General features: G+C 42.6%; 5 protein-coding genes across 9 annotated transcripts; 3 read left to right on the forward strand and 2 right to left on the reverse strand.

Annotated features, from left to right (window-relative positions):
* Window positions 1-7,673: 7,673 nt before the first annotated feature.
* On the reverse strand, window positions 7,674-42,891 carry LOC131684563 (DNA-dependent protein kinase catalytic subunit-like). 2 transcript variants are annotated; one of them, XM_058967559.1, is made up of 8 exons: window positions 42,565-42,891; window positions 41,763-42,407; window positions 40,470-41,698; window positions 39,598-40,409; window positions 18,420-25,405; window positions 18,182-18,366; window positions 8,550-9,833; window positions 7,674-8,482 (listed from the first exon to the last, which is right to left on the reverse strand). In XM_058967559.1, the coding sequence occupies exons 1-8, from the start codon at window positions 42,701-42,703 to the stop codon at window positions 7,721-7,723; spliced, it is 12,042 nt and encodes a 4,013-aa protein (XP_058823542.1). In that variant the 5' UTR covers window positions 42,704-42,891; the 3' UTR covers window positions 7,674-7,720. The 2 variants fall into 2 exon arrangements, with proteins under 2 accessions (XP_058823542.1, XP_058823541.1); XM_058967558.1 differs by having other exon boundaries at window positions 39,598-40,415.
* A 4,415-nt stretch (window positions 42,892-47,306) lies between these two features.
* On the forward strand, window positions 47,307-47,923 carry LOC131684567 (transmembrane protein 141). 2 transcript variants are annotated; one of them, XM_058967564.1, is made up of 3 exons: window positions 47,307-47,434; window positions 47,494-47,660; window positions 47,715-47,923. In XM_058967564.1, the coding sequence occupies exons 2-3, from the start codon at window positions 47,546-47,548 to the stop codon at window positions 47,921-47,923; spliced, it is 324 nt and encodes a 107-aa protein (XP_058823547.1). In that variant the 5' UTR covers window positions 47,307-47,434; window positions 47,494-47,545. The 2 variants fall into 2 exon arrangements, with proteins under 2 accessions (XP_058823547.1, XP_058823549.1); XM_058967566.1 differs by lacking the exon at window positions 47,307-47,434 and having other exon boundaries at window positions 47,441-47,600.
* Window positions 47,924-47,930: 7 nt separating this feature from the next.
* Window positions 47,931-49,544, forward strand: LOC131684564 (putative GTP-binding protein 6). Its single transcript, XM_058967560.1, has one exon. It carries the CDS (start codon window positions 47,931-47,933, stop codon window positions 49,506-49,508), a length of 1,578 nt encoding a protein of 525 aa, XP_058823543.1. The 3' UTR covers window positions 49,509-49,544.
* A 76-nt stretch (window positions 49,545-49,620) lies between these two features.
* LOC131684566 (UMP-CMP kinase) lies at window positions 49,621-51,521 on the reverse strand. Of its 3 annotated transcripts, none has more exons than XM_058967563.1 (3): window positions 51,391-51,521; window positions 50,855-51,319; window positions 49,621-50,492 (listed from the first exon to the last, which is right to left on the reverse strand). In XM_058967563.1, the coding sequence occupies exons 2-3, from the start codon at window positions 51,110-51,112 to the stop codon at window positions 50,148-50,150; spliced, it is 603 nt and encodes a 200-aa protein (XP_058823546.1). In that variant the 5' UTR covers window positions 51,113-51,319; window positions 51,391-51,521; the 3' UTR covers window positions 49,621-50,147. The 3 variants fall into 3 exon arrangements, with proteins under 3 accessions (XP_058823546.1, XP_058823545.1, XP_058823544.1); XM_058967562.1 differs by having other exon boundaries at window positions 50,855-51,243; window positions 51,304-51,506; XM_058967561.1 differs by having other exon boundaries at window positions 50,855-51,507.
* A 16,042-nt stretch (window positions 51,522-67,563) lies between these two features.
* On the forward strand, window positions 67,564-70,804 carry LOC131684568 (conserved oligomeric Golgi complex subunit 3). Its single transcript, XM_058967567.1, has 7 exons — window positions 67,564-67,857; window positions 67,914-68,723; window positions 68,783-68,946; window positions 69,002-69,141; window positions 69,198-69,892; window positions 69,953-70,297; window positions 70,360-70,804. Exons 1-7 carry the CDS (start codon window positions 67,693-67,695, stop codon window positions 70,717-70,719), a joined length of 2,679 nt encoding a protein of 892 aa, XP_058823550.1. The 5' UTR covers window positions 67,564-67,692; the 3' UTR covers window positions 70,720-70,804.
* Window positions 70,805-71,466: the final 662 nt, after the last annotated feature.

The raw sequence follows: 71,466 nt of genomic DNA on the forward strand, positions 1-71,466 counted from the left end.
TTAAAATATCGGTCTATTCAGCTAGGTGTATTTATGCAGGCACTTCAAAGCTAGTACACTATTGAGGTAACTACTCGTTAAGCAACCACTCAACCCAAAACCCACGATTTTGTTTGGGCAACCTCACACGTTGTTGTTTCTTGCGTATATTTTGATATAGTTTTGATCTAGGAATAATACAAATTGACAGTTCTAAAGATGTTTGACCAAAATTCCTCTCGACGGAAGATTTTGACTGTGAAATCATCTGAGACACCACTAGTTAGCAGACATGCATGGACCATTAAATGCATGAACCATAAGAGTTAAAAAATGGTCAAAGTTAAGCAATAAAACCACCATTGTAACAACAAAACACCCGATTTTTATTAATAGGTGGATTAATTTTTTTTATTTGTTGATTTCGGTGGTTAAAGCAGTAGTGTAGTTAAACTTCTACAACAAAGTGTTGACTCGAGTTAATCAGTGGCTCTTGCAATCATTTACACTGATTTCAAAATCTTTAAACACCCGTTAAAGTTAATGTCTTGACCCTACGCAACTCCGTGCAAACCGGTTCTACTATACTTATCTTCGAAAATATTCGGAGTTAAGCTTTGATACTTTGCGATAATACTCTCAGGTGATATGGCTATTAATTACATAAGAAAAATATATATTTTTTTGGGAAGATTTAAATATTTGTTCACGAAAAGTGAAGTTTGTGAGCATGGTTGGTGTATTATTTTAGTCTAGATAATAGTACACATCGACAGTATTATTTTGTAATTGTTTCCTTTAATTTAACAATTTTGAATGCACCAGTTAGGCTCAAAAAGTGTTTAGCAATTCTGTATTGTTGCTGTAGGTTACACTTCGGCCAAAACTTGAACTAGTTATAGCAATAAATCTTTTTACATATACTTGAGTGACTAACCTTGAAAAGAAGTATTCCGCTACACAAACGTTGACAAGCACCTTGATTTGTTATTAATTGATTTGATCAGTCATAGACAAAAAACCAATGGGAAAAACCTTTCTTTAATATTTAAAAAGTTTGAAATAAATCGAAACGCTAATTTTTAATTGAACATTATAATGTGCTTCTTGCTAATTCTACATTTCCCGCGAATAAAAAAATAAAAGTCTACGTAGACTTTTGGCGTGGGGGGGGGGGGTTGGTAAAAGTCTACTAAGGTCTACTAGGGGGGAGGGGGGGTTAAAAATTCTCAAATTTCGGTCTACGTGGTTTATGAACGGTCCCGTAGGCGAGAGAGAGCTTTTTGCTCGATCCTGCCAACCAGGTCATTCTACTTTACTAGGTCCCCCTTAACCTTTTGTATGAAGCCTCGAGAGCCTCTCCAACGAGCAACAAAGTAGTCGGTGACTTTACTCCTGAATACCTGGCAAATATCTGGCGACGGGACTTCTCGGGTCAATAGGGTACGGGAGTGTCGAGTATACCGAACGAAACTAGTCGGTCAGCGTCTTCGCTTCCTCTAATCCCAATGTTCTGAGACCCAGCATATAGTGGTAAGGAGGTCGCATTACTCCTTGATTTACTGGACGAAGTGGTGCACAGTGTTCTCGAGCTCCAGGGCGGTGAATCTAAAAATATCACGGTTAAGATATTCCAAATTCATTTACCAGCGGTGATAAGCGCCGGAACAGAATCTGGGATTGCACTTTCTAAGCGACATTTGTCACTGTGATCGCTCTGAAGTTTTCACAGTCCAATTTGTCCCCTTTCTTATATATAGAGGTGATGACCCCTTCCTTCCACTACTCCGGCAGCTGTTCTCTGTCCTAGATTCTTTTGATTATTCGGTGCATGCTTTCCGTCAGTTTCTCCGGACCCACCTTGAAGAGTTCCGCTTCTAGACCATCCTTACCAGCTGCCTTGTTGTTCTTGAGCTGTTGAATAGCCTCGTTAACCTCATTCATAGTTGGCGCCGGTACATCCCCGTCGGCTGCGACACTGACATAATCGTCCTCCTTGAACGCCCGATTGTCTGCCTGCGCACCATTCAGATGTTCATTGTAGTACTACCTCTACCTTTCGACCACCTCACGTTCGTCCATCAAGATGCCACCTTTCTTGTCTCTACACATTTCGGCCCGCGGCACAAAACCATTGCGAGAGTCATTCAGCTTCTTGAAGAACGTTTTCTTGAGAGCAATACAGCAGCTCCATCTCCCTTCTCTCAGACTCTTCCAGGCGGCGCTTTTTGTCCTGAAAAAGACGAGTCTGCTGTTTTCGCTTCCGTCGATATGACTCCACGTTCTGACGAAAGGCTTGAAGCAACATCGCTGCGCGTGCTGCATTCTTCTCATCCAATATCTCTTGGCACTCCAATCGTTCCGTCCACTCCTCTGTACGTATCCCAGGACGCTGTCCGCAATGCTGGAAGAGGATCTCCTTCCTAGATTCTGTTGAAACTATCCAAAAAGGCTCTCTTCCCCACTAGCGGAAGCTATCGGAGCATAGGGTAGCCTACGTCGTCATGACCGACCGACTTTCCTAGTGCGACGGCGACTTCGGTGGCGGAAAATGGGTAGTTATATGATTGACTGGAGTCCGGTATAAACTTTGTAGGCGATCCACGAACGATCCTCTTCTCGATTGATTTCTCTGCCTACAGTAATCGGCCGATCGCTGCTCCCACAGAGTTATTCTCTTGGGTGATCGAAGGGCCGTCCGGCGTGCCCTGATAATCGATGCCACTTCTGGGTTTCTCCAATGTATTCCACGACGCGGAGGAGTCCCGTGAGATAGGTTGCTATCAAATCGGCTCGGTCAAAAATCCAACATCTTCGTCGGGATGTAGAAGGTGAGTGCGTTAGTGGAAAATTGTGAAGGGAACGTGGTTGCAGTTTCCCTTGTCGGATGAGACAGACCTTCCACAACATCCTGCAATAGAGTAGGAACTAATTGTTAAATCCAAAGCTGATGCCGATCGACCGCGGAGAAATGTGGTGTTGCCGTCGTTGAGGATGACAGCATTACTGTTCTCGACTACTTCAAATATTGCATTACCGCGATGACCGCTTCTCCTATAGTCCCAGGCAGTATGGTATGTGTTGAAGTTTTTCATCATTATAAAGGGGGTTGGGAGCTACTCAATGAGGTTGCTAAGCTTATTTAGTACCCACTTCCTGGGGTCCAAGGATATAACTGATCTGGCGTGCTATGGCGATTAGATCAGTGTTGAGCTACACCGGTTCTGTTATCAGGTCCGATCTGGTTCCGAGTCCCAACTGTCTGATATATGTTGGCACCCCACCGCACCTAGTTGTAGCGATAGCTGAACCACGGGGAAGGATTTCGGCCCTTCTTGATGTGTCTCGTGAATGGCGGGGAAAAGGTGCGTAGCGGGCGATAGTTCGTTACAGGTCTCCGAGATTTACTTGCTGTCCGTTGTTTGGTCCGTACGGTTAGCATGTTCTTTCACCCACAAATGTGTGAAGTAGGGGTACTGGGATTAGCACGACTACATCGGGTAGTGCTCCTGCAACTTAGCGGACTGGAGCTACCGGACAACCCTCCCAAAGCTTTGCTGCTGGCGGTTGCGTTAGATTTTCCGGTCATGTGCAGCGATGATACAGAGGCTCCCCAAGCACCCACCAGTGTTTCCCGGAAGTCTTCTAGTGCTTCCAGGGACATCCCAACAAACAACGTACGCAGAACAAACAACATACGCGCCTTTGATACAACAGAATAAGCAGAACAATGACTAATTAAGCGATTATCCAGCAAAATTGCTCGTCGGAATAGGGGATACGGAGGTTGTTTAAGGAGATCAAGATAGCAGATCTGCAATTCGGAGTACGACACACGTATTCAGCGTAGAATTCAACAGCAAAAGTTGAAAGATAGGGCGATGGCACGAAGAAAAGCTAATAAAAAGCAGTTGCATCGGGTAATAAATGATCGTACGTAGCCGTAATACTAATGAGACAAATAAACATCAGATCCAGAAGCAGTTATTATAACTATAACCTCAATGACAACAACAATAGCAACGACAATAGCAACAATAATCGTAACAACAATCGCAACAACAATAGCAGCAATAATCGAAACAACAACAACAATACGCAAGGCGGTCGTCCAACAGCTGGCAACTCTCTTCCCCGGGATAAGGATCTACTTGCGGCGGCAAGGGTGCAATTCTCTAGGCCTCCGTTTGAAAATCAGCGTGGTATCAGGTTTCAACGTGGTGAAACACTGAATCCATACCCGGTTGTACATCAATTTAACTCAACTTCCGCACCAGATAGATTTGTAACCCCCGTCCTGACGAATTCCTTTTCTCAGCGCTGTTCAGCTTGTTCCTGTGAGCATTCGTGTTTTCGTCCAACCTAACGCACTCTTCAGAGGCAGACCATGAAGAACCGGTTACGGATGAAAACGGATCAATAGTTTTGCATGATATTTCTAAGTATGACAAATTGCCATTAACTTTATCAGAAACGCTTTCAGAAATTTTGATATATTGTCAAAATTTTAATCGTATGCAGAGCGCATCTAAAATGAGCAAAATCTATAGTAATGTATTGAGCTCCTCTTATTCTGTTATTTTAGGCACTGAAACAAGTCGGAACGACAGCATAAAAAGTGAGGAAATTTTTGGTAGTGGCTTTAACGTATTCAGAGACGACCGAAATCTTTTAGAATCTCAAAAGAAGTCTGATGGAGGAGTTCTTATAGGCGTTTCGGCTCAATTTAATTCTGAAATTCTTCCCACAGTGAAGTTTAAAGAATTTGAACATGTGTGGGTTAAAGCGAACATTTCAGGTGAAATACATGTTTTGCCTCTGTATATTTCCCACCAGAGCATGCTAATATATCATCGTATGAAGCCTTTTTCAAAATTGCTGAACAAATTTTATTTGAACTTCCGGTCGAGGTCAAAGTTCACATTTAGGGAGACTTTAACCAGCGCAATGCCGATTTTATTCCGGATTCTGAAAATGAAAATATTCTAATACCAGTCGTAGGAGAAAACGAAACAATGAATTTCATTTTTGACAAAACTGCTAGCATAGGATTTAATCAAATAAATCATGTAAAAAATCAACAGAATTGCTATCTTGACCTTTTATTTACAAACACTCAGGAAGATTTCTGTGTATCTGAATCTTTGGCTCCTTTGTGGAAAAATGAAGCTTTTCATACTGCTATTGAATTTTCTTTGTTCATCCATAAAAATCAAGAACCCAACGTCTATGACTTTGAGGAAGTCTTTGAATACCATAAAGCTAATTATGACAATATCAGACGGAAGGTAGGTAATGTCGACTGGCAAAATACTCTTAGGAATGAAGCGAATATTGAAACCGCCCTGGACGTATTTTACAAAATAATTTTTGAAATTATTCATGAAGAGGTGCCCATTAAGAAGAAAAGACGGCACGGTAGCTCGAAGCATCCTATTTGGTACAACAGGCAAATTATAAATCTGAAAAATAGGAAACAAAAAGCCCACAAACTATACAAGAAAAATCAAAATAACGAGCACTTGGAACAATATCTCGACATTTGCGATAAACATTTGCATTTGCGGATTCATCAAAAGGTGCTGGCCCTGATGGAATTCCATCATTATTTATGAAAACCTAGCAACCGAGCTTACAACTCCATTATTCTGGCTCTTTAATATGTCTTTACAATCTGGAGAGTTCCCCAAAACATGGAAGAGTTCTTTCTTAGTACCTATATATAAATATGGGAAAAAATCTGACGTTCGCAATTATCGTGGAATAGCCATAATCTCCAGCATTCCGAAACTTTTTGAATCAATCATTAACGAAAAAATATTTCTTCAAATAAAAAACAGAATTACTAACCTCCAACATGGCTTCTTCAAAGGTCGTTCGACCTCAACAAATTTACTAGAATTTATTAACTATTCACTGATTGCAATGGACAATGGAAACTACGTGGAAGCACTTTACACAGACTTTAGTAAAGCATTTGATCGAATCGACATCCCAGTGTTACTTTATAAATTAAAAAAGATGGGAATTGAGCCTGAGCTGCGTACGTGGTTAGAATCATATCTATCCAACCGCCAGCAAATAATCAAATTCAAAGGAAAGCAATCTAATCCAATTGAAGTCACTTCAGGAGTTCCACAAGGCTCTCATTTAGGACCTCTATTGTTTATTTTATATGTGAACGATATTTCCTTCCTTTTCAAAAAACTGAAAGTACTAATCTATGCCGATGACATGAAGCTTTACTTGGAGATAAGAAATGCCGAGGATATCGATACATTCCAAAACGAAATTCTAGTTTTCCACACGTGGTGTCAAAAAAGCCTCCTACTTGAGCTTGAGCTTGTGCGACCACCCCTGGTTGCTACTCCGTTACCGATCTGGACTAGCTGAAGTTGCACAGGGAATCAGTAGATAATTATGCTTGGGAGTAGCGAAACATCTTTCAATGCGTAACGCCTGGTAATCCTAAAGTGTTTATTGATCAATACCGGCGCCGTCCAGGCACGAACGTAGATCACGGAAGGAAAGGGAAGGAATGTTAGCCGTATATAACGTATACACTACTGCGCATTCCACAAGTATCACGGGAGGAGGATATTTGTTAGAAAGTATAGAAGTTGGATTCTACTTCTTCTTTTGCCGACACCAGAGAGGTGACTCAACTATCTGGACTAGATACCGATCCATCAACTCATGCACCGGGGACCAACGGCTTTACTTCCCTTTCGAAGGAAGACGTGACCACAGATTTTTCACATCCGAAAAATGTCAACGACCTCGGTTGTCACTAGTCGAGGGCGGTGCATATGTATGGTTAACTGTAGGTTTGATGCTGAAGTGCGTATTGTTTGCGAGGTTTTCTCTGTTGGTGTCGGTGTGTCCATGAGGGTTCCAAGTGGGGGGTTTTGATCGGTTTTTATTATGCTAGTCATAAGGGTCCTCCGGTTTTGATTCTGCCAGCCGTAATCGGGTCCGACGAACGACGGCCGTCTTCACCGATTCGTGGATTATGAACGGGGTTGGTAGGTGACGATGTTCGGCTCCACCATTTGAGTTGACCGCTATCATTAGCAGAGTCTGCTAGTCAATTACATCTCCGGAATTCAGGTACAGTGTAAGGGTGCGGCTCTTGGATGGAGCGCCGAGCCCATCCGGGTGGCGCTGTTCACGTCCCATGACCCCGTATGGATGAACTGAATTTTCACAAACCCTTGAACCACCTGCCCTCGCTGGCTGTGTGCATACGAGGAAGTGCACGGCGGGCATTCAAGAATACTAAAGAATGGCGACCGTCGATCGAGGAGCCTGGATATCTAAAACACAATCATTATTCGGAGCACCCGAACTGTTCAGTCCCAATAATGATGATCGGTGGATAGTTTCTTGTTCGGATTAATTTATAGCCTTGATTTGCTTACCTGTCAGGATTGTTGACTAGAAGTCCTGATCGACTTGTCAAACCACTGTCTTTGAAGGTCCTCTATAACTTCGACAATTTGTGCACGGAATACACGAAAGGTCTAAGGTAACAGAAGCGTAGATGGTAAATCGATTACCTTGAACGCAACTCACCTGTGTTCGATTTCCAACTCAGCACGTAGTGTTAGAGAATGCACTTTACATTTTCAATAATGAAAAAATCATGATGTTGATTAAATGGATTAAATTATGCCAATGTATACATATAACACAACAGTAAACATTTATTCGTATAACAATATTTAGTTTGACAACCCGCCTAGAACCACGGAAACCATCCAGCGAATGCAATACCTAAAATAGACCCGCTAGTTGCTGCATGTAGCAAACATTGAACTTGCTGCTCCACGGTCAAATTTCCTTCCGGTAGTGCAGGTGTGTCTACCTGCAATAGCTTCAGGTAGCCCTCGAGAAACTCTTGCGTGTGATTAACCTGCCCGAGTCGCATTTCTTCCGCTACCAGCACCTTCGGGTTGGCTCCGTTCAACTTCCTAATCGCAATATTAATGCGGGTTTGGGGATCCCACGTCAGAATGCTTTTAGTGTCTTCCTGATTAAATCGACGTCGTGACGCTTCCAGCCAATCAAGCGTCGGTTCCCGTACAAAGACTTCCAGGCATGATTTTAACAGCTTCTTGGAATTTCTCAAACAAGCCAGGGTGTAAACCAAACATTTGTGCATCAAACCGGATGTGCGCATCGGTTCCATAACGCTAACGAACTGCGGTGTCAAACGGAAGGGGACCATTTCCGGAATTCCCTGGTCACGCGTCCCTGCACCGAATGCAATCCCAAAATCTACACCGGCCAACCTGCCGCTACTGCGATCAATTAAAAGGTTCGAAGTATGACGATCACCAATGCCCAAAATCCAGCAGGAAATGTTCATCGCCATCAGGCTTTTGGCAAAGTTGCCACGAAGGTTGTAAAACGATTCTGGCGAAGCGGTCATTTCAAAAAGGGCCCGTTTAAGAGCATCCTCTTTGATTTTGTAACGCAGTTCGTTGAACTTCAACATGATCTAAAACGGAAAAAAAACAAAAATACATACTAGTGACCCTTATCAATTTAAATTCTTCATTTCTTACCTTCTCAGGTGTGCTAACAGCTGCAACTTTTCCGTAAACTTTCGATAACATCGGCCTACGATCCGAGGACAGTCCTGCGGTTTGCGTCAAAAACTGATCATATTCACGATTGATTACATTCGTTACGTCCCCATTCGGGTTAAAGCGTACCATCGATCGAACCGCTACACTTTTGATTGAGGATGTGTTCGGCATCCATCCGATAAGACCGAAGTCGTTCTTTATCGGTATGACTTCGTATGTTCTCACCGACAGCTGGTGATCTTTACAGTGCTTATCGAGCGATAGCTGAGTGGATATGGTTCCAAGCAATTGCTGAATGCGTTGATCTTGACGCAGATCCTCTCCGAATTTAACCAAGAAATCATATGTCCTTCCATCGCTTCCCATGATCTGTAGTCGAAGCGGCTTCCGTAGAGTGGTATACATCTCTAGCGTGTTGCAGACTTTGACTATTTTCACGTGATTCAATACATTTGGCCGATAGTCCACGTTGTACTGACCAGGCAACTCCAACATATCTTCTCGATCGCTGAAGTGATACGCGGCCAACCACGGTGAATACCTACATAAGTCGAGTGTGTTGTGCCTCGGATCCAACTTATCTGCCTCCTTTCTTACGTGATCCAAACGTTTCCAAATATCATTTATTTGGCTCTCAAAATCGTACTCTAATAGTTTAAGCCATTCTTCCTTCAGTGGTATAATTTTTCGATGCTCGTGCCCTAGATCCGATGTAGCGTCAGGAAAAACGCCTACCATAGAATCGGTTACCTGCTGCCGAAACTGAGCGTTGTTTGTTATCTCTGATGATTGCAAGAGTTTCATCGACATATCGGAAACCATCTTCTTCACCTTCATGGAAGGGATAAGCACGTGGCAAAGTTCTCTAGTGAAACGATCCAACTTAGGTAACTCTAGAGTTTTTAGTATTTTAGATGCAAAAGTTCCCGTCGATTGACTACCACCATTCTTCAGGAAATTTTCATAGGTAAGCTTAGTCGAATAGTACAGCGCCATTGGGTAGCTGCGGGCAATCCGTAACAGCAGATCCGCCAAAAATGATTCGTTTGCGAAATCAACGTAGGAAAGGATCTGCGGAATCCAACGTAGGAACATCCACTCTGGGACCGGACTGCTAGCTTCGGTGAAAACTCGATGCAATGATCCGTCCTGTAGATGCGGAAGTTGTAATAGGCATGGAAACAACTGCCTTGCAGGTTTGGATCCGTACTGCATCGATGCTAGAAGCGATGTGATCAGTTGTTCTTCGAGATTTATTGTCTGTTAAGAAGAAATATTATGAATTAGTTTTTGGTGGGCTGATAGAACAGCCGCCTATTGCTATCAATCTTTACCGCGAGACAAAGTTTAAAACAGAAATTTATCATCCGTGTTCTAGTCAATATTGGTAGTTGTTATGATGGGGATTAGGAAAATATGCTAGAGTAGTGACGGTGCTTTCTAAGGTCTCCGTTGATATTAGATGGACGTTCGAGAACCTGAACCGAATTCCCATTTGAACTTGTTTCGTATTCGACTCGAACAAGCCTTGCTTATCTGAGGAAATGACTTGACATTTCCAAAAACCAAAGTCATAGGTTGAGCAAAATAATCAATTACATCGATCAGTACACTCAAGTTTTTTTTACGCGGTTTTTTTTGTGCGGTATTTTTTTACGCGGATTTTGAAATTTACGCGGTTTTCATTTACGCGGATTTTGAAATATACGCGGTTTTCATTTACGCAGCAAGTATCCCCCGCGTAAAAAAAAACTGAGTGTACTCTCTTTTGCGCCAATTATGTTTCCATTTTCTGAACCAGCCATTACATCCAAGATCAAAAGAGTCTACCGTTAGCAATTCACTTGTAAATAGGAAAACAAATCCCCCTGCAAGTCATAAAGACATTCGAACCAATGAGAATGGATCATGCCAGTCGAAGGCCACGGGAGATCCCCGGATGCCCTATGACACAGAGCCGTACCAACCTGGGAATCCAAAGAATAATCAAATAAAAAGCAATAAAGCGATCTCTTTGTATAGTTTAAACTGTGTTAATTATCATCGGCCCAAAATTTCACCGCCGCAAATTGTCACAACACAACGCGGTATGAAGTATGTATGTATTGGCGGTTTAATACCACGTATACGGCTAGTGGGCGATATCTTTCAATTCTTCCACCGTGAGTATCTACAAGAATGTATTTCAGTGAAAGGGCAACGTCGAGCCTTGTCATAGGCTAGTATATCCGGGCTGTTGTGGTGTAGGAATTGGTCCGATAGAACAGTGCGATCCCAGTACAGCTTGGAACGGGCGCTTTCCAGAATAGGCACAGACAGATAACGGTAGTTCTGCCCAATCTCTTCCAAAAGACCATGTTGCAGCGCCAATTACTGGTGCTAAATCTTGGCAAAGCTGTTGCGATGGTCGATGAAGGCTGCGTTGGGTAGTATGCAGCAGCCTGCCATAATGTGGTCATTGGTTTCATGCGGCGAAAGAGCATCCGGCATATATCCTCGACGTCTTGATGGCAAACATACCTCCTGTAATTCCTCGTCGGCATTATTCTGTCCTCCATGACAATCCTGTCGGACTCGATCACTCGTTGTTTTGATTGAACCGGAATCAGTTTTGTTTTGATCGCTCCGACTATTTCTTAATTTTCGACGCGTTTTATGTGTGTTTTAATTGTTGTGTTGTCACTAAGCGTTTCGCAAACTTTGTGTTGTCGATCGGGAAGTGACGAAGTAACTTTTTAAACTGTGTATTCGCTGTTTTGTGTTGAGGAAAATACCCGCTACCGAGTTTGTTTTGCATTCTCCATCGGTACCAGCACTGCTATTTTTTCGTGCTGTACAGTGCAAGCGTAGGTAGCAGTGATGGAGAAGCAGCAGTGCGGAGCTTGTACTTTGCCGATTAACTAGCTGTTGTGGCTTTCGCGGTACATATTTTCACATCGGCCAGCAGTGCTTGGGTTTTAACCATCGCGCTAATAAGGAATTGCTGTCGCAGGGAAAGATTGTCTTTTTCTGCTCACCGTGTCGCGAAGAGCTCAATGGAAGGAGTGTGCGCTCTTATATTGCGGCTAAAGTCGAACCTGGAATTGCCACACCGAATGTTGAAAATCTATTATCTCAAATTCAACAACTTTCTTCATTTGTTGAATCGTTGAGCCAAAAAGTCGACCGTTTGACTGTGTGCCAGAACCATGCCGATCGAACGAATGATGAACCAATTCGCTCTAGTGGTCAATCTGATACGCCAGTTTGGCCTAGACTGGGAGTGAAACGTCGCCGTGGAAATCAAGTCCAGCCTGTACATGCTACGGTTAATCATGGAACAAATGTGGTTGACCTCAGTGACCTGTCCATTACGTCTATTACTCCTGAAGTACCACCGCCAAAGTTCTGGTTATACCTGTCTGGTTTTCACCCTATGATCACCGACAGGGACGTCCAGAAAATCCTTCTCCGTTGTTTGAATGTTAAAGGTACCCCTGATATCGTGCGTTTAGTGCCAAAGAGTAAAGACACGACAAATTTGTCCTTCGTGTCGTTTAAGATTGGCCTTGATCCAGTACTGAAACAGATAGCACTTACTCCGTCTACTTGGTCCGAGGGCCTGCTGTTTCGAGAATTCATCGACATGTCAATAAAATCCAATCGTGGACCCGGTCTAAACCGACTCCAAACTCCAAGTGGATGTAATCATACTGAGAATTTGGAAAGCCCAATGGTGACTAAGTAGCTGATGGGAAATAGTACATGTTACATCCCCGGACTCCGAATTCCTTTCTAGCACAACTTGCCACCGTTACGAAGAAGCATTGTTCCGCCGTCATCGCCGAGACTGCACAAACGAAATTCACGCTGCGCTGCCATCACCGGGACGCCTGTTATGCCGCATTACGGAAGCTCCTGAGCGCTTCGAAACAGTCGTGCTACCAGCCAGCGACCAGCTTAGTCGTCCCGGCCCTGCGTTCGGAGGTCGTGAGGGGGTCTTACCAACTCCCTTCTCAGGCGAGTATTTTGCTTCAAATGACGATCCGCTTCCTGAAAACCTTCTGATTTCTAGCATGCCCTCTGGTACAACTCGTTCGAACAATCTGCCGTTGTTTGAACGAAGCATTATTTCGCCGCCATCGCCAAGACTGCACAAACGAATTCACGCTGCGCTGCCATCACCGGGACGCCTGTTATACCGCATTACGGAAGCTCCCGAGCGCTTCGAAACAGTCGTGCTACCAGCCAGCGACCAGCTTAGTCGTCCCGGCTCTGCGTTCGGAGGTCGTGAGGGGGTCTTACCAACTCCCTTCTCAGGCGAGTATTTTGCTTTAAATGACGATCCGCTTCCTGAAAACCTTCTGGTTTCCAGCTTGCCATCGGGTACATCACGTCCTTGCAATTTGTCGGGACGCTTGGCACGTGGTGTCGATGGTTTGCGATTGTATTACCAAAACGTCAGAAGGCTAAGGACGAAAATCGAGGACTCCCTGCGACCTCCCAGGAAGCCTCCCTGGTCGAACGCAATGCTTCGGAATCTGAAACGCATCCGTGCCAAAGCTCTACGTGCGTACACAAATCGACGATGCCCGATTCTCAAGCGTTTTTTCGCAATATCCAGTAATGAGTACCGCTGTTATAATAAATTTCTGTACAAAGGATATGTGAACCGCATTCAACAAAACTTACGACGAAATCCGAAGGGCTTCTGGACTTTTGTTAATACAAACAGGAAGCAAACGGGCCTTCCGTCTAGTATGGTCTACAATGGCGAAGTAGCGACTACGACGGCGACAAAGTGCTCCCTATTTGCCAGTTACTTCTCGAGTATCTTCACGACTGATGCGCCAACTGCCATCGAGCTCGACAACGCGTCCCGTGATGTTCCCGTTGGTGCGGTGGATATAGATGTATTCACCATTTCAGAACAATCAGTTCACTCTGCAATACAAAAAACGAAATCGTCGTATGCTTCAGGACTAAGTGCCTTCAGCTGTTCTGAAAAAATGTTCGGATATTTTAGCGATTCCACTGACGCACCTTTTCAATGTGTCACTTCAGCAGCAAAATTTTTCCGATGATTGGAAGTGTTCAGTCATGTTTCCGGTACACAAGAAAGGTGACAAAAGCAACATCGAGAACTACCGGGGAATCACATCGCTGAGAGTCCAGTCAAAAATTTCCGAATCCTTATCAACGAGGTGCTGTTCTCTGCTAGTAAACATTACATAAGCACTTGTCAGCACGGATTCTTTCCCGGTCGATCGGTGGAAACGAACCTGGTCTCCTTCACATAATTTTGTACGTCACAAATGCCCAAACAACTGCAGGTGGACACGATCTACACAGATCTTAAGGCTGCTCTCGATACTATTAACCATGAGATACTGCTAACGAAGCTTGATAAACTTGGATGCACTTCCCGATTCTGCCGTTGGCTTCGATCATACCTTGTTCGCCGTAAAGTCGTTGTTCAAATTGGTGACAATGATTCCTTTTCCAACCATTCTGGAGTTCCTCAAGGTAGTACGCTTGGTCCGCTACAGTTTTCACTGTTCGTGAATGATGTTGTTTTCATCTTAATGCGTGGAGGGAAACTGTTCTTCGCCGACGACTTGAAAATATTTCTAATTATAAGGAAAGAAGCCGATTGCCGTGAGCTACAGTATCTCGTTGATACCTTTTATAGTTTGTGTAAAAGAAACATGATGGTTCTTAGTGTTGCTAAATGCTTTGTTATCAGCTTTCATCGAACGAAGAACATGTTTACTTTCAACTACAACATCGCTGGAACTCAGCTGCAACGCGTTGATCATGTAAAAGATTTGGGCGTCATCCTTGATGAAAGGCTAACGTACACCCATCACTTCTCAACGATCATTGACAAAGCTAACCGTCTACTAGATTTTATGTTCATAATATCCAACTAATTCCGGGACCCTTTGTGCTTCAAAGCGTTGTATTGTTCACTGGTGCGCTCACAGTTGGAATTCGCAAACGTCGTCTGGTGCCCCTACCATGCAATTTGGAGCCAAAGAATTGAAGCCGTCCAGCGCAGATTCACAAGATATGCGTTACGTCAATTGCCTTGGAATGATCCGCTGAACTTGCCACCATACGAAGACCGTTGTCGATTACTAGGACTGCACACTTTAGAAGATCGTAGACACGCGTCGCAAGCTACCTTCGTATCTAAGCTTCTTCTCGCCGAATATGATGTTCCCGATATCCTATCAGAAATTAACCTCTACGCACCAACCCGTGTCCTTCGTCCTCGAACACTGCTGCAGACTGAAATGCGTAACACTAACTACGCTGCCAACAGCCCGATACTAGCAATGGTCCGTCGCTTCAACGATTTTACCGTCATCTTCAACTTCGTCATTAGTTCTGCACAGTTTAGAAATCGTTTGTTATCACTTTAGGTTAATTAAATAATAATTCATCAAAAGGGCGGAAGTGTTGTTTGTAAACAAACTTATTTCGCTCATTAGTCTGCTACAGAGTGGAATTTCATGAAAAATAAGCGTTAATGTAACTTTTTACCCTTGGTAGAAGTAATTTCAATTGTTTTCTGCTTCGTAATTATAGTAAATTAAGAGAAAACGTCGACGTCCGGCTGTTCCAACTGATGGGGGTGGGCACCGAGCACAGCTTTGTTTCCACTCTGCTATCTCCTCCTCCGCAGCCTGCAAATTGCAGTTAAGGTTGTAGTTCGCTTGCTCTATGTGAAGTATGCTATAGTTGCGGTCCGCAGCACAAACTGTTTGATACTCTTCATGTCCGCAAAATATTCTCGCAGTCGTAGCACCTGCGCTACGCATAGTGCATGGATGTCTACTATCCTTTGTCCCGTGGTAATGTGAATCTCTCCAGCGCCAATTGAGGATGGCGCATTCCCGCGTGTCCAAACGCCTTCCTCGATTTTCTCTCTAGATCTTCCAGGTCAGTCCGGCTCCATTTGATGACGCCAAAACTGTAGTTCAACACGGGACACCAAACGTGATGATTGCTCTGTCCCTATTCCCCGCATGCAGGAAAGACTTCAAGACACAGTTAACTCGACTCGAGAACTTATTTCGGAGCCTAAGCTTCGGTGTGGCGGATCCCAGGGAGCTGCCGGAATCCGAAATACTTCGCCACGAACCATGTCCATCTGAATCATCTCGCTTTTGTTGATCTCGCAGCCTCCAATGTCGACCTATCACCCGGATAGTAGCTGAACAGATCGATATTTCTCATGGCCAAACGCCGTGCCGATGTCGCCACTAATCCTTTAAACTAGTTTGATAACTACACCCAGTGATTCCGTCGAGTCAACATCGATCTTGTGATCGTCCATGTAGAAAGTATGAGTCACCTCTTCCGATGAGCTTTCTCCATACCTTATCTGATAGCCATGCCCGTTTGGATTGAGTTTCCTACTGAACGGGTTAAAGGAATCGCCTTGGAATGTCCCTTTCAAGATGTGGAGCGTTCTACAACGCAACACGTATTTCCCACTTCTGAGCTGCATCGGAACCTTGCGACGACAGGATCAACTTTATACATCTCCAATACCTTGATAAGGAACGAGTGCGGTATGGAATCGTATGCCTTGCTGTAATCGGTATAGACCATACCAAGGTTCCGTTGGTTACACTCTACTTGTCCAACAATGACTGCACCGATTATGGCTTAATATTTTCCGTCATGTGTATTTTTCTTGCATCCCTTCTGCTCCTCTGTCAGGATGCTACCAAATACATATTTGTATTTGATGCTACTCTGCTCACAATGGGCCCATACGTATGTGGTGATGAAGGTGCTCATGATGCCATGCAGACTTGCTAGACATGTTATTGGTCTGTGTTTATATGGGTTGGACGTGTTGCTGTTTTTGGGGAGAATTGTGGTACCACGGGTGATAAAATCCGGAAATAATGGTAGTTCGTGTAACGCGCTGTAGAAACATACAGCCATCGTGGGATGTACAACGGTCAGTATTTTGTACCGAAAGTTTTGGACACCACCTGGTCAAGGTGCCGCCCAATTCCTAAGGTACCGCGTAGCCTCACGTACAGTATATGATGCTCTCGGAAAAGCTGGTTCAACTCGTGGTGACTCCCTTCAAGTTGATTGCATTATCAGTATACAACCGCTGCACCAATCCTCTACGGTTGAGGAAGCGTCTTAATCTAGGAACGCATCGGTCATCTGATCAGCTTCGAGGTGTACTGCCTTGGTGGTCATGCAGACATACACTGCTACATTCGCATTGACGAGCTGTAGGCGGTTGGTTTCTTCCTTGTTTTACCAACAATGGAACCAACGTAGTCCACACCAATCATTGCTAATGAAATCACGATTCGTGATTACGGAAAATTCTCACAAGAACACGCTTTGAGCGGCCAATGCCGCTGTCGAATTACATTGATGAGCGCTGATTGGTCAGGATAAAGCAGTTCGATATGCATATTTCTGATTAGCATCGTTGAGGTGGAATCATTTTCGGGCAATATGAGGAAGGCTTTGAGGCAACTTGGTGTTGGAGAATCCGCCTTCGACTTGGAGCAAGCCATCGCCGCTGAATGGACGAAGATTTCTGATTCCTGATTCCATTCCGTCTGCTAATGCGCGTGCTGGGAAATCTTGATGGGCACCACCGTCGATTGCTGCAATTCTCGGATCGTCAATTTGGACGTGTGAGTTCGATCGAACAATGTTTCTGCTGGTGTTGACGAACCTCAAAGCATATGCGATGATGCGTTGTACCTTGCGAAAGTTGCTGAGTCTGGCCACGTACAGAAATGTTCGACTTCCACACCCGGCATAGCGATGACAAAAATTCAGCTCTGGGTCATGAACTTCTTCTGGATCTTCTATTTCATAGTAGATTGATCGAAGGCGTTCTACTAAAGAACGTTTTCGGATAATTGTTCCGGTAGCTAACCTCACGATACCACGTCAGCTGAATTACTTCTCTTGTTTCCAGTGATTCTCTGGGTCTCTGCTGCACGATTTCGCATATAAACTAACCGACGATCATTTAAACTTTGCAATCTCGGAGTAGAGTTTTCAGATGACAATTGATGATGATGCTGAGCTATGAGAAGCTGATCGTTAATTAAACCCCACAGTAAGCCAAGCACTTTTATTTGCGAGCTGCTTGTTACGCTCTACGACTGGAATACACTGCTCATTTGAGTTTGAGCACCATCAGTGCATCAATCTCCGACCTGTGTATATTACTGATATTCCACGATTTTTTGTACTAATGCAAGTTCGCCAATATTGATAAAAGTATAACCGAGACTCCGACTTGGTTGAATTCTAATCGTGTTATTTATCCAGAACAACAACCGAGTCAATGAAGTTGTGTAGGATGACTTTCGTGGAAGTTGCGCTTAATCGAGGTGAAACGTGTTATCGCGACTTCTTATAATTGCACTTGGCCACTCTCGCATCGGTAAGATCGTCTCAATAGTGAAACTGTTCGCTCATGAACGTTGAGACCCGGCGCAACTTATAATAATTCTGCAAATTACAAACGTGCACGATGATCAGGTAATGCTTATAAGCTTAACGCTCACAAAACGCAATGCAATTCTCTGTTCTGATTTAAGCTAGAAATCATTCGTACTCACCTCTCCAATCGCCTCTCGTTCAAGCCCCTCATAGCAGAATTGCGCCAGTTTTAAGTGACAGTCAGCTAAACGAATTGTATCTTTAGCCTGCACCGTGCTGCTTTCCAATATACAATTATTTGCTATTTCGATGGATTTCTGCAAGCACTCCCGCGAATACCGGTTGAATTGGATTTCCAGCGATTCTGTAAATAAAATCCTGTAATAAGACGCTCTTTGCCGCATATATCTATCTTACCTTCCCCAGCGAATGGTAGGAACCGTCTCAGTGCTTCTACATCTGCCTCTGGATTATTCCGGACGATTTCCCGTAAAGTTTGCGACATACAATAAAGCTCTTGCAGTCCCTCTACCTTCACGTTCGGATGCCGACCCAACTCATCATTTTCGACGACTACTCTCAATCGTTCAAAATTTTTACCTATTCGTTGCAAAGTAATTGCCGGACCGCCTCCGCTTTCCATCTCAAAGAATCTTCTCATTTTCAGCTGTGCGATTCTATAACAATACCCGCTTTCATTTTGCTCGTCCGCTAACGCTGCCAATCGATTGATGATTTTACGGGCAAATCGCAAGTTGTTTTGTCCGAATGCAGCATCCAGCAGATGTAGTTCCGCGTCAAATATCGCACCTTTCAGCAGACCAACAAAATCAGTCTGTAGCAACCGGTCATCTGCCGCATCTTCCAGTCTAGTTTCTAACAGGCTCTGCACAAATTTACGGTACGTCAGCAGTGCATCCCAAACGAGCAACGAGTCAGATACGCTCGGGGATGAATTTTGCCAATTGGCGACCAGCTTATGCAGTTGTTTCGGTTCCAAAGGATTGCCAAGCAGATCGCTGAACGCGTGGATCTCGGAAACTTTTCGAATGTCAAGTAACTTCCGTACTCTTAATTTGGCAGACATTATATCCAGATAGCTCCATTCTTGCAGGAAGTGACGCAACACCTGATCGGAGTACATTTTAGCACGAGAGTACTCACCACTGGCTAGCTGCAGCATCGTAATTTCTTCCCCAAAGTTTGCCTTGATGTAATCCATCCGGTCCGGGATAAGCATCCATCGGTCAAGCAGGACTATGAAAGCACGGCCGCGTTCATCTCCGGCTAGATTCAACCTAGTGTTGCAGTGGAAGTAGTTGGGCAGAATGTTTTCCATATTCCACTCATCCGTCCAAAAATCTTCTGCGTCATTTCCATCGGTTTGTTTCTCTAATATAATCTCCAAATCTTCCCACATGCCCATCTGTGCATAGCAGTTGAAGTAAGATTGGTAACAAAAATTTTGCTCTGCCAGGCGACCTTGATTTTCGCGGATCATTATGTGATAGAGTTCTCTAGCTCGGTAGAAGTTTCCGCTACTCTCCAGTTCGATTGCTTTTTTAAGTCTTGTATCGCTGTCCATTTTATCCGAGAATATATCCCCCAGGACATCATACTCGTTCAACATATGATACAGCTCGGCTAGCTTAATCCAGTGTATCGCTTCCAGCGTGACCGAGGAGGAGTGCGAAACGATGGACCCGTCGGGGAAATCGTATTCGTGCAACTTATGTTCCAGATAAAGTACTCCCATGCTCATCATGTTGGCTCCGCAGGCAACGGCAGCAACGCTGTCAGCCGCGAGATCAAACACTCTTGGTCTTTTCATTGCCAGTTCTACAAGAGCACCGAACAGATTCGGATCGCAGCTCTTAGTTTCAGTCAAGATCTTCTGGATGGATTGGCTGATAGCTAGGATCCTGTCGTTCGAATGTTGCTCACTTTGTTCCCATTCGTCCAAAATACCATCGAAAATAGAGACGAACACCTGTCGTGCCAAAGCTGAATCACGTCTACATATGGCCTGCAGTGGTAACAGTAGGGCTAAACTGTTGATTAGAAGATCAGGAAAATCTCCGATTCGGTAGCGGCGATAAAGAACTACCTCGCTTTGTTTCATCTTGTGGCTTTCGGCTTTGCGGACGGCTTCGTAGCTATGGCGTTCGATGGCACGCAAAGCCTGATCATGTGCTGATCGTTCCTTGTCTTTGAGAATTCGTTTGCGAAGGCTGTCATAAGATTTGGAACTTTTTCCGGTTACAAATCCAGTACCAGCTGCTGTTAGTCGTGATCGTCGGTCCAGGATGGGAGGATTGACTTCGAATAGCAAGGAGTTTTGAGTGGGCAGCGTGAAAGTACTTGCCGTTTGACTCATCGCTGTGGGATCTAATGTCGGTTCAAAAGCATTGCCGCTAGTCCCGAATTGTGTAGCCTTGATCATCTGTTCCATTTGGGAACCATCGGTTGTGGTGAGATAACGTTGCTGTGACTCGACAAACAATGGTGCCGATGCAAAAGAATTCCGCAGACGCCAGCGTGTATCGATGGAGTACTCTCGTAGTTTAACATCTGCTTCGTACTCGTGCTGAAAGATTCGTCGTTTCGATTCCGGATTCTTTACAGCAGAATCCAGTAGGATTTGTGTGGCGTAGCCAAGATAATTTGCCTCCTGCGCTGGATCGTACAGGCTAGAAAGTATTCGCTGAAAGCGGGCATCTATTTCTTCCGGGAAACGTGATCCGTCCATCCAGAACTCAAATATACGGCTTTGAAGCGACTGATCCGAGTCGTTTAAACCAACTAGCAGAGCCTTTCTAAGCATCTGCTGAGTACTTTCTTGAAGTCTTTGGATGGAGTTTTCATGAATGAAAATTAGTATCTCGTAAACAACGTCCCGAACATCGGAGCGATCGCTACTGGCCAGAGAGAACACGTTGACGAGAAGGTCGTCCAAATTCTGCGGTGTCATTAACGAAAGGGACTTATTGATGAGATGTAAGGCCAACAACTGATAGGTACGATCTCTCAATAATCCTTTCAAATCCAAGGAAATTAGTTCGCGGTGAACCTGTTCCTTGTATGCTTCCACGCGTGATAGCAACATCTCCAGATAGATTTTCTTCGAAGCTCCAGTCGCATTTGGTATGGCATGCGAAATCACGACCAGGAACGAATCAACAACCGGTGAGAAAGACTTATGAATCCCATAAACAACATCCATAAACTTGTTCTCGTGTATTTTTCTCAACGCCATAAGTTTTGCCAAAAATTCGTTCTGATACCGTTCATCTTCGGACTGCTCCCCCTCCGGATATAGATGGCTCAAACACATACCCAACAGCTCAGAAGCCGGTCGATAAACTGCAGTCTTCTCCGAATCCAAACAACGAAATATCGCTCGTATGAAGTCAAACTTTGATGTTTCTGTCCAAGGTACTAACCCATTTGCCAACACGATCGCGTTCAGCTGCAAACCGCAAAGGTTCTGCTTGGATTCCGGGTCCTGCGACGGCCCAATCATATCGTACAATAGTTGAACTGGAACATTGATAACGGTCTTCCATTGTTCGATCAAATTCTTCGCCAGTTCTAGATTCAATCGGAATACTTCTCTCCTAGCGTGATAACAATGTCGCATAAGAAACTTAACCAGCCCAGACGCTAAACAGATTTCGTCCAAACTGCTCGGCTTAAAGACGTCACTCCACTCGAGTATCAGTGCAATCAGGTCAGTCACGAAGGTGTTCAACTGCGCAGAAATGCACTCATCAACGATGACCTGCATCAACGCAGGAACAAGCGTAGAAGCATATGGCTTCAACCACTGGCGACAGTTGTCTATGACTTTTGTCAAGAATAGCCGAACGTTTTTGTGCTGATCGCGATCACTAACGGAAGCTACCAAGAACTTAACCCACGGTGGCGGCACTGCACGTACTCCCTCCACCGTCGGTGTGATCTTGTTTTCGTGCATATGCTGGATGACTGCACAAACCGTAGCCATGACTTCGTGATCATTCAATTTCGATTGTTCCAGCGGTACGGTAAATCGACGGTGGACTTGCTGACTTAATTCGTCGACTTCTCTTACCGATACCTCCTGTGTCGTTCGAACTACCGAATAGTTCAAGTCTAGCTTGGTAACATCTTGACTCAACGAGGATTCAAACACACTGGTCATCTGAATGTACTTGAAACGATTGGCAGATTTCCCAGACGCGGACGTCAGTCGACGGATGGAGACTATTTTGTCCTTTATTTTCGGGTAATCTTCCAATTCTTGACTGCTACAATCGTATATCTGGTCTTCCGAACAGTTGATAAGTTTTCTCCAGATAAATTCGTTTTTATCGTGACTTTCTCGGAACAACAGCACGTTGTACAGCTGTAGATCTTCCTTGGTATTGCTTATAATAGCGGCCAGAGCTCGGTAGGCGGCACACTGATATTTTCGGAACAATTCGGCAGTCGGCGAGTCTGGTGTAAGAAACACTTCCGCCCGACAGGCATAGGCTTTCTTCGTGAAATCGGTGATCATTTTGTTTCCTGGAGCTTTTCCACTTTCGCCGTATAGAGCCTTTGCGACCATGCAATCATCGGTGATAACCATACTTTGTGGCAGTATTGCAACATACAATTCGATTAACTGGAATCCACCGAACCGATTCACCAGCGCTTGTTCTGCATCCCAGCCAGCTCCGAACTGACCGTAGTTACTGCGAATCATTTCATAGATTTTCTTTATGACCAGTTTGTAGAAAGCCAATATCGTTTCAACGCTACCCAAACGTATTCCGGTAATTAGGAACCGCTTCAGAACTGTTAGACGAATACTAGGCTCCAGCGATTCGTCGCAAAACTTCAAGAATATCTCCTTCAAGTTATAACACTGCTGGCTGCTAGTTTGAATCCTTATGTACTCTCCCAAAGCGGTGCGTATTTTCTGCTCCGCTATATGTTCTGGATCAGCTGCCGTTGCGTTGATAACCGCTTTCAAAATCACCGGTGATCGTGAAACAACCATTGCATCCAGCAATGCTAGGATGCAGCTTTCAAAACTAATCCTCTGCACGCTACTGGCACTAAACTCTGACGAGTGTAGTGGGAAATGCTGATCCTGTAGTTTCTGCAAAGCCGCGGAGACCTCTGCTGAATCGAAATCCGTATCTCCAACCAATGTCGGTAGCAGAAACATTGCCTTTGATTTGAGATCCAGCTGGTTTTGTGGATTCTCTATGAGCCCCAATAACCATGGTTGGAACCCTAACGCTTTCCGACCAATTTGACTTATTGGAGTCGGACTAGCCATTGCTACGTTGGACATAAGTTCGATCAAATGTAAATCAGACGATCCGAACTTATTTTCCACCTGCGAGGCTACCTCGAAAATGATTTTCCATGAGTTCAAGATTTGCTCGGTTACAGCTTTCAGAACATGGATCTGCGAACGATTCTTTTGGTAATTGAACTCCAGAAAGCTGCATAACGTATGGACAATCATCGAAAAGTTTGTGACGTTCAAACTACCAATCAATTTCTCCACGCTCTCGGGTATCTGCTGTGCAATGTAGTCGTAAATTGGTTCCCGGAATGTGCTGGCGAAATGTTCCCCGTGAAGGATACCAGACTTGTCGGATTGTTGAAACAGCCTCAACTTGTCATCGTTGAGCATCAATTTTATCAAAAGTTCCATTGCGGCCGCTGATTTGAACATCAGAGCACACCGTAACACAGTTTCCGCGAACCTTTTAACTGACGGAGTAAGCGTCGCCTGGAATAACTCCTCCACACGCTTCTCTTTCAATCCGTCGAACACATCATGAATTAATTTATCCGATACCACCTCCAAGAACGAATTGGTACGCTCGCCGAAAGAGTGTCTGTATGTTTCATATCTCTTAGCAATCATCATAACCCCCTTCACCAAATTACTATCCTCCAATCCAATTGTCTCCGCTTTCATTAAATCCTCCAACCGCTCAGAGACGTTCATAATTGTACGACCAAGCTTCTCTCCAACAACCTGATGAACTCTTTCCTTGAAACTACCGTGTTCAAAACCCTCGATCTTAGCTAAAAGCTGTTCCACTTTCTCAGGCAACTTTGCGATCGTCTCCTGACACGATTTGAAATCAAATCCCATCTTCTGCGGCTCATAAACCAAATCGACTATGAAATTCAGCACTGCCCGAGATTCCCAGAAACTCTCCGGTATGCTACGACAGCATCGTTGCGGTAGGACCGTAACTAACAAATCGATTATTCGAACCGTTATCGTACACTTTAACATGTTGTATTTGATGATCTTCTCTGTACAAACACGAAACTCGATGCTACCAGCACTCTCCTCAACAATCTCCGGACGAAGCATCGACATGAGATCAAACATCGTAGCATTTACCACAGATGTCAGGAAAAATTCCACCACCGCGAAAAGGTTTGATTGACGCAGAAAATCTTCTGGATTGTGCAACAACGAATTCCTCAACAGCCAATAGTACATATCCATAGAGGAGCTGAGATACTCCAACCAAGTGTAAATGTTAACGATCAAGGGTAGATTATTTTCGACGATGAACTGAAGGTTAGAAGCGTTACGGATCCCGTAAATCACATCCACATGATCGCACATGTTCAAAACATCTCCGTCGGTGGAATATTTTCGCACAAACTCGGCACCGGATCGGCATCCTTCCACGGCATTCGTTAACCTCGGGAACACTTCCATGCACTTGTGTCGGTAGTTCGTCTCCCTGGAACTACACTGTTTCAGTACCCACATCACCAAATCCTTCAGCAGTCCACCCCGAAACACAGTTGGTATGATCCTGGATGAACTCGCTTTATTGAATAAATCTTTCCGTACAATCAAAACCCGCACCAAGTGATCGATCGTGACGGATACTTGCTCCAAACTATTTGTTGAACTATCGAAGTCTTCGGTCATGATGAAATTCACACAAAACACATAGAAAAGATCGAACCAACTTCGTTCGATGTGCGTTTCGTCTTCGCGCAAGACCCGGTAGATGTTGTTGAACGCCAAGGCAGCTCCCTGCCGACGATTGGGGTTCGAATCCAGACTGTAGGTGCGTAACTTTTCCAGTATCACCTTTAGATTCATAGCAGTCGATGCCGTCTGTTGACCGACCGGAGTCTGTTTGATGGTCCATAGCAGAAATTCACGAATACAGCGTGCCGCCAAATCACGTATACTGGTATCGGAGGGATGCGATATTGAATCCATGAGGCAGTTCGCCAGTACCTCAGTGCCTTTCTGGCCAATTTTGGAGGGTTGCGTGAGGTAATGAATGATTTGGAAAATCAATGGTTCGAACATCTGGCACACGGCAATGTCGGTATCGGTGCCGAGCTGCAGAAGGTGGTTGCAGAGTTCGGTCCTGAAATGGTTATGGAACGGAGTTGAAATGTGTTATGGTCATAAACTTTTTATAATTGCAAGTAAGTCCCACGTGAATAGAGAATTCCATGGGACATGGGACAAACATACGGAACTGGGTAGTAGTCTTAGTCTTATTGGATTACGCTGAAATAGTGCTGTCAGAGAAGGTGTCGATGGTCGGTGAAAAAGTTCAAGTTGATACGTCACTGACTTGAAATATTTTATAAACTCTATACAAATCGCTGATACTCCCTGCTGCTCTGTACTGCCATGGGGCATGAGAATGATGAAAGTAGACTATCGAGTACTCGGTGTGTTTGAGAGAAGAATTCTGCGTCCAATACTTGGCGACACAGTAGAGCATGGAGAATGACGCAGACACATGAACCACGCGCTGTACCAAGTACACAAACCAGCTGACATTGAAATGTTGATAAAACACGTGTACTAGACATGTATGCTAGACACGTAAGAGATATCAGCTAAAGTTATGCTCAGATAATCTGGAAGAGGTCGTCGACTTCTGGACAGACCTCGCACTCGTTGGCTATGTGGAATTTAGGAAGATGCGCGTGCGACAGGTATTCAAGGAGACTGGAGATTGGCGACTCAAGATCGAGTAGGATGGAAATCTACAATACCATGATTCGGAGTACCCGGCTTGTTGGGCCACTGTGTTGATGATTAAACCTATAAATTAAGACTGTTTTCGGCAATCTTTTCCTTGCAATTGAACTTTCGTATATATTCCTGGAGAATTGTGTTCGGAAGTATCGGAAGCTACGAAATGTAAAAACATGTCTAAAGGCTGTTTATATCATACACCCGGCGCGATATGTTGTCCCATCTTTCGCTCAGTCCCGTTCGTGCAAGTAGAGTTTTGTACTGCTTGAGCTCTGCTATCCAGCCGGTTCATTTCCCTCGACGCGAGGTGGCAACATGACCGAAGGCTTTAAGATTAAGTGTCGACGATACGGAAGTGTCTTCCCGAAGGTGATCCACCGCATAGAAACTCGTAGTTACTAAAGAGCTATTAGTGAACCAGTGAGTTAAATTAACACCCGCTGTCCTGCGTCATAGTATTAGATAACTCCTGCAGCTTGCCATGACCACCCGGTGGTCTACGCAAAAGAAGAGAAAAATCAAAGTTTCGAGGAAGATCTCATTTTTTTAAGTAAGGTTTGTATTGGAAAATGCTGGAGGGACCAAGCTCGCAGATGCCCTAAACAATCTATGAACCACGACCCTTCCAAACCTGGAAGCCGGTAACTATCATAACCCAAACCGATCAAAACTCCCATTTTGGAATCTCCATAGACATCTACATTAACATAGAGAACCTATCAAACCATACGTACATGAACAAAAGCATCAAACCAGCAGTTTCTTGAGTTAAGGTAATAGCTAGAGTGCATCGCGATTATTAATCCGACGTGCCATGCTGATATCAATGACACGCCCTTTCGGCCACCAGTTCCTGGTACAATCGCTATCAACGATCACTAGGGAGTCTCACAGCTATTGGTCTTACGACGTAGACTTGTAACATCTACCACGTGCGGTTTAGTGTGGTAACGCTATCACTTTGAACCGTTAGATAGACCTAATAGACCTTATAAGAAGTGGTTAGGTGTAACCGGGTCTGATGTTTTCTCTTCCAGCGGTAACTCAATGAGCGATCTAGGGGTAATTATCATTTAAATTTCAGCGAGCATATTTCGAAGTAGTTCGTTAGTTTGTAGGCGCTTCGCCTTATTCTCATCCAGATCCCATTTAACTGAGTTAATTTATCTCTCCCAGCAACCTCTGAAGTGCGGCGATGCACTTGTTTTTTCCATTTTGCATCTCAGCTCCTCTTAATATCAGTAGTTTCCTAACAAAACTTGTAGATTGGACAAGTTGATAGATCACATTCTCAGCAGCTATAAGTTCATCCTCGGTCAGCGGACCGTACACCGGTGCTTGGTTCAGTAACCTGCTACGGATGTTCCGCGGAAAGCGACAAATGAATGCTATGCGCCGTACCAAAAGGATTCAACTCGAAAAGACTTTAAACCTAATCGACGGTGTTCGAGCGAGATGATGAAGCGACTACTCATTAAGTTCTTCGGATGGGGTGCCGATGTCTTGGTTCAACACTGGCGACTCTTGTGCTAAACTTCACAGAAAATATGAAGCATGAAACCAACGACTGGTCCGCTCAAAGCTTGCCACTTTTTTCATTTCGTAGCCTCGTCGGGGAGATTTTGATTGATGAATATTCAGCTCCACTTCGAGACATCCCTTGAGTCTAGCAATTCACTTACCCTGAACGCCTCGAACTGGCTGTACCAACGATGGTCAGAAGTGAGCCAGCAAATCACATCCTGTGAGTCTGCCCAGAAAAAACTCTGGGACGGTTTCAGCTTATCAGACTCAACAATAATGTTAACCAGACGAACACCTAGCACTACAGCCTCGAGTTTCGGTATTGAGACGAATCGTAATGGAACCACACGGGTTTTTGGTCCGATCAGGGCACATTCAACGCGATCATCTTCTTCGAATCTGAAATATGCAACAATAGCGAAACCGTTTTCCAATGTATCGACGAACACGTGGAGTTTACTCTCCATGGTTTCACTGGCTGAAGTAATCGTTTGGTAGCATCTTGGTACATTGACAGACTCGCCCAGCGGTACCACGTCAAGCCACGCCTGCCACTTTTTACATTGCTCCTCTCTTATGGAGTCGTCCCATGTTTTACCAGAACGCCGTATTTCCTGAAGTCGAATTTTTAGATACATCAGAAAGTTTCCAATCTACCCTTTTTTACAATGGAGAAGACGTTTACGTACTAGCCCAGTACATGTGCTATTAGTAGGTGTCCAAGCTACCACACGGGGTGTACTGGGGGCGAGTCTGCATTGGGCTCCGCCATCGTTCCCCCCAGGGACTACCTCTCGGTATTACTTCTGGGAGGATGGCTGTACTTGATGTACTCATTCACTATCGCTCACGCGTTCATACGTTTTCTATGAGGCTTACTTGGGTGCTCTCTCTATCGCACCTTGATTCACTCTCTAACACTCCACATTAGGCTGACTTTTGTGCTCACCTTTGTCGTTCCTTGCGAGGCTGACTTGTGTGCTCACCTTTTTTATTCCTTGCTAGGCTTACTTTTGTGCTCGCCTCTAACATGTGAGGCTGACTTGGATGCTCAGCTCACCCTATCACCTGGTTCACTCTCGATCGTACCACACTATTATACCCCTGTCGCTCCCCCTGGCATCCCATGTGGGACATTTTTCTTAGGCCCCACTTCTGACATACCATGCGAGGCTGACTTGTGTGCTCACCTTTCTCATTCCTTGCTAGGCTTACTTTTGTGCTAACCTTTACCATACCATGTGAGGCTGACTTTTGTGCTCACCCTTAACATACCGTGTGAGACTGACTTGGATGCTCACCCTTTCACTCCTCGGCCACGCCACGAGGCATCGATAGCTAAGTCCCAACATACTACGCTACGACCCTCCCATCTTGGCATGAGGCAGTCCACATATACACTCGCTCTTATTGGGTATAAATTGGGTTGAGATATTAACGCAGGGTATTCTGGATGAATCTGTGAATAGATTTTATCACGAACTGGAATCAATATTTCAACAACTTGTGCCTAGGAGGAAACGCACGCGTCGCCCGGATAACAAATGACCTTGGTGGAATGCTGAGTTACGAAATCTTCGAAATCGTCTCAGGAAGGCTCGAAAACGATTTTTTAGAACAAGAGGCGAAACCGACAAAACGTCCGTGCGGAAATTAGAACGCCAATTCGAGCTCGTGAATGCAACATACTTTCGCTCATATGTCTCCCGAATTGAATGCAGCATGAAGGACAACCCAAAGCAGTTTTGGTCTTACCTGCGGAACAAAACGTGCTCTAGTGGAATCCCGGAAAGCGTCAACTATCGAGACAGGACATCAACGTCACCAGCGGAGTCAGCAAATCTATTCTCGTCATTCTTTCAAAACGTGCTAAGTAATAACTCGCCACCTTTGTCTGAATCGTACTTGAGTAGTTTGCCAATGTTCACTCTGAATTTGCCTTCAACATCATTCACCGAACATCAGTTACATCTTAATCTTCGGGGGATTGACAGTTCCAAGGGCCCGGGGTCCGACGGGCTACAACCATCGTTCATCAAGAACTGCTCTTCATCTTTGGCACTACCAGCATCTCTATTATTCAATCGCTTTCTTGCTGAAAATGTTTTCCACACAAAGTGGAAGGAAGCTTTGATAACTCCAATCCACAAAACCGGCAACGTACATGATGTCACCAATTATAGAGGAATTTCAATCTTAAGCTGTCCTAAAATCTTCGAGAGTATGTTGTTAGATGTTATCTACCCCGCGTTAAAACACATAATCACTTTGAACCAGCATGGTTTTGTAAAGAAGCGCTCGACAACTACAAAACTGATGAGCTACGTGTCGACGCTAATTGATAAATTGGAAAAACGACAACAGATCGATGCGGTGTACATCGACTTCTCGAAAGCTTTTGACCGTGTTCCTCATCAGCTTGCTGTGGAAAAGCTTAGGCGGACTGGACTGCCGGACTGGCTGACTAATTGGATCTCCTCGTATCTTGCGAACCGTAGCGCCTCGGTACGACTTGGAACTACACTCTCGGATCCTTTCCACATTTCATCGGGCGTTCCTCAAGGGAGTCATCTCGGACTTCTTCTATTTGTGCTCTTCGTGAACGACCACTGCAGTGAGCTATCGTCTTCTAAAGTCATGTATGCTGATGATCTGAAAATATATCGTGTCATAACAACTATGGTAGACTGTTTCCAGCTTCCTCCATATGAAGATCGCTGTATCCTCATCAATCTCCCTACGCTGTGAAACAGACGGATTTTTCTGCAACGACTTTTCATTTTCGACCTTCTGACAGACAGCATAGACTCTCCTGCGCTTCTAGCAAAACTCGACCTCAACGTTCCGGGAAGAACTTTTCGGAGAATTGATTTTTTCCGTCGCTCAACACATCGCACGCAGTACGGCCAGAATAATCCTTTGGATGTTTGCTGTCAACTCTTCAACAATGTCTATCATTTGTTTGATTTTAATATTAGTAAAGAATCGTTTAAATTAAAAATAGGATTAAGTTACTGTTTAGTCTAAGTCTGTGCGATGTAACTTTTTTAAATTGAAGACAATACAATACAATACAATACAATACACTCGCTCTTCTGCCTTGCTTCGGGGTGGCTGGGTTTACCCCTTACACGGTTGCCAGTCGCTGCGCCAAACCTGCCTCAGCATGGACAGGCCATTCACTCACTTTTTTTGCGCTCGGCCTTTTTCGCTCCAACTAACCAATCACTATAAGTTAGTCGTGCCGTAGCAACCGAGACTGCGTTCCACTTCTCCACCGATTGACACATCCGCTGAATAAGGGTATCAGGAGTTGTGTCCCAGCCACAGACGTAAAGCATTGTTCTTCTTTCGACGTCGAACCGAGGACATACGAACAGTATGTGTTAGGCAGTTTCGTCTACACCTGGGCAGTCCGGACAGGCTGGGACCTCTGCGTGCCCGAACCTGTGGAGGTACTGTCAGAAACAGCCATGGCCTGACAGGAATTGTGTCAGATGGAAGTGAACTTCCCCATGGGGTCTTCCCACCCAGCTCGATATGTTGGATATCAGCCGGTGGGTCCACCTACCTTTCGAGGAGTTATCCCACTCACGCTGCCATCTGGCGACCGAGATCACCCTGGTGCGCTCGCGGGCTCCTCTATTTCCAATACCCTAGCGGAGTGTGAACCATCAGAAGCGTCCTTAGTACCTATATTTTTAGTGGAATATACCTATCTTTTTGGTGAGATACGTTGAAGGTAAACGAATCCACTACCACACTCCCAAGATTTTTTCCGTCGCTAGTTTGTTGCCTATATTTAAGCTCTTTCCCGTGCCTTGTCCGGCATCCAGCGTCTTTAGCCAGATTGACCGCTTCCTCCTCTGATTCCACACTAGATACCCGAGCAAAGTCCAACATCAAAATTACAGCAAATATACAACATATTTTGATATCAAGCATCAAATTGAAATCTTATTTTGATATCAGTTTGAACTTTTTCAGATATGACATCGTATTTTGATCTCATTTTGATGTGCTTACATTTTTAGAAAAAAATGTTTGTTTCTATTTCTTTGACAAACATCAAATTGATTACTTATTTTGTTATCAATGAAATATTTCACCATCTCAATTAGTTTTTAATTTGCTTTCACTGATAGCATAAATAGTTTTCTGTTTGATGTCATAGTGCAATTTTTCTGCTTTCGATTTTGATCTTTTAACCGTTTAAACGACCAAAATGATAACAACCTGAGCAATCATTCCTTACTACATCACAACATCAAGTTTAGTTCTCAATTTGATATCAGACTCTGCTCGGGTAGCATGTCATCCACGGTGTGCTCGTCAACAATGACTTCAACCGCTCTGGGGAACTGATACTCAAACTGTTATTCATTGCGGTTTTTCACAAACTCAAGCACAACTGGGAGAACAAGTAGCGTACAATGCCATTATTTTGATGATAAATACGTCGGGATCGCGGCTTGAATCACCGTCGCACCAAAGAAACCTTTGATATTGTCCATTAAAATCCTGTTTCGTATCTGTCTCCTTTTACCTGCGGTAGTGATGTCAGCAATTTGTTCGCTCCTTCTCTATCCTTGGATAGTATTAGCTAAGTCACTTCTGTCCGAAAATATTCTTTAACAGACTTTTGTATGTTCCTATATTCCGGTACCGATGCTAGGTGCAGATGAGCACAGCCTATACACAAGCCAATCAAGACGTGTCTTAGTGGTAGTGGGTTTTGGCTCCTTCGTAACTGTCACTGGTATGGCCCAAAAAGTAATTATTAATCTCTATCAGGATTCCAGTAGAAACAATTCTATACGAGCCAATCTTCAGTCCTTGCAGATGACTATACCGACGAACCATCTCTTCAAACGACACAGATCGATGGTTTTATCCGAGATTGCCAACAGCATGGGCTTTAGGTACCTAGCAGATATATTTTGTTCTCGCTGTGGATTCCTGATATTTCCAATGCAAGTTTCACTAAATCTTTCTTCTCGTGGTGCTGATTAGATGTCCAGTTGAGGCACAGAGATTGTGGCACATCCTCCATACGTAGTTCTTTCAAGAGGCTATGTTCCATCAACGTTGTTTAGGACCCGTCATCCAAGAATTGCCATCGGCATGCACGTTCACATCCTCTCTGCAAATACGTTTTCCGTCTCCATTCCGGAAGTAGAGAGAGTTGACGTATAAACGTATGACGTCGCTGAAGTATGATAGTCCCGTCGGGCTCATCTGCTACCGATGCATCGCCCAAGTGAACTAAACGATGAGGTGGTAAACTTTCCACCAACACTCATATGTTATGAACAGCAACACCGAAATCTATGAGCGTATTTATGTATTTATGATACCTTCCAATGCGGATGCGGATATAGCAGCAGGCTTCGACCAGCTTCCGCGCAATCGAGCAAGTTCTATTCCTCACTAAACTCACACATTCTTGTAGAGTTCTCGTAGCTTGCAATAAACAGGGGGCATTCTTCCGGGTCCCCAGTGAAAAAAACGGTAAATCTTTAGCAATTGCTTGGCGGGCAGCAAGTTGACTTCGGCTTATGTCATATGGTTTATAGAACGAAGGAAATGCGAAATTATAGATCGGTAGAACAACCTCATCCACATTTCCGTTCTGCGCCGCTGCCTGACTACCGGAACTAGGTACGGAATTTCCCACACCGCAGTGTAGTTATAGACATTCTTTGAGATGCTTCCTTTCCAGCACCTTTGTGATTGCCAACGAGATTGGCCAATTTTATAAGCGGTTGTCGTCGGACGAGGAATTATCACATGCCTTCCTGACTAAACGAAACACGTCCGTAGATATATCGCGTACAAAATTTACAATGGACTTCAGTCAATTATATAACTGCCCATTTTCCGCCACCGAACTTGCCGTCGCACTAGGCACCTGCGCGAGAAAAGTTTTCCGGCCATGGCGACGGAGTCTACCCTATGCTCTGATACCTTTCGCCGATGAGATGAGAGTCCTTTTAAATATTTTCAACAAACTCTGGGAGGGCGGGCCCTGCCCGGAGCTCCGGGGTAGAGCGCTCGTAATCTCCATCCCCAAGAAGAGTCAGGGTACAGGGGAATCAAGAAATTTTCTTCCAATCAGCCTGATGTCCTGTATAGCCAAAGCTACAGAGCGACTGGCCAATCTTCGTTTAACAACACTGTTGGAAGATAGGAACTTACTCGGCAGTTCACTTTTAGCAAAGGTTTGGCGCTGATCCTTGAGAATCTCGGTGAGGTAGTTAACCAAGCATTATCGGAAGGTCTTCACGCAGACATTGCCATACCAGATACCGCCTATAACACTGCATGGCGGGAGGGTGTACTCCACCAGCTACATCAGTGTGGTATCAGCGGTGGATTTATCCAGCAATTCGTCGTAATGATAGATCGCAAGCTAACATTTTCTGTCAATTTCTTGCAACTTAGAAGAGAATAGTAGGAAACGGCTGGTCCGAACCGTAAGCATTCGGCTCCTAAGTTCAACAGGACGGCAGCACTGAATATAAACCAGGCTTTTTTCACAGCAACATGTTCCACGGTATCGAACTGACCAGTCGAAATTGAGAAGGCTTGGCTACCACAGCCACTCCGCGCTATCGCAAGCAATTAATCTTCTTCTCAGCACCCCTACCGAAGGCTGGCGTCCTTCCATGTCAATGAGCTTTATCGGTGTCCACCATAAAGCGGACGCTTAGCTTCCTAGAAAAAAAACACCAGTGATAATTTTCGCATTCTGGAAGCGGCCAGGAGTCTTCACACCACCTTTGCAGGCGCTCCTCTCCCAGAAAACACCGAACTGTGCAGAATCAGGAACCGCAATTTGTCCAAACGCGGGTCAAATCCCGACACCAGCCTTTTCCGTGCTATTAGAGCAAGAGCACAACTCAGCACAGTGCAAACACAATTCAATTAGTTGCTAAACCGCAAGTATCCTAATCCTAAGTAAGGCTTCAAAAGCCTGGTCTGTAGTGTATTGGCACTGTGTAGGACTCACGACTCACTTTCATGCATGACCACTAACACTCCTTACTCTTTTTTTTCGCCATTCTTCCCCACGGAACTACATCAGTCTTTTGTCTTTCTTTTACTCAAGAGTTTTCTGCAGCCATTTTGGAGCAACACATGATACATGGCTTGGTTTGACCTTTAAGTCATTTAACAGTCAACTCTTCTCTTGCTTTTCGTCTCCATCTATTACGTAGTCTACTAGGTCTCGTCTCAATGAGCCGTTTAGCTGCTGATTCCATGAGCCATTTAGCTCCTGTTTCCGTTAGTCATTCAGCTCTCAGCCTTATCCCGATCTACTCGGACAGTCCCTGGTGGTGAATTCTCCCTATTCCGATGTCTGTTTCGTGAGCCAATTAGCTCCCCTTTTTAGTCACGTTATAGTCCGAAAGTCCACGGCGTTGAATTTACCCCACTGTGAATTCCCCAGCAGCAAATTTCTCCAGATATCGATATTTGTTTCCGTGAGCCGTTTAGCTCCCGCTTCGTCCCGATCTACTCGATCTAGTACCCGGAGGGGGACCTGCCAGTAGGTGCTATCTATTCATCAATTCCGGGTGGAGCGTAGCTTACGGTTGACTGGCGCCCCAACAGCCCACTGCTAGCTTTTCGACGCGGTCTACTCGATATAGTCTCCGCCAGCTGATCTAGCATATTCACGAGCTACTCGGTAGGGTGTCGAGGTCGATCCGGCAATTCCGAAGAAACCTGACGTCCGGTTAGCTGGCACTCTAACGACCCAAACCCGGTGCTACGTCACGTACTACTCAACTGGTCCTCGCCGGTGGACCTAGTCTACACCGCCGGAGAGTTCCCTGGCGACGGAATTTCTCCCGAAACCCTATTTGTGGTTTCACGGAGGCTTTCTAGCTGCCAGCGTTACTTTGTTGGTCCCGTCGCCACTTATTCTGGAGCTCGGAGAATATACTCGTAACTATTCTGTTGACCGCATCCAAGATATGCTCATCGAGACATATCTCTTCGACGATATTGTCGACTATCACGCCGAACTTCTTCGAACTTAAAGCATTCGAAGACCACGTGTTCTGGCGTCTCTTGCACGTCCACACACTCCAAGCAAAGGGGTGACGAAGCATGTCCAAACCAGTGCAGGTACTTCCGGAAGCATCCGCGTCCGGACAAAAAATGTGTTAAATGGAAGTTCACCTCGCCATGCTTCCAACATATTTGGGATGAATCGGTGATTCCACCTTCCTTTCTCCACCTTCTCCAACGAGTCCGCTCTGACCAGTCTTGGGGATCATCCCGGCAATGACGCATACCGCCTTTGACCCCCATTAGATGAAATATGTTCGACGACTTCGTCCGGTTCCGCTTTAAGTTCAGCGCAGCAACTCATGCCGGTACATCATACCTCATTGTTGACATTGAGAGACCCGCCAGGAGACGTCTTGTGCTGCATCTTGCTCCTTCGATGTTTGGCATGACCATTGCCAATACGATAGTTGTCCTCACAACCTTCTCGCATACATAGTGGACATAGCTGTCAGCTATCCAGATTCCCATGATGCCTATTGTCTCTGACGTTAACATCCCCACATCCTCGAGGGTCTCGCCGGTTGTCATCAGGATAAGGTCAACTGCAAAGCCGACGATCTTGACTCCCTTGAACAATTGCAGTGTTAACACTCCGTTGTACATTGCATTCCAGAGCGTTGGGCCGAGTATGAAGCCCTGAGGTACTCCCGCCGTGACCCTAATCAACATCTGCTCATGTTTGTCTCGTAGACTAGTACTCAGTTCTGAAATAATTTTTTCAGAACCTTGCACTAATAGTCCGGGACCCGCATTCTATGCAGCGCTACGGCGATAGCCACGCAGCTGGTGCTATTGAACGCGTTCTAAACGTAGACCGTAACCACGGAGCAGTAGCGATTACCCCTTCTCCTTTGCTGAAATGCTTTCTCCGCACTCGTGATGACTGTGCGGATAATGTGCACTGTTGAGATCCTTTTTCCGAAATCCGAACTGTCTCTGCGATAGCCCATTCTCACTTTCAGCGTAGTTCGTCAGCCTGTTGAGAATGACCCTTTCCAAAAGTTTACCAAGTGTATCCAGCAGGCATACAGGACGATACGATGCTGGATCCTGGTGGCTTCCTAGGTTTTGACAGCAATACCAGCTTCTGGATCTTGATCCTGAACATGTCCGAAAACGCCAGAATCGTAGTCGTCAGTGCTACGTTTCGGATACTGTTCCGTAAAGGAGCTTTCTTCGCGTTAAGGACCTCGTCGTTGGAGACTCGATTTTTCCACCGTCTGCACGGTACGGTGCAGTCGACCATGCGGTTGGGTCGTGCTTCGGGGAAAAAAAACCTCCACGATAATTTTCAATTTGTCAGCGCACATTGATCTTCGCCATCACGACACGGTAAGCGTTAGCCTTTACTTCTCTGTACAGCTTCTTGTAGCAGGTGGGCTTAGTAAGCACTAACTCGCGTTTAAAAGCGGCCCAAGCGGTCCAGAGTGTCACCTAACACTCTTTTCTAACTGCCTCTGATCTTGCTATCTGCGTCGTCTGGCTTTTAAGCTGGCAGCACGGAAGATGCTGAGCCTTTCTTTCCACCAATACACCTCGGCATTGTTACGTCACTAACCCTCGTTAATGTTTCCGAAAGCTCACCGACATTCAAAATTGGAGCGAGACTGTAAGGGCGAAGTTCCTTTACAAAAAGATACTTGTCGAAGTCCTTCATTATCCACTTCCACTCGCCAGTCCTTACTCTCCGCGTTACAATGCAATTCGAGTGGATCGCCTTATGGTAGCTGTGTGTGATCTGCTAACTAACTCGGTAATTCATGTTATTCGTCAGCGACGCACTGCAGAATGTTACGTCGATGATAGATTCCCGGCCGTCTTTACAAAAAGTGCTAACAACCTTTGTTGTATAGCCTTGCATCCCGCTTCGCCAGAGCTTCCATCAGGCTGTAACCTCTCGTGTTAGTTAGCCTGCTACCCCACTCCACGACCCAAGCGTTAAAATCACCTCCTATAACAACCGGTGTTCGTCCGACTAAAGAGTCGGTCAGTGCATCCAGCATTCGATTGTACTGCTCTGATGTCCAGTGTGGGGAAGCATAACAGCCACATACGAATACGCCGTTGATCCTGGCGGTCACGAAGCCTTCATGTGTGCTATCCACCACCTCTTGGACAGGGAAACCGCCCATTACTTGGATCCACCACCCTGTTAACGTTATCGGGAGAAACACGATACGGCACTGCAATAATTGCAACGTCGCACTTCATTTCTGTTGTTGATTGCCACAACAGTTGCAAGGCAATGTCGCAATAATTGAGAATAAGCTGGGTTATCTCCATCATCATTGGCCTGCCTTCGCCTTTTTGTGCTCTGAGCATAAGATGCCTCCCGTCATGTGATCCTTTCCGCCCATCTTTGTGCAGAGCAAGCACTTCGGTTGTTTTGTGCAGTCTCTAGCAATGTATACCTTCTCCCTGTATTTTCTGCGCAGGGGCCCTATTATCACAGTCACGTTACCTAGTGACTAGAAGAAAATTTTCTTCTAAACACTAGGTGACGTGAATATAAGAATTGCGCTAGGTCTCTACAGTTTCTTGCCTGATGACCGAAGCCCAGGCACCTGAAACACCTCTCCGTTTGTTTAATGGCTCCATGGATCAATCGTAACGATCGATCGAAACGATTATCTTACCGGTCGACATAAGTGTATCGCTGCTGTCTGTGTGCCACTATACGTCTTCTTCAACCTGATTGACATTTATACTACTACTACTTTCTCCAGGTTACATTGCTCTATTAGTGTGCTCCTCACTTCGCCTTCTGTTGTGATCTCATCCAGATTCCTGCACTCGTTCACCCCTTGTTGAACTAAAGCTATCACGTTCGCTTCGACCGCTTCTGCCACGAGTTCCCAGTAGGTAGAGCTTTTGATCAATGGATATTTCTTCAGCTCGAACAACATCTCACCTTTCTGAATGCGCCATGTTCTTACTACGTTCTCCCCCAGCTCTTTAGCTTGGGATCTTCTCCCATCCTATTGAAGATCGCAGCGTGCGCCAGGCAGTCGTTTGCTTTGACGACTAGAGCGTCTCCCCTGTACCTCACCTAGCGAATTCGAAGGTTTTCTTTCTGGTTTTTTCCTCCTCTCCTCTACGGTTTCTACGGTTCGCTGTTTGTTTGTCGGCTGTTTCACTGTCTTTCACAGACCTTCTTGGACATCTTCAATTCCTCCTCATCTCTTTACGCTTTTCACAGAACGGGAATACCGATCACCGTTCGGCGTCTCATAGACTACTGCTTTTGCCATCTCCGAAGTCTTCAGTGTCTTTTCGGCGTTATCAGCTCTCTCCAGCACCGCCTTCTGTTCGCATTCGGCTGCTGCTACGGCAGATTTGATGTTAATCACTAGATCTCTAATCTTCCGTGCACGTTGCCACTGGCTTTTCGCGAATTTGTTGAGCTCTTCAATTTTTTCCTTAGCTTCCAACCCAGACTGCTGGTCTTCTTGGGTAATGCTTGATTTCGGAGTGCGCACCTGAAACCCTAGCTTTCTTCGGCGCCCTATTGGTTTGTCGCCGCTCGCGCTCGGTATGCCCTTACTAGACTATATTTTAATAGAACAATTGAGATTACACGACAAATGCACTTAACAGCATTCTCCAATGTACATTACATCAAACTTATCGTAGTTAAATGACCCACGTGGTTAAAGCCTGAAATAAATAGATATTATTAATGTTTATAAGCGTTGTCAGAAAGAAATATTGATAGTTTCTGCATGATGCAATTGCATATAAAACATCCCTTTTTCAAAATTAAAAAGATTGAAAAAAATCTTTCCTCTTAGGCTACTTTTCTCACAGAACCATCAGAACCATACTACGAGATCGTCTTCATTCTCACCTCCATCTGCACCAGCAAAGATTGAAACTGGCAACAATTTGAAGGTCTGATATAAAATTATGTGCACTCTCGTTTCAAATCAAATACCCAGAAAAAATAACATGTCTACTTACCACAGCTTAGTCATCCGATCGTGGTGCTGTATGCCGATGACGTACAGAATCAATGCATGTAGCAGCTCGCATGCCGCAACCTTCGTCTTTCTGTCGCTGGACCCAACGGCCAACGTACAAACTCTCGCTATTATTGTATCAAGCTTAATTATAGGTCTGATCCCAACCGTAGCTAGTAATTGCAGCGAGATGTTGCAATTTGAATCCAGATCCCACAGCACCAAGGGTCGCTCAGTTTCCTGCTGACAGTCGGCCGACTCATGGTGGATAATTTTTGTGCACATGTGCGGCTCCAGCTCTCCCAAAAACAGAACCACCCGGCGCTGAAATTTGACCAACTCAGTCTCGGAATTGTCCAATGCATGTTGTAGTTTAATCTTCTCAATTTTGCTGCTAGTCAAGTTGACACTTCGCTTCCTCTGAAATTTCGCCAAACGACTGTTCGTGATGGCAGATGACACTGTATCGCGCGTTTGAAGGTAGCTATCGAGAAGTGGAAGAGTGTTGGCGATAACCCGTTCACGATTAGGTTCGGAAATCGGGGAATCATATGCGACTACACGCTCCACACAAGACAGTGCTATATTTGCCAGAGAAAGCATTCCTTTGCCCAGCTTGAATGATATCCGAAGAATGTCGATCATATCGTTTGAATCCTCCTCAAGAAAACTATGCAGTAAACTGACCGGTGCATTCAATACGAATCGAAGGCATGTGAGTTGAAGCTCTCCGGTTGAATTGCGAGCTTTAGCAATCTGTAGTTCCAGGAAGTACACTAGCAGATTTGTTGTAGTTACTTTGCTGAAGGAATGCTGGATCTAAGAGGAAGCATGTGATATAAAAAATTCATATGTTTTAGAGAAATTTCTTACCTGAAAGTACTGTAAGCTGTTGGCTGTTATCAGCCCTAAATCTATCAATTTGACGAAGCCGCTTACTAGCGGATGCATAATGGATTTTTTCACCATATAATCGAAATATATTGGTATCCAGTCCTCAAAGTGATCCCTGACCTCCGTGTTGTACCGGAACAAGTCCTGATAAAGATCGACTAGATTGAAAAAGATATGAAAATCTTTCGGCTTGACCGGTACAAGATCCACATTAGGATCACAAAAAAACAGTTCTTGCATTTCTCCGGTGGCATCTTTGACAGTTCGCTTCCTAGTGTTCAAATCCAATTTATCCAGAATTAGAAACAAAGTCTTCATCATTTGGGTGTAAATAATTTTTATCAATGGTCCTCGATCCAACTGCAGACTCGGTCCCTGCGAGAGCAACCCTTTCCATAGAGGAACATAGTGTTTGTAGGTGATGAAGTCCTTCCAGTCCGATTTACCTTCCGATACTCTGTCCTCTTGATTGGCATCGACAACCAGCATATGAGAACAACTCCAAATCATTCCTCTTAGAACAATTTTTTCCAGCAAACTTTCCAGAACCGTACCACCAAGCTTGGCCAAATTATAGAATGTTTTCATTAGCGATCCTACAACCAGTTCGTGGTGAGAACTACTCAAGTAGTGAAAATCTTTTATCAACCCAATGACAATATTTTGCAAAGAAACTAGCTGCACACTCGTTAGTTCTCGCACGTGGCTCATAATGTCGGAAAGAGCCTGCACAAAATCGGGCAAATGCTCCAGTAAATCTTTTGACTTTTCCTCTATTAGATAGACAGATTCAGTCCTCTGCATCACCAGAAGTAGTAACTCGTTCATATACTCATCTGACATCAATCGACTGCAAGCCTCGGACATCGAACCGAAGCCTCGAATTGCGATCCGCACTTCGTAGGGCTTGGAATCTGGTGCAATCAGAACAGCTTTGAAATATTTCATGAAATAATTCAACGCAACGATTCGCGCTTCCCGGGTGCGATCGTTGGATCCCGAGCTACTCTGGTTCAATATTTCTTCACTACTCAGTAACTCCCGAGATATTTCGCGATGAAAGGACTGCAACGCATAAATTCCTACCTTCCGGTCTTCGATTCCAGAACGAATCCATTTAGTAGTCAATACAGTCTGCCAGTAGAGATAATCAACATACAGGAAGCGGGTAAACAATGCACTATGTCGCTCGAGTAACCGGATGGCATCTGTGAAGATAAAAATCAACAATTCATTACATTTCCTCTTTACACACACGAATTTATCACTTACTCCTAAACGCCGCCCGTTCCTTGACGGCCTCATCCCAGTCAGACAGCTTTTTGATTAGTACATAAATCCTCCGACACACGTCATCGCCCGAATCACTGGGAGCAAAATTGATCAGGAAATGGTTCAATCCTTGCAGCGCTCCGGCTAGCGAAATCAGTGAAGGGTAGCTTCCTTCCAGCAATTGTCCCTCAGCGGCACTCATCATGGTGTCCAAAATATTCTTCTGGCGCTGTTCCGACACACACTCTGGATAATCCTTCGTTAGCAATCCGATCAGCTCGAACAAATTCTGCTGGAAGCGATTGGTTAACTTTCGCTGATCAAACACGACCAGTAGATCTCCTAACAGCTGAGATATGTCGTGACCCTCATCCAGACAGTTGTACACCAAAAGATCTTGTACGACCGTGGTTGCCAGCTCGCGCTCTCGGGCGCTGACCGAAGACGATTGTATAAACTGGATGCATGCTTTAAGAATTGCGATAGCAGATTTTCTCACAAGTTTTGGTTGCTTTTGTACCAGTTTCCGGAAGAGATCGAAAATTTCTTCGTTTGCTTTCTGAAAGCGGCTGGATGATTTTATGGAACGTTGCAGAAATGCTATGGCACTGTTCTGAGAGTTGAATATGATGTCCAACGAATACTCTGAAAGTAGTACATTTCGATAAATAGTCAGGTGTAACAGGTTAATGTGCGACAAACAAATTACAATTACAACTAATAATTATTATTCGCACGGTAACCTGTTGGTTTACCCCTTAATCAGATCAAAGAGAGAACAGATACAACAAAATAATCATACCAGCTTCGGCGGCGGTTTGTTTTTCTCCACCAGCGACCAGGTCTGTAATGCTGATCACACACTCTTTTGCTTTGGCACTGTGTTGTGAATCTAGACAGGACTTCAACAGGATGAAGTATTTCTCAAGTTCCGTTGACATAGTTCATCTATAGTTGGTTCACTGTGAAAAACTCTAGCAGCACACAGAAGTGACACTAACAGAAAACAATACCTCACAAATAATCAAACCACCAGGGTATCGTGTATACTAAATTAATTACAGATTACAAAAAATTACAGCAATCAAAAATTCGTGAAAAAACATGTTAACTGACAACTACCGCCCGCGGCCCGTTATGTGGAAAAATGCCGGTTTGTTTATAAGCAGAAAGAAACCGTTAAGCCATTTAAAGGGATTCAGCGGTGGAGTCCGAAAGCAAATCGCTCGCACGCCCAGTTGGTCGGTGTTAAGTCAGACCGGACAAGTGACAAAACATTGATTTCGAGAAAAACGAGTTTAAAGTTTGAATCGTCGCATCCTTTACATTATGATTAGAAATTTATTTTTGCCATAATTCTTGTTTATTGTTAAATATATCAAATCTGGCAAAAGTCGAATGTAGCTGACGAAATTCTTTATCCAGTGCTATCATTATCTCATTTTTTGAGGTTTTGCGACGTAGTCCGGTCTGACTTAACACCGACCAGTTAAGCTCAGACGAAAATGAACTGGAATTCTGGCTGGTTCCAGTTCGTATTCCGCCCACTGAGACGTCCAAAAAATTGTTTCAAAATCGTTCAACACGGGTCCAACGATGGACGTTTGTTGAACGGTTATTTGGACGTTGTCCAAATTGGTCCAACGAATGTCCTTCATTGGACGATTTTGAAACCAACCGTTCTTAGAGGGCGGCTCCAGTGGCATATATCCACCCACCGCTATTTCATTTATACCCACTAAGATTGCTCGCAACCAGAGCTGCAAAACAATTTTGTTTAAAATCTGCGTTGTTTTAATAAAGCTGTATTTCTCTGCATTCAATTGAGGAAAGGAATTCTGTTAATTTATGTGCGTTCAAGTGTTCAAAACAATATTTACTAAACTTAAACATTAAAATAGGAATTTCAAAATAAGTTCCAGCTTTCCTCGCAATTTACGACTCCACAATTTTTTATATAATTGTATATAAAAGTGGTTCACTAATAATAATCCGCACGTTATTGGTAAATGTTTCACACTTAGATCTACGCCATAAGGTACTCCACACGAAACTCATATGCGAAACACTTGAGATTCAGTCATTGCGGTGGTCATCCACTTCAATAGCAAAACAAGTGAATCTCGATTGTATAACATTCCCCTGAAAACCATTCCCCAGAAGAAAAAATGCCGAAGCTTTTTCCCCAGAAACGCATATTCCCGAAAGTACTAATTCCCAGAAAACTGATTCCCAGAAAGTACCAAAGCCCAGAAAACTTTCACCCAGAAAGTACCAGAACACAGAAAACTGTTCCGCAGAAAGTATCAAAACCCAGAAAATTATTTTGCCGAAGAATTTTTTCCTTCTATTGTCTCAATAAACAATTCGTTACATTTAGATCATGTGTACATAAATACTTGTTATAAGTTTGCTATTCACAGTATTTTTTTTAATATTTACGCATTGTGCTTAAATTTAAACGCATTAAAAAAGATGGAAAGATCTACGGGTGATGATTATATGATTTGATAGATAAAATAGATAAAATATTATAATTGGTTTTGAACTAATTTTTGCATTTAAAACCGCTTGCTCCGCATGTAGCACAATTTCTAATTCCGGTTCCTATAGATGCAAAACCCATTGATTACTTTTGGAGCATGCAACTCTAGGTACATTTGGCCCACTATCTGCAAAGGAGCACAAAAAATCAAGGAAAACTCACTATTTCAGTTGTTTTTGGGGTAAATTTCTATGATAAAACTTGTGTTGCCTTGCGAGTTTAGTGCGAACTAGAAAGCAAACAATAATTAACGGCGGTTGGCATTTTAATCAAGCATTTAGCCTACTACTGCAACTATTTTTTTTTTTATTTTTTGGTACAACGGCAAGCGACGTAGGTTTTTGCGAAATGGCGCACTTGTTAATGAAAATGCGCTGTAAAATTCATTAAAATCGACGCAAATTTAAAAACAAACTATGCCGAGAAAATCTAAAATCCTACGTACGTCGCTGCAGATAGGAACTCTGAATACACTGTGCAAATTTCAAAACTATCCAAAAAGAGTTGTTTGACTTACATTTCCGACCAGCTAAAAAGTTGTTTCGAAAAAATCGCGTTTAAAGTTTTCAGTGCGCTCGGGGTATACATAAGACGCGCTTCGGCGACATATCATTTTCAAAACTATTTAGCGCATTTTCAGCAATTTTTTTTCGATTTTTGGAAAATTTTAATGATTAATAACTCGATACTTTCAACAACAGAGTACTTAGCATAGATCATTAACAACGTTTTCTAACTTAATAATTCTGTTGCATACGGCCAGTTTTTAGAAGAAATGAAACATTTTTTTGGAAATAAACTGATAGGGAGTTATTAGATTTTAATTATGTTTTTTATTACAAAGATACGTGGTTTGGCTTCCGAATTTCACTTTTGAAGACGAAAAAAGCGCGTTTTCCCGAAAGTAGTGTTTTTTAGCTGTCGAGTCTCCTAATAGAGCTATTGATCCCATTTCAATATTTTTTTTTTAATTGTTCAGAAATCATACCGCTATGTTGGGCCGAGCACGATTTACAAAAACAATTTAAAAAACTCAGGAAAATATAGCCAACGTAGCTATGATTATAGAGAATATCAACTTTTTGGTTTGGTTAGAGAATATCAACTTTTTGATTACCCAATAGGGATCTTCAATTTGGAAAAATTGCCTCAGTTTTTCATATGTATTAATAGCAGGTGTCCTTACGAGTACACTCATATCATTCTCAAACCTTAATTATTCTTTTCTGATTTTAAAATTAAAAAAAAAAAACAAATTAAATTCAACCAACAAACTGACAGTTGTCCTACTAAATGGCGTATCTGCAAATATCTCGTTCGCCTCATTGTTAACCGGAACATCACCCCACACAGCATGATCTGGTACTTTTGCAATTCGCTAGCCGCCTGACATCCCAAGTTTCATCTTCAAACTATGGTAGATCTGATAAGGCAACCTATAGAGTCGTGCAAGTCGCATGGGTTTGGATGTGTTATTGTCCTAAAAGAAAACAAACTAAAAAATGTTTTTTTCAATAGTTTCGGGCCTAAAAATTGAAAAAGGACTGAGATATTAACTCACGGTACTAATCTGCATCAGAATATGCCTTAACCTTAATCCCTATTAGCCGAAACTTTACTTAAGCGGGACCGGTGTAATTTAAGCACCAATGTCACCAATGACGTTTCAACGTCGCAGACATTTTAGTTTTTTTTGTCGTTTAAAGTTAAATTGAAAAGCCGAAACATGTATCTTCAAAATAAAAAAAAATCAAGATCCATTCAGTAGATCTTTCGCAACTTATTTCCAAAAAACACCTCAATTTTAGGCCTCGAGAGTAGAGGACCCCCTTGATATTTCGATGGTAGATGATGCAACAAACATCGAAGAATGTTATAAAAAAATTATGATAAAATATTATAGTTCGAGTATGATTTTCCTATTGTAGCCAACTTATTGCTCCAGCTATTCCATAGTGTGCTGGAAAGATAGAATCCACCCCTATGTTTGAGAAAACCGATCAGACGAGTGGATAATAAGTTTCATTCCGAGGGCTATTTGGCATACATATTCAAAGAGCTGCTCATGGTTAAAAGAAGGAGTCAACTCCTATGTTCGAATAAACCGGCCATACGAGTTGATCACAGGTCATGCCCTTATTGATTTATCTGCTACATAAATTGCCATCCACGGGTCAATCGGAACATTGAGCATTGAACGAACGTTCTTGCCCTTAGTACACATGCTCCTTCCAGATAAATCAGAATCCAACTACAAAAAAACTCTAAAACTGATGAAAACCATAGCAGCTAACAACAATATTACAATTAATCCGTCGATTGTAATGACAGATTTCGAAACCGATGAGGTAAACGCAATCGCAAGGATTGTTCCCAATTTTGTGCGATATGGTTGCCTCTTCCACCTAACGAAAAACTGGTGGAAACGGATCCAAAAATTGCAAGGAGATATGATAAACCGGCGTCGCCGTAAAAAAAACATGCAGGACAGACAAAAAATTAAAAGAAGTTTTAATGGCCGACCAGGAAGATGGTACAACATTAAAAGATAGCATTTTTTCAATAGCTCTTATATTACAAACCAAACCTGAATATTAATACTAATAAATAAGTCATCTTCAGTTAAAATACCTCAATTTCTAGGAAATGTTTTTTTCTGGGGTATGAACTTCTGGGTATTTGTTCATTCTGGGTAACGGTTTTCTGGGCAAAAATACTTTCTGGGAAAAGGTTTTCTGGTAATTGGTACTTTCGACGGAATGGTATTCTGGAGACAGGTACACAAGTTACATACCAATAAACAACGATTTTTCATTTGAAGTTATTCCGATATCTTATGAAGCTATCTGACAACGCAATCTCAGTGGGTAATTGTAACGATTCGGCCCACCGCGTCAATCTAACATTGGACGAATCCCTATGTGGGCTCGAAAGCTTTTTCGACCTTCGCTGCCATACATTCAATCTATATAAACAAAATTAGATCGTCAGTGATGTGTCAATTGACAGCTAACAGCTGATTGCTCAAAATTATTTCTGTTGGATATCTGAAGTTACATCAGCTACAGCGGCTATACGGAGGAAAATAATATTATAATTACATGTTTACAATTTTCACTACTAAAAGGTTCCCACTCGCAATATAATATGAAGTATTATGCAACACTGATTACTTTCTTCTAACAGATTTGAGATATTTCGTAGCCACACGTAAATTTCGAATACAGCAACCAATGCGATGAATGATATCCGCCGTCTTAAGGAACAGCAGCGAGAAAAACATCCCGGTTTCGGTTCGTATTTGGAATGTATGACCAGAGCTCTATTTACCGGTTTAGCTAGCTTTACTATTGGTAATATTCAAACACGAGTTTGTATAAAATGTATACATATATTTTGTTTTGCAGGATTTTCGGCAACATACTTCCTACAGAAGCTGCTTGCACAAAAGCTGCCGTACCAGCAGAAAACCGGTATTCTTGTATCGTCACTGATTGCATCGATAGCGTCGTACAAGGTGACTTCCGATCGGACAAAGTCCTGCCAGGCAGGTTGGATGGCTGTCGAAGAAAAGCATACAGCACTGTCCGAAGAAGAGAGCGAGGAATCCGTTTAAGTGGACGATGGCCTCCGTTATAAGGCGATATTCGCCTTTTTTATGTAGGATTTTAAGGAAATCTTTTCATCGGGACATGCGTCTAGTAGTTTCTAACTTAGGAAACTACAACTTTGATCTTAGATATAAATATACCGATGCTAGCAAGTACAAAGAGTTTAAAGGTAAATATAAGAATTCGAGACCGGACGTGGTTGCTTCCGATAGCGAAGATTCAAGGGAACTAGATTTGGACGATAGCGAATATGATGCAATTGTCAATAGTGCTATGCGGGTGCAGAAGAGACTTCAGGACGAGCAGCATGTTTTCATTATTCAACCATACGTGAAATGGGGACCGAAAAAGACTTCCACTAAACCGGAACATCAGCTAAAGGAAGCCGAAGCGTTGGTTCATTCGATTCCAAAATGGACAGTCGAATGCGCTCTTAAAGTGCCTCTGGAATCGTTAGAGAAAAGACAACTTTTTGGAACGGGAAAGTTGGAAGAGATAAAAGCTTCCTTGAAGAATCTTCAGGCTTCCGGAAAGTTGATTACCTGCGTATTCATTAGCAAGGGAACCCTATCGTTTGGTCAAAAGCAATTGCTTGAGCAGCACTTCAAACTCCCAGTTATGGATCGCTATTCGGTGGTAATCCAAATTCTTCGATTACATGCTATCAGCATCGAGGCAAAGCTTCAAGTGGCGATGGCTGAAATTCCCTACATTTGGTCCCTGATGAAGGATCAGGAAGCAACAAGATCGAGCAACCGTGTCTATTTGACAGAATCCCAAAAGCAGATGCTTCGCGTTCGGGAGCGAAAGCTTAATAATGAACTTCAAGAAGTACGTTCACGGCGAGATCTACTACGAAATAAACGCAAACAGAAGGCATATCCAACTGTGGCAGTCGTTGGTTATACAAATGCGGGTAAAACTTCGCTTATTAAGGCTTTCACGGAGGAAAAGTCCTTAGAACCAAAGAATCAACTGTTCGCCACTTTGGATGTTACGGCTCATGCTGGAAAGCTTCCGTGCAAGTTGGAGGTGCTTTTCATGGATACAGTCGGTTTTATGGCCGATATTCCCACCGGTTTGATAGAATGCTTCATAGCCACTCTCGAGGATGCAATGTTTGCTGATGTCATCGTGCACGTTCAAGATGTTTCACACGAAAATTTTTTGGAACAAAAGAAACACGTGGAGCACACTTTGGCTTCCCTGAAAAAATCCGTCGGACACGATGAACCGGGGCTTAGCAACGTGATCGATGTGGGCAATAAGAGTGACCTAGTGGAGGATCATAGTTTGCTGCGTAAGCAACATCCAAACCTTCAGCTGGTGTCATCGGAAACTCTTCACGGAGTCCACGATCTACTGATGGAAATCGAACGCAAAGTTTTGCTTACTACAGGACGGCAAAAAATTGTCATTCGAGTTCCGATGGGTGGTCAAGAGGTGGCCTGGCTGTACAAGAATTCGGCGGTTACGGAAACGATCGCTGATCCGCAGGACAGCCAACGGTGCCTTGTCAGTGTGATCATAACGGAAGCCAAGCTGCAACAGTTCAGGCATCGGTTCGTTAAAGGCCACCGCACTAGTTGATAGAATAATCGAAACGGTGCTTTATATTTTTGTCGGGAGTTTTATTCACACCAAAAATTGTAAAATATGTGGAAGCCTTCTCAAACGCATAGTAAAATCACAAAGCTTAGGATAATCTTTCATTCGACGTTGGTTTTATTTGACTATTAATTTGTTTAGATTCCATTACTCACACATATCAGCCTAATGAACACTTATAATAGTACCAACATGCTTTTTCATTCAGGTGAACAACCTTTTTTGTATTCCTTAAACCTTATTTAAATGGCTCCCACGCCTTTGGTGATAACGAGTCGAGTTTCAAGATAAACAACCATATTCTTGCATATTCCAGAGTGCCGTGTGTTAATTGATCTATTGGGTATTATTGTTGTAGCACTATTTTTCTTCTACATAAGTGTCATGCAAAAATATTCAGTTTAGGCGTTTTCGTAGGTCGTTCCGTTGTAAATTTTATTTTCGTTCCGCAGCACCTCTTCGAAAACGCCTTTTGTATTTAACGGAATGATTTGAAACAACTGTTTTAGTTATAGTAGTAATATTCATTATATAGTTCAGCAGTAACATTAAAATATTGTGCCTCTATGGATCTGTGTTCTGTTGTTCACCTGTATCTAGCGTGACTTCAAATTCGCTACTCTAATTAGCACCGTCGAACGTGATTTTTACTTTTTCAAATACTTCATTCGGTCCGGCGATTGCGTCGATGGCTCTCACTAAGTCTAGCTTCTTATAATGTTCAACAATGGGCATCGTATCGTTCAGGTAGGTGTTGAAGCGCTTTTTCAAACTCTCCAGATTATCATCTGAACGACCGCTGCTCTCACCCCGCTTTAAGCAACGCTGAATGCACTGATCTTCGGAACACTCAAAGAACAGAACAAACTGTATTTGGACTTTGTCGGACATCTTGCGGTTCCAGCCTTGCAAGTTATCCTCGTTCCGAGGGAACCCGTCGATGAGAAATTTGTCCTTGCCCGTAGACTGAAACCAAAACAGAACATTAGTTTAATCGTTCATGCAGCGCATGCGCTTGCTACATTTTATTCTAAAAAAATAGTGTTACTTGTTTCACCATCAGAAAGCACACTTCAACGATTCAACAATTATTCAGCATTAACTTTTGAGGGTAGATGGCATGCAATTACAGTTTACATTAGCTATTCACTTTCATTCGCTGACAATAATAGCCAATCAAGCTAATCTACATTGATAACATTCTATTATGCAAGGTATAATCGCTCTCGACGACAGGTCAAGGACAACTCACTTTCATTCTTCTCCAGCCATCCACACTGTAATGACTCACTGGAATGCAGCTTTTTGCAAAATTAGCACCAACCTACCTGCTGAGCCTTTTTCATGGCGTTTTCGAGCAGCGCGCAGGTTATTTCCACAGGAACAATCCGTCCGTTTTTTATGTTGTCCTCGATAAGCGACCCATATTCGGAACCGACCCGATTACGCTCCTCCCGCAGCAGATCTCCGGCAGACAGATGTGTGTAGCCATAATGCTGCACTATTTTTTCGCACTGGGTTCCCTTACCGGATCCCGGGGCTCCCAGTACGAACACAACTTTTGGTTTCGCCGAATCCCCGCTCATTTTACTTCTGCTGATCGCACTGCACCTATCTGCACCGAGTCTCCTAACGACTGATAAAGAGGGCAACGTACGCTTGACGGAAGCACCAACACTACTGCGGTTAATGAATCGATTACAAAGAGTCGTTGATGCTGAGAATGACCCGAAATGTAGCTGCTGGTTCCGGACGGATAACGTTATCAGGTGCTTACCGGCGTTGCTCAATAGCTGAAGTAGGTTAATATTAGTCATACAAAACTATCACAAATACAAGGGTGGCTAATTTAATTAGTGTTTACGTTTTGTTCCGTTGCGAAAACTATTGCCGGAATTAAGTTAGATTTTTACGGAAAAAAAATTCTTTAATCCTGCCTGCACGCAACCTTTGGTTTGGCAAAAATCTTGACGAATGAAGAAAATGTCACCAGACAGCACCAAGAGTGCCAGGAACATTACGTTTCAGTAGTGTCATTTTTTGATGGTATGAATAGGGCTGAAGGTTGTTGGCTCGAATCAAAACTCGTCGAATGCAAAGTTAATTCCATTTAGAACCGATTTCTTCACCCTTCCAGTCAAAAAGCGCAAGTTGCTGGCTAACGAGGGGCTATTTGCCAACTCGGATGCGCGATTTGCCCTTCAATTTGCCAGCAAATTTCCGGCAATTAGGGGGCTATTTCAAATGCAACATTTGGGCGATTTGCCACCGTCATTTTTTAGCCGCCCTACCCGCCCTTAAATCGCCAAGGGAACGCGCCATTTAATCGCCCCTAATTGCCTAATATGAAAATTACAAATATTACTTATTTTCGGATTCATTATGTACTCACATAAACTTATCACTACACTAGATAATCACCACCAAACTATAGGAAGAATCAATGGTGAAATTGGTATTGCACACCAAAACTTACCACAATCTGACTTTTATTAAGAGTTTAGGTCAGATATTTTGTTCCACTATATTTACACACGATTCCACAATTTCCCACATTCGTTGGCTAAATGAAGTGCACTAGACAAACAAAATACAAGCTAGAACAAGCCAATCGTTTAAAAAACTATTTTAAGCTTAAGCCAAACATGAACCGCCATGTTTGAAATACGAAAAAACAACTAAGTCCTTTTCAGCCGCCAGAAAATTTGTCTAAGTGTTGAAATTGCCTTTAAATCGCATTCGCAAATTGCATTTGTTCCTAGGAGCAATTAGCACAGGTGAGTTGAGTTAAACGTCAAACTGTTTAAATCGCCTGACCATGTTCGTCCGCATTTTTTTACCGCGCTTAAGCCAGGTTTAACGTACCCCGGTATTATCAATTCAAATGTTTACACACGTTTTTTAAATATTTTGTTCGGTCATGGATATCTGTTATCTGTGATATTATGATTCAAGAGCCCAACGACCTGTTCATGTAGGGTTGACATTAGTGCTGGTTGCCATCTGCTGGTGCCATCATGCTGGCAACCAGTACGCTACCAGCATAATGTAAACGTATGCCATCTGCTGGTACCAGCTGCTGACAAGCGTTGACATTATGCTGGTAGCATGCTGGTTGCCAGCATGCTGGCACCAGCAGATGGCAACCAGCACTAATGTAAACTGGGCATCAGAGTATCATCCAAACAGTTTGTGGAATCGTATAACCACAGACCTACCAGACATGACACTCAAATGTTTCAACGAGTCGCAAAAAATTAACGGTCTTTTTAAAAAATTTAGCATGACTGCTCAGCACTTTTCGGATTTTCCACGAGAGGCACGCATTTGTTAACATATGACAGGATAGAAAAAAATCAAAAGCGCGCCACCGCAAACTATTGAGCGCACGCAGTTGTTTTTGTTTTTATTATAATTGTGGCAAACGAACGATTTGGTGTGATTTGGGATTGATAAAACTAGCGATTTACAGTTGTGATATAAAACCGTTCAGCTCGAGATCGAAGCTATAAGCCCACTGAGTGAATGTGGCGAATATGAATATATGGAATTTATTGAAAATTGTTCATAAGAGTAAAATTTGGAGGAAGCAGCAGCGATCGCATTCGGTGATGATTAGAGCAAACAGGTAAAGAAGCTGCAAGATTATGAAACTTGTGCTGAACCCATCAATCCATGGTCAAAAGATGACAATTATGAGGTTTTGTATCGGAAAGAGAAGCAATACGTTTTAAAACTAGAGCAGCGGCAAAGGGAATTAAAAAAATATCTCCGCATGAAGAAATAAAAGAGTAAGCGACGCCTTAAATCAATAATGATGAAGAAACAAAAAAAAATGAACTACATAAGGAAATTATGCAGTTGAAATCGAACAATATTATTGATACGCGGTTGCTAAAGCAAGTGAGGAATAACAAAATATTGCACAACTCCTTGTTAAACGAATCTAGAAAACCAAAAGGGCGTAGATACACCAATGGGATGAAAAATTTCGCAAGAAAAAACCTATTTGGTGGGACCATCTGCATATCGCTCCATCCAGCAAGTCAAGGTGCTTTGCCTGCCCGGCACGTTGCTCCTGGGATCAACTAGGCATTACTTAATCGACTTGCACGGAAAACCCAAAATTTTTCTATGAAGGAGAAGGCCATTTCGATCGCTATGGATGGCGTGGCGATAAAACCAAGTTTAATCAATGCAATGCAAATAATCAGTTACAATGCAAGAAGCGATTCGTTTATCGGATTTCCTTCTGATGGTGCGGATCGAAAAATTGAAAAAATTAACCCTTTCTGGCTGGCTACGGAGGCAATCGCAGTATTACTCCAGGGTATTCATATCTTAGAACAACACCGGTGTGAAAATGCTCAGCTGAATGATGCACCTGGTAGATCCAAGAACAAACCTAGGAGGCTTAAACAGGTATGCATTCAAAATAATTGCCATATGCCATATTGTCATCATACTACATTTCTTATTTATACACACAGGCTGTTGGATATCTTTTAGCGCACAATACGCTCGGAAGCGACATCCAGATCGAGTTCATCAAAAAATTGTCTCGTGCATTAAGGGTAAAGGATTTGTATCCCGTGGGGTTTGTCTTAGACCAATGTACCACTAACACAAAAATGGTAAAAGAATCAGGAGTCAGTACGAAAAAACCAGTTATGCAGCGCGGAGGCACAGACCTGGTAGTTATTTACGACAACCCACACTTACTTAAAAACACGAAAAGTATGTTGATGAGATAAAATGCTGTGTTGGAGGGAACTGTTGCTTCGTTTAGCCATATCGAAAAATTATACGAATTGGATTGCAACTCCATCCCTCGACTTGTACCAAGGTTGACAGAAAAAAGCGTATTTCCGGCTCCTTTCCGTGCTATGAACGTGGCACAAGCGGTTCGAGCCCTGAGCAGTTCTACAGGCAATAGACTGGAGTATTATGTTGACAAGGGGATACTACCACTAGCTGCGATGTGCACAGTAAGCTTTATAAGATTTTTCGATAATCTATTTGATGCATTCAACTCGAAAACTGCGATAAACTCTGTTAAGGTAATGATATCATTCTTTCAGTTGATAAGAAAAAAAAACTCATTTAATTTCATTACTAGCCTTTACGATCACCAATCACAGCCAATTCTTCCCATTGGAATTTTCTCCAAGAAGCCGCGTTAAAACTTAGTCGTATGTACTACACAAAGAGTTCGGCTTTTACTGTATAAGAGGTAACACTTTTAAATTACATCAATTTTTCTAAAATGACCCACGTTTACGTTAAAACAGGCAAAAATCAATGCAAAGTCCCTCGCAATTTCACAACGGAAACCGAACAGCCTTAACGGCTTTCATAGCAACATTAATGCTCTTTCATGGCTGTGGAAGAAACTGACAAAAGAGTTCGGGTTTGAAAGCCTTTGTACAAACTTTCTGTGTCAGGATACCGTCGAGAATCTTTTTTCGGAAATCCGCCGACGATGTGGTCGTAACGATAGTCCGAATGCTTCACAATTTGCAGCGACTTTCAAATATTCATCTATAGCTGCAAACAACAAAATCCCTGGTGCCAACTGTGAACAGGACGATGCTCAATGTGTTCTCGATGACGATTCGGCATTTGTTAAACACCAACCAACAAAAATAACTCAGTATCGCTATAAGTTGCTTCCTATTGATTTTTATGCTCGGAAGAGATACATACGAAATTGGACTTCTGGGGCGACATTATGGAACCATTTCGAATCGACTTTTTCATACAAGCATTTCGAATCGACTTTTTCATACACTGTTTTTGTGCAAAGATTTACGAAGGTGCTTTATCAGAACCGCAATAATGTAAAAAGTCGTTTCGTTTGATGAATGTTTCTTGTGTGTTGTAATTGGTTTTGCTACCGTCAGTCATAATGATCTGATCCACGCGTGGTTAAGTGCTACGATCGTTGTTAAATCAGGTGTTAGCTATGAAAAATGAGGTTAAGTCTGATGGAATAATCTCACACACACATTTTGTATACTACCCCAACTCAATGACCACTTACACATCAACGTAGATACCGTCATGTCCAACACAGTGCATGTGTCAAATAGATGACGTAGTTCTAAGAATAGTGGGTAAAGAAAGTCTTTATTTAAAATAGTGATCACTTTTGATACATATAATTGTTCTCGGAGTCATGTATGGTAAGTCTGTGGTTTTACTTTGGAGTGAATTTCAAAAATAAAATTATTTGATGACTATATTTGCACTGTGAATAGTAGCGCCAACTTGCCCCGCGTGCGTCACCACCAACTTACTTCAACCGCATATTTAACAAAAAACTATTCAAAAAATAACTTTAAATTATGGATAGATTTAATATCTATACTGAAACTGAAACTAGGGGAAGATCACTCCAGAAATATACAACAAATTAGCATCGAATTAGAAAAAATGCATTTAATTTCCATTTTTGCATCACAATTTCACCCACAACTTTTACAAAACAAAATGCCTTTTAACAAAAACACATTGGGTAATGGATTTCACATAACTTGAGGTACATAATGACAGGCAGCGCTGTCTGTCTAATAGAAACAAAGACAACGGGATTCCGCCAACTTACCCCAACCACCAACTAGCCCCGGGCACCCCTAATATTTAATTAACTTAGTCAACATAAGTTCAATGTTATTTTCATATGATATTATATTAGTGGAATGGGTTTGGAAGCGATTTTTTCAGTGATTGCATAGCCTTTATATTCTAGGCTATGTTTTCAAAACGACGTATTGACAATTTGCTCGAACAGAGAAAAATGAGTTTGAAGTATTGCAGTCAGACTTTTAATTCCTATTTAGGAACTAAACATTTTCAAATAACAAAAAATAGTTAAAGACCTTGTTAGTTTCTCTGCTTTGGTGGTGTAATACGGTTGATACGAAATTGTAACGTTTAATGCGATTTTTAAGCAAAACTTGACAATACGACCTTTTGCTGTCAATACGACATTTGGCCAGCTTACGATACGTCCTATGCCATGCGAATATTACACATACGTCATAGCAAATAGGACTCATTTCTGGACAGCAGAACACATACGACTGTTCAGAAATATAATTTAATCTGTATTTTAGAAACAATTACATTTCGAATTGAAATAGCTATTGCAGCTATAGTTTACTGTTTAGCTACTCTCCGGTAGAGTGCGCTGAATGTTTTGTCGAGTTTAAAGGAAAAAACCTAAATCGATGTTTAGTGTGTAAGGTCGAAATGTCACTAATCGTTTTTCTTTTCTCTTTCTGCTCATACGCGGGAAGTAAACATAAATAAAACGTCGTAAGGACGGTTTTATTTTGTTCATTAATTTTTGTCAGTACGACGTAGAAGAACCACGGTTGTATTTTTTTCGATTCCGCCGCGAGTGTTCTTGTATGAGGTGTTAGATACAAACATTGATCCCAATATGGTATTTTCTCGGTTCTTCCCGTCCAGTTCAAAGAACGGAGCGGTGGATGTGCTGGTTTAAGCCGAACCAAGAATACTCGTGTGCTCATTATCTCATCAGATAACGACAGCCGAAAAGAGCTAAACTCTACATTAATTACTTTATTGTGTTTTCAGTGATAAGAATAGTTTCGGGAAAACCTGATTGTACTTAGTCGATGAAAGTATATCAAGGCAAATGTCACGGAAAATGTTTAACCGAATCTGCTAAAGTTGAATAGAAGAAATAATCGGCTAGTATGCCCGTGGTCGCTTCGAATATATCGACTCTCATCTGGATCATGCGTGCTGAGTGCACCACGTTCCTAATATCGTCTATGTCCGATCCTATCCAAAGAATACTCGATAGTAAGCAATCAGGAGAACACAACACAACCAAGATGTAAATAATGCGTACAAGGTATAGGACACGCGTGCAACTGAAATAGATGTTTTAAAAAAAACTTACTCGGCATAACATGAGAATTAAAACAATGAAATTTTCATCAATTTTTGTGTATTTTTTTATTTTACTGTTAATGTTACTCTGCTAGTTCTGATACAACAAATCAATACACATACTGGGGCCTATTCTCACAGTCACGTCACTTAGTAACTAGAAGGAAATTTTGTTCTAGTCACTAGGTGACGTGACTGTGAGAATAGGGCCCACTATGACTGAATGGGGTATAAATTGTATTTTACTGCGTGGCTTTCAGAAATCATCGTTATCGCTTGGAGTATCTAAATCCTCATCAAAATGATCCAATGCCATCGATTTTGGCTTCCTTCCTCGCCCTGATGTTACGATGCTCTTGAGAAATGCATTGTAATACTCTTTCTGCTGAACGTACGGCATTAGATTTCTTAAATCTTTCATTTTTGCGTCTGGTAACTGAATGGGTTGAGATTCAATCGGTTGAAGCTTAATGTCTGAAAACTTAGATGCATGCGCAGGAAGAACCGAGAATGATTTAAAACTCGTTGCTCCTACGTCGTATTTGAAAAACACCTCTCCGGGATAATCTGTGTTGTAATGAAAAAACATTATTTCTTTGAAGAGTAAAGGTTGTCCTTGCTGTGATCGTCTAGGGATTTTGTAACGACAAACCAAGCTTTTTAGGTTTAGAAATTCAGACTGCTTGAGTTCCTTTACAACGAATGGGGTTGATCGTCTGATAGCTGAAATAAATACTGCCCAGTCATGGGGCGTTTCGATGTCTACGGTGCATCTTTTTTTACACTGCTCAATTGCTCCATGTATGCTGTCCACCTCCATATGAGAATGGCCGCTCTGCATCAGCTTATGGTTGAGCTGTATTTTCTTACCTTCTAAATTGCTTTTTTCGATAAAATAGCAAAACATGGATACAATAGTGTGGCGCGAGTAGTACGATATCCCGCATGAGAGGAACGGTGTTGCGGTGAAGATCAAAACTCGTAGTTCGTACTGTGGGATCCGTTCGGGCAAGTTCCATATCCTTTTTTTTCTCGTCGTATACACGTTTCGCCGAGTCATGATGTTGGTTTCTAAGTCACTCAATTTCTTCTTTCTCATCTAAATCAGTAGTTATTTTGAGACGCATCCGTAGTTCATCGCAACGCCCACACGTATCAACCTTCGGCTTGCGAAATGACATATTTAATGATTTGAATATCAATCGATAAGTTGTGTAGTTGACCGGAATGAGAGCATCCTCTGCGCATTTTGATTGGTATAATTCGTACATCTTTTTTATGTTCAAGTCGCTTGCCAAGTATAAACGAGACGAATCCTCCCGTGCATAATGACTAGTATAGGCTGGGAAAGCTTTGATGTGGTCTTTTATGTATTTAATGATGTCCTCGCTTAACTTCTTTCGGCTAGTGTTGTTCGCGCGGCCATCATCTCGAGCGACTCCATTACCCTGAATTATTTTATCAGCTAAGCAGCGAAGTTTTCTATCCTTTATGTCGAACGTGTTCATGAACATAACTTTACAGACTGTTGTGGTGCCGTTGAGAGCAGGCAGTTTGTAAACACGACTATAAGTCCTACGGGAGTTTACCACCTGAAAAAATATATGGTTTTATTTTAAAAACAATTTTCTATACCAATCGACTTACTCTTATCCGTGCTATTTGTTTCACAATCATATGAGTTGCAAGGAACTGATTTTGTCCTGAGCTTTTCAATCGTAGAAAATTGGTCAATATTTCTTTGCGTACAGCTTCAGTGTATTTCGAAAAACATTCCATGTTGCACTTGCATGGTGGTTTTACACTACGTGCCGGAACAACAGTGCCGTCTTTCCTAATGTACTGTAGTCCTTTTTCTTTCGCTGTCCTATTAAGTTTAGATAGATTTACTTTACGTTTAGCTACATCAAGCGTATCTTTAGCTAGATCATCAATGCAGTGTCCATCCATGCCTCCGGTTGCTGCTTCAACTAATCGTAGAAAAAGAAAATAATGGAATGATCAATCTTTTTTTAGTGCAGCGTGCAATAATATAGCATAGGGATGAAGTAGATGTCCTCTTAGACGATATGGTTACTACACTGTGCTAAGTTTTTTTTATTAATTGAATGCATTTCCATGCGAATAATCTCACCCGGTGTATCTCGGTGTGTCTATTGAGAATGTTCACATGGAAATCCATCGGATAAATCTAAAATGTAGCACGGGTGGTCTCTAGCGCTGTTCCGTTCAGCATATGGAACATTTTTGGGTCTGTATATCTTCCGGTAATTAGACCGGTTATGTTTCCATTAAAATATTGAAATTTATAATTACCCCTATCCATAGTGGATTGCACAGAACTAGGTGTTGTTATTGTAGATTGACTCGGTTGATATTCAACGGTTCCATTATCCGATTGGTCTTCATTACAGTTGGATTTGAATTTTTCGTAGTATTCATAAATCGATAAGTTATTAAGAAAAGTTGGGTCACCTTCGTCATCTGCATCCTCATTATCAATATTGGTGTTGGAAAGCACCCAGTCTGGATCCTTCACCGAATCGTCGTTGAATATAGTACCGTTTGCGCTGTTTGCTGCATCAGATATACCTAGAAACAAAATAATTATTTAATGGATTCCAAACAGCATTGTACGTATACTCATACTTTCATCAGTCTCAGTATTATCCGAATCCTCATTATTTCTTCTGTGCTCACTTTCATTGCGTTGAGGCTCTTCCTCGACAGTGGTAATTTCATCTCCGATTTGTACGGCAGCCTCAGTACATTCAGTGTACGTAGGAGTACCTTCAACTGGCTGCACAGATAGATTCATTTGAGGATGCAATAATTCGCCAGAAGGAAGCCGTCGACGCATATTCGATAGCCTATTCCATTGTGATGGGTCTGATGACCTGTCGCAGAAACGCTTGATCCTAGTAGTAGACTCATTCCGATTCGTTACGTCATGAAAGGGCTGAATATTTTTTGACCGATCCAAATTAGAATCCAGTGAACCCTTGTTTGATCGACCACCAAAACGATTTCGTCGAGCTGTCTGAAAAACTCTGTGTTTCATTACGCTGGCAGTTTTCGAAGTCATAGACCGATTGTACTGGAATAGACGATTCTTTCCCCATGGCAAGGTAGTCATTCCGCGGTCATTAATCGTTGATTCAACAGAACGGGCGTTGCGAGTTCCCAAGATCCGGGAATCCATAGTTCGAACTAGTAGAGCCGAATCATATGCCTGGTGACTTACTAGTAAGTCGTTTTCCTGATCTATGACAGGAATGGTTTGATTTGATTCATGCCTTTGCAATTTTGAGTACCGAGAAGGATGAGATCGAAGAAATTGATCATCCATTGATCTAATTAATAATGAGCTGCTGCTAATACAAGGAGTTCGAAGAAGCTCTTGATCCATGGTATGGACCACTAATGACGTATTATTAGTTCTCGTGCAATCACTCATCACAAAACCTTGTGGTAGATGCTGACGAAGCGGTGTAGATGAAACAACATGATTAAATGACAAATCAAGGGACGTTCGGTTGGCTGCCTCCTCGTCCTGCATAAGTTCTGCTGCATCTACAAAAAATAACTTAGCTACTACTCCTAACTGTTTTCATAAAATACATACTTAGTAGCAGTTGAAATCCGTTATTTGTGTCCATTTTTATCACTAAATGTTGCTTTCACGCCAAGATATCCCATCAGAGACAATCAACATTCTTTAAGCAAGTGACGCAAACATGCTTGGGATAGAGGTCTATTAGAAGAGTCCGGAGAAGAGAAAATTGGGTGCACAAAGATCTAATGTTTTGATTCGTCACTATTCGCTACAATACGATACGAAATAATATTCGAGAGAAAATTACATAAATTATAAATTTTCAAAGGTCCTATGTGAAGTTACAAAATGATGGAAAAAAATTGTACATAGGTCGCTTCACTGTAAGCGTATCTACATATGCAAAAATAATCAAATAAATGTTACTTACGTCCTTTGACTACACGCGTATCTCCACATTCTAGCAAGTCCAATGCTGATGTATTTACGACCGTGTGAAACCAAAAGGACGTATACGCTATTTGAAATAATTTGATAGTTAATACGCATACGGCGTTTTTTAATTTATTTAATCATTTACATAAAAACTGTGTCTTGAGAATTCCGTTCGAGTCATATTATAGAAATTTAATAGAAGAGTTATATAACATGGATAGCTCAGTTTGTTTACTTTTGTCGCTTACGACCTTTTGAAAACCCATCCTAGAACTCTTCTATTAAATTTCTATAATATGACTCGAACGGAATTCTCAAGACACAGTTTTTATGTAAATGATTAAATAAATTAAAAAACGCCGTATGCGTATTAACTATCAAATTATTTCAAATAGCGTATACGTCCTTTTGGTTTCACACGGTCGTAAATACATCAGCATTGGACTTGCTAGAATGTGGAGATACGCGTGTAGTCAAAGGACGTAAGTAACATTTATTTGATTATTTTTGCATATGTAGATACGCTTACAGTGAAGCGACCTATGTACAATTTTTTTCCATCATTTTGTAACTTCACATAGGACCTTTGAAAATTTATAATTTATGTAATTTTCTCTCGAATATTATTTCTTATCGTATTGTAGCGAATAGTGACGAATCAAAACATTAGATCTTTGTGCACCCAATTTTCTCTTCTCCGGACTCTTCTAATAGACCTCTATCCCAAGCATGTTTGCGTCACTTGCTTAAAGAATGTTGATTGTCTCTGATGGGATATCTTGGCGTGAAAGCAACATTTAGTGATAAAAATGGACACAAATAACGGATTTCAACTGCTACTAAGTATGTATTTTATGAAAACAGTTAGGAGTAGTAGCTAAGTTATTTTTTGTAGATGCAGCAGAACTTATGCAGGACGAGGAGGCAGCCAACCGAACGTCCCTTGATTTGTCATTTAATCATGTTGTTTCATCTACACCGCTTCGTCAGCATCTACCACAAGGTTTTGTGATGAGTGATTGCACGAGAACTAATAATACGTCATTAGTGGTCCATACCATGGATCAAGAGCTTCTTCGAACTCCTTGTATTAGCAGCAGCTCATTATTAATTAGATCAATGGATGATCAATTTCTTCGATCTCATCCTTCTCGGTACTCAAAATTGCAAAGGCATGAATCAAATCAAACCATTCCTGTCATAGATCAGGAAAACGACTTACTAGTAAGTCACCAGGCATATGATTCGGCTCTACTAGTTTGAACTATGGATTCCCGGATCTTGGGAACTCGCAACGCCCGTTCTGTTGAATCAACGATTAATGACCGCGGAATGACTACCTTGCCATGGGGAAAGAATCGTCTATTCCAGTACAATCGGTCTATGACTTCGGAAACTGCCAGCGTAATGAAACACAGAGTTTTTCAGACAGCTCGACGAAATCGTTTTGGTGGTCGATCAAACAAGGGTTCACTGGATTCTAATTTGGATCGGTCAATAAATATTCGGCCCTTTCATGACGTAACGAATCGGAATGAGTCTACTACTAGGATCAAGCGTTTCTGCGACAGGTCATCAGACCTATCACAATGGAATAGGCTATCGAATATGCGTCGACGGCTTCCTTCTGGCGAATTATTGCATCCTCAAATGAATCTATCTGTGCAGCCAGTTGAAGGTACTCCTACGTACACTGAATGTACTGAGGCTGCCGTACAAATCGGAGATGAAATTACCACTGTCGAGGAAGAGCCTCAACGCAATGAAAGTGAGCACAGAAGAAATAATGAGGATTCGGATAATACTGAGACTGATGAAAGTATGAGTATACGTACAATGCTGTTTAGAATCCATTAAATAATTATTTTGTTTCTAGGTATATCTGATGCAGCAAACAGCGCAAACGGTACTATATTCAACGACGATTCGGTGAAGGATCCAGACTGGGTGCTTTCCAACACCAATATTGATAATGAGGATGCAGATGACGAAGGTGACCCAACTTTTCTTAATAACTTATCGATTTATGAATACTACGAAAAATTCAAATCCAACTGTAATGAAGACCAATCGGATAATGGAACCGTTGAATATCAACCGAGTCAATCTACAATAACAACACCTAGTTCTGTGCAATCCACTATGGATAGGGGTAATTATAAATTTCAATATTTTAATGGAAACATAACCGGTCTAATTACCGGAAGATATACAGACCCAAAAATGTTCCATATGCTGAACGGAACAGCGCTAGAGACCACCCGTGCTACATTTTAGATTTATCCGATGGATTTCCATGTGAACATTCTCAATAGACACACCGAGATACACCGGGTGAGATTATTCGCATGGAAATGCATTCAATTAATAAAAAAAACTTAGCACAGTGTAGTAACCATATCGTCTAAGAGGACATCTACTTCATCCCTATGCTATATTATTGCACGCTGCACTAAAAAAAGATTGATCATTCCATTATTTTCTTTTTCTACGATTAGTTGAAGTAGCAACCGGAGGCATGGATGGACACTGCATTGATGATCTAGCTAAAGATACGCTTGATGTAGCTAAACGTAAAGTAAATCTATCTAAACTTAATAGGACAGCGAAAGAAAAAGGACTACAGTACATTAGGAAAGACGGCACTGTTGTTCCGGCACGTAGTGTAAAACCACCATGCAAGTGCAACATGGAATGTTTTTCGAAATACACTGAAGCTGTACGCAAAGAAATATTGACCAATTTTCTACGATTGAAAAGCTCAGGACAAAATCAGTTCCTTGCAACTCATATGATTGTGAAACAAACAGCACGGATAAGAGTAAGTCGATTGGTATAGAAAATTGTTTTTAAAATAAAACCATATATTTTTTCAGGTGGTAAACTCCCGTAGGACTTATAGTCGTGTTTACAAACTGCCTGCTCTCAACGGCACCACAACAGTCTGTAAAGTTATGTTCATGAACACGTTCGACATAAAGGATAGAAAACTTCGCTGCTTAGCTGATAAAATAATTCAGGGTAATGGAGTCGCTCGAGATGATGGCCGCGCGAACAACACTAGCCGAAAGAAGTTAAGCGAGGACATCATTAAATACATAAAAGACCACATCAAAGCTTTCCCAGCCTATACTAGTCATTATGCACGGGAGGATTCGTCTCGTTTATACTTGGCAAGCGACTTGAACATAAAAAAGATGTACGAATTATACCAATCAAAATGCGCAGAGGATGCTCTCATTCCGGTCAACTACACAACTTATCGATTGATATTCAAATCATTAAATATGTCATTTCGCAAGCCGAAGGTTGATACGTGTGGGCGTTGCGATGAACTACGGATGCGTCTCAAAATAACTACTGATTTAGATGAGAAAGAAGAAATTGAGCGACTTAGAAACCAACATCATGACTCGGCGAAACGTGTATACGACGAGAAAAAAAAGGATATGGAACTTGCCCGAACGGATCCCACAGTACGAACTACGAGTTTTGATCTTCACCGCAACACCGTTCCTCTCATGCGGGATATCGTACTACTCGCGCCAATTATACACGTATAACTTGACGTTATTTACTGCTAATCATGACGGAAATGTTGCGACCTGTAATTTGTGGGACGAAACTAAGGCCCGCAGGGGTTCACAAGAAATCGGATCGTGTATCCTGAAGGATTTGGAAAGCCTACCCTCGTCGATCCGATGTGTAAATTATTATAGCGATCGGTGTTTCGGCCAAAACTTGAATAAGCATATTGTATCCATGTTTTGCTATTTTATCGAAAAAAGCAATTTAGAAGGTAAGAAAATACAGCTCAACCATAAGCTGATGCAGAGCGGCCATTCTCATATGGAGGTGGACAGCATACATGGAGCAATTGAGCAGTGTAAAAAAAGATGCACCGTAGACATCGAAACGCCCCATGACTGGGCAGTATTTATTTCAGCTATCAGACGATCAACCCCATTCGTTGTAAAGGAACTCAAGCAGTCTGAATTTCTAAACCTAAAAAGCTTGGTTTGTCGTTACAAAATCCCTAGACGATCACAGCAAGGACAACCTTTACTCTTCAAAGAAATAATGTTTTTTCATTACAACACAGATTATCCCGGAGAGGTGTTTTTCAAATACGACGTAGGAGCAACGAGTTTTCAATCATTCTCGGTTCTTCCTGCGCATGCATCTAAGTTTTCAGACATTAAGCTTCAACCGATTGAATCTCAACCCATTCAGTTACCAGACGCAAAAATGAAAGATTTAAGAAATCTAATGCCGTACGTTCAGCAGAAAGAGTATTACAATGCATTTCTCAAGAGCATCGTAACATCAGGGCGAGGAAGGAAGCCAAAATCGATGGCATTGGATCATTTTGATGAGGATTTAGATACTCCAAGCGATAACGATGATTTCTGAAAGCCACGCAGTAAAATACAATTTATACCCCATTCAGTCATAGTGGGCCCTATTCTCACAGTCACGTCACCTAGTGACTAGAACAAAATTTCCTTCTAGTGACTAAGTGACGTGACTGTGAGAATAGGCCCCAGTATGTGTATTGATTTGTTGTATCAGAACTAGCAGAGTAACATTAACAGTAAAATAAAAAAATACACAAAAATTGATGAAAATTTCATTGTTTTAATTCTCATGTTATGCCGAGTAAGTTTTTTTTTAAACATCTATTTCAGTTGCACGCGTGTCCTATACCTTGTACGCATTATTTACATCTTGGTTGTGTTGTGTTCTCCTGATTGCTTACTATCAAGTATTCTTTGGATAGGATCGGACATAGACGATATTAGGAACGTGGTGCACTCAGCACGCATGATCCAGATGAGAGTCGATATATTCGAAGCGACCACGGGCATACTAGCCGATTATTTCTTCTATTCAACTTTAGCAGATTCGGTTAAACATTTTCCGTGACATTTGCCTTGATATACTTTCATCGACTAAGTACAATCAGGCTTTCCCGAAACTATTCTTATCACTGAAAACACAATAAAGTAATTAATGTAGAGTTTAGCTCTTTTCGGCTGTCGTTATCTGATGAGATAATGAGCACACGAGCATTCTTGGTTCGGCTTAAACCAGCACATCCACCGCTCCGTTCTTTGAACTGGACGGGAAGAACCGAGAAAATACCATATTGGGATCAATGTTTGTATCTAACACCTCATACAAGAACACTCGCGGCGGAATCGAAAAAAATACAACCGTGGTTCTTCTACGTCGTACTGACAAAAATTAATGAACAAAATAAAACCGTCCTTACGACGTTTTATTTATGTTTACATCCCGCGTATGAGCAGAAAGAGAAAAGAAAAACGATTAGTGACATTTCGACCTTACACACTAAACATCGATTTAGGTTTTTTCCTTTAAACTCGACAAAACATTCAGCGCACTCTACCGGAGAGTAGCTAAACAGTAAACTATAGCTGCAATAGCTATTTCAATTCGAAATGTAATTGTTTCTAAAATACAGATTAAATTATATTTCTGAACAGTCGTATGTGTTCTGCTGTCCAGAAATGAGTCCTATTTGCTATGACGTATGTGTAATATTCGCATGGCATAGGACGTATCGTAAGCTGGCCAAATGTCGTATTGACAGCAAAAGGTCGTATTGTCAAGTTTTGCTTAAAAATCGCATTAAACGTTACAATTTCGTATCAACCGTAATTCACCACCAAAGCAGAGAAACTAACAAGGTCTTTAACTATTTTTTGTTATTTGAAAATGTTTAGTTCCTAAATAGGAATTAAAAGTCTGACTGCAATACTTCAAACTCATTTTTCTCTGTTCGAGCAAATTGTCAATACGTCGTTTTGAAAACATAGCCTAGAGTTATATAACATGGATAGCTCAGTTTGTTTACTTTTGTCGCTTACGACCTTTTGAAAACCCATCCTAGATATGAGAAAGGCAAAAATATCGTCGAATATTGAAACCGATTTTTTCCATTTGAGTGTACATTGCGACTTAGGCCCTAATGAAAGATCTATATCGATACGTGCGTTTCGGCTTATTTGGCATCCTTGCCGGGCTCAAGTGCCAATTCGACCTTTTGTGCCAAACCCAGCCAGCGCTGACAACCTGCGCGTAATAATAAAAGATAGTAAAATAATAATAAACTGCGTGTCGTATTTATCGGAACTGTTTACGTTTATTACGTTTTCATTGCCTTGTTTTTAATTTTAAGAGTGTTAAAGATTTGCCGCTCTGGACAAGAAAATTGCTCTCAGAATGGATGACGTGGCCACCATGAAAAGTGAAAACGCAAACCTTCGTAAGATTCAGGCTAGATTGCTGCAGTGGGAACAAAAGGATAATGCACTTGCACCGCTGAGTGCAGCCCAGAACGAGTTTATTAATAAACTGGCGGATTTAGTCGGAGGCGGATCCAATGCAGTTAGTTACGTTTGATACAGTACACAGGTACGATCAATCACGAATTTTGTTTTCAGAAATCAACCGACATTCCGGAAGCTAACTTAGAGCAAAACACTTCGTTGGATGAATTTAAACTCACGGGTAGTGCCATAGATTCTACTCAGGATTTTCTGTCATGGTACAATTCAATCGATTCGGAGATTTTGGAACATTTTGACGACGTGTATCTGGATTACTATGAACAGTTGAAAACACGGTCTATCGAATGCGACAGACTGCTACAAGAAATTGACGTTTCTTTGGAGGCTTTACAGAAATTGGCCAACGAGTACAATTTTGTGTCAGAGAAAACTTCTTCGCTCCATCAAGCCAGCGAAAATCTGCTACAGGATCAGGCCAAGCTAAACGAAATCGGCGAAGATATTCGAAAGCGGTTAAAATATTTCACCCAAGCCGAGAGTATTTCGCAAAGGCTTCAGAATCCAACGTTTTCCGTATCAAATGACACTTTCGTGGAGATTCTTAATTCAATCGACGAATGTCTGGAGTATATGCGCGTCAATCCGAGCTTCAGCGAAGCTACCACATACAGTATTAAGTATCGTAATTGCTTATCGAAAGCAACACAAATGATGAAGAATTATGTCGGTACAATTTTGAGTAATGCAACGGCTCAGATTTTAGTTCCACGAGCTGGTTCCAAAGAGGTGACGGTGGAGCAAGGGTTAGAATCAGCGTTTGCCCTGTTCTACGGAAAGTTTCAGGCTTCGGCACCGAAGGTTAAACGCATTACGGCAACCATCGAAGAACGGTTGGATCGTAGTGTGGAGTACGAACAACTGTTGGCGGCCCTGCATCAGCATTTTTTGTCCCAGCGAGCAACGGTCAGTTTGTTGAGGGCGAAGGAAAGCAGATTTTGACTGATTGTGTGGTTGTATTGCAGATTATGAGTGCGGGTGTTGAGCAAGCGATTCGAGATCTTAGCAAGAAACATAGAGGGGACCATTGCGCGTTAGTGCGCTCTGCTTGTGCATTTATGGTACACGTTTGCCAGGACGAGCATCGGTTGTTCTATCAATTCTTCACAAATCCGAGCTCCCAACTAACGTTAGTATTTTTCATTGAAATGGTATCAAGTGATATTTGGGCACTTTAATTTTAGAGTTTACATGGAAGGTTTGTGCACAATACTATACGACACCTTGCGTCCGTTTATTATACGCATTGATCACCTGGAGACGTTGGCTGAAATCTGCAGCATACTACGTGTTGAGATGCTAGATGAACACGTGAACTATAACCGTAAGCAGCGTTTGTAAGTTTTTCATTTCTATTATTAAAATCCTCAAAATTTGCAGCCGAATCCCTGGAAGCGTTTGCAAAGATTGTCTACCAGCTATTGCAGGATGTTCAGGAACGAATAGGTTTCCGAGCTCAAAGCTATTTGGAGTCGGATATCCTTAACTATCGACCGTCGGCTGGTGATCTTGCCTACCCGGAAAAGTTGGAAATGATGGAAAGTATTGCCATGTCACTGCAGGAGAATTACTTGAGGCGAGCAGATTCGCGCAGTTCGATTGTTTCTATCACTTCGCTGGCATCCCAGGAAGTGGAAAGCATCAACCAACAGGCAGAGCAAGCGATCAGAGCACGTGCCGGAAATTCTCCAGCCGATCTGCACGGCATGTGGTACCCGACGGTTCGCCGAACGCTTGTTTGCCTATCGCGGCTATACCGTTGCATCGATAGGACCATCTTTCAAAGTTTGTCCCAGCAGGCACTAGTTTATTGCATACAGAGTGTCTCCAGTGCCGCTGGACAGATTGCTCAGAAAAAGTCCAGTGTTGATGGAGAATTGTTTGAAATAAAACACCTGCTGATTTTGAGAGAACAAATTGCTCCATTTCGGGTGGATTTCACAGTAAAAGAAACCAGTTTAGACTTCAGTAAAATGAAAACGGCAGCCTTCGAGCTGTTGCAAAAGAGGAAGCAATTGTTTTCGCTAGGTTCTAACAATGCACTTTTGGAGTTTTTGTTGGATGGAACACCTCAGGTTTTAGACATCATGTGATTCGATTATTTATTTGCTAATGTGAACACTTATTTCTTTCAGGTAAAAGAACAGCTTCTGGACTCTCGAAAAGACGTGGATCGGCAGCTGAAAACAGTTTGTGAGGTATTCATTAAGGATGCAACCCGGCAGTTGGTGGGTCCTATTTTGAACTTTATCGAAACTGCTCAAAATCATCTGAAACAAGGTACGGCACCAGTTGTGCCCGGAGCGAAGCAGCAGGGTATGGCACTTCGTATGGCAACATTCGCGGCTCCCCAACATATTAGTTCCATCATCCAGGAAAGCATTCGTAACATCAAGACTAAATTGGGGGGACTACAGCGATCGATGCAACTTTATCTTGCCAATAAAGACACGGAATTTATTCTATTTAGACCAATCCGGGTATGGTGAATTCTTTTAATAAATTTAGCAAATAGGTTAATCTATAATGTCAACCATTCCAGAACAACATAATCGGTTCGTTCGTCAAGCTGGAGCAGCTACTCACGACTAACTCTTACAGCAAAGACGATCTGACGATTGTTAGCTGTCCTTCGGCGGAGCAAGTGTCCGTGCTACTGTCCAGTGTGAACTTGAGCGGAATCAGCGACGCTGGACCGAGATTATCTGAGTCTAGTGGAAGCAGTCAGCGGAAGATTAGCTTCTCTTCGATGAGCAGTGTGGGAGGAGCTGTTACCGGTTCCAAACCACAAATTGAAAAGAAAGTTAGTTTTGACAGTGGCGCCGATACGGTGGTGCAGATCGATGCACGCTCGGAAGAAAGTGAAACCAGTGAAGCGACGACGGTAGAGAATAGCCAGTAACAGTGCGCTCTCGTTTATTTAATTCTAGTATAATCCGTACCATGTTGTGGGTAATATGCAATAAAATATAGCTTTGAATAATTAATTCTTGTTATTTTTTGGCCCAGTACTTATGCTTAGTATGAAGAATGCTCCAAGTTGGTTGAGGTGCATTTCGATTTTCATCTCTGACCTGAGAGAACAGACGTCCATGTCGAATTGTAACAATAAACGACCTTCAAGGGTAATTGGAATGCCACAACCAGGTGCGCTACTGAGTTTGACTGAATTGGCAGCCGGGACCCTATTCCCACAGTCAGGTCTCCTAGTGACTAGTGACTGCGAGAATAGGGCCCCGGTCACGTAGAGATCCTTGATTAATCCGAATTTTATCTGGCAACAGCACGGGGTGATGTGCCCAGGAAACTCAAGCATGTTTTCGCCGATAAATTTTCCCAGCAACTAAATGATCTGGCAAGGAAATTGCAGCTGCGGACTCAAAATAAATCATCAACAACACCATAGACCCGAAGCTGTATATCTAATGTGGTTTTCGTTTGAGGCGAAACTGAGTTAGTTCCTAACCCCAACCGTTGTCAAAATGTATGAACTGACAGCGGTTGGGGTTAGAACCTGACTCAGTTTCAGGTTCAAGCGAAATCGCCATAAGTAAGAGCGCTGGAGAAATGTATTGTGCCGATGAGACCCCTCGCTGCAGCGACACTACCGAGCGCTACACTTCATTCGACGGTGACGGGTCTATTGATT

This window comes from Topomyia yanbarensis, chromosome 2 (genome assembly GCF_030247195.1).
Source record: "Topomyia yanbarensis strain Yona2022 chromosome 2, ASM3024719v1, whole genome shotgun sequence".
In the NCBI taxonomy this organism is placed as follows: domain Eukaryota; kingdom Metazoa; phylum Arthropoda; class Insecta; order Diptera; family Culicidae; genus Topomyia; species Topomyia yanbarensis.

What these genes read in the sequence shown, in the direction of transcription:
- LOC131684566 (XM_058967561.1), bottom strand. Translation starts at nt 51,343, where the DNA reads ATGACTAATATTAACCTACTTCAGCTATTGAGCAACGCCGGTAAGCAC. An exon ending in CCATGAAAAAGGCTCAGCAG is followed by an intron (nt 50,493 to 50,854) that starts GTAGGTTGGTGC and finishes TTTTGGTTTCAG; the next exon opens with TCTACGGGCAAGGACAAATT.
- LOC131684568 (XM_058967567.1), top strand. Translation starts at nt 67,693, where the DNA reads ATGGATGACGTGGCCACCATGAAAAGTGAAAACGCAAACCTTCGTAAG. An exon ending in TCGGAGGCGGATCCAATGCA is followed by an intron (nt 67,858 to 67,913) that starts GTTAGTTACGTT and finishes TTTTGTTTTCAG; the next exon opens with AAATCAACCGACATTCCGGA. An exon ending in TGTTGGATGGAACACCTCAG is followed by an intron (nt 69,893 to 69,952) that starts GTTTTAGACATC and finishes TATTTCTTTCAG; the next exon opens with GTAAAAGAACAGCTTCTGGA.
- LOC131684563 (XM_058967558.1), bottom strand. Translation starts at nt 42,703, where the DNA reads ATGTCAACGGAACTTGAGAAATACTTCATCCTGTTGAAGTCCTGTCTA. An exon ending in ACAAACCGCCGCCGAAGCTG is followed by an intron (nt 42,408 to 42,564) that starts GTATGATTATTT and finishes TACTACTTTCAG; the next exon opens with AGTATTCGTTGGACATCATA. An exon ending in CTGTTAGCACACCTGAGAAG is followed by an intron (nt 8,483 to 8,549) that starts GTAAGAAATGAA and finishes TTTCCGTTTTAG; the next exon opens with ATCATGTTGAAGTTCAACGA.
- LOC131684564 (XM_058967560.1), top strand. Translation starts at nt 47,931, where the DNA reads ATGGCCTCCGTTATAAGGCGATATTCGCCTTTTTTATGTAGGATTTTA.
- LOC131684567 (XM_058967564.1), top strand. Translation starts at nt 47,546, where the DNA reads ATGAATGATATCCGCCGTCTTAAGGAACAGCAGCGAGAAAAACATCCC. An exon ending in TTTAGCTAGCTTTACTATTG is followed by an intron (nt 47,661 to 47,714) that starts GTAATATTCAAA and finishes TTTGTTTTGCAG; the next exon opens with GATTTTCGGCAACATACTTC.